Source organism: Ranitomeya imitator, chromosome 4 (genome assembly GCF_032444005.1).
Source record: "Ranitomeya imitator isolate aRanImi1 chromosome 4, aRanImi1.pri, whole genome shotgun sequence".
NCBI lineage: Eukaryota > Metazoa > Chordata > Amphibia > Anura > Dendrobatidae > Ranitomeya > Ranitomeya imitator.
Window position 1 is genome coordinate 569,504,404 of NC_091285.1, and position 72,089 is coordinate 569,576,492.

Consider the following 72,089-nt stretch of genomic DNA (forward strand, 5'->3'; position numbering starts at 1 on the left):
CCTCGACAGGGCAGAGCAAAGTACGCCGGAGCCGTGGCTGAAGATCAGAAGAGGACGTCATGGAAAGAAGATAGGAGGCGCCGCAGCGGACCGGAGACGCCCATCCGACCTGACCAGCAGCGGGACCGCCCCTGGGTGAGTATAATCTAACGTCTTTTTCTCCTTTTTCAGGTAACATCGGGGGCTTATCTACAGCATTACAGAATGCTGTAGATAAGCCCCTGATGCCGGTGGGATTACCTCACCCGCGATTTTCGGGGTGACAGGTTCCCTTTAATAATGGTGAGGCGTCAATAAGACACCTATCCATTACTAATCCTATAGTAATTAAAGGGTTAAATAAACACATACACATGCAGAAAAAAGTATTTTAATGAAATAAAACACCACACAGTTTTGCAATCTTTTTATTGTTCTACCCATTCCAAAGTGAAGCCATCGATTACTGTAATAAAAATAAAACAAAAAAAGTATATTCCCTGATCCGTTGTAGTCTAATATAACGAGTGTCCCATGCAATATCTGGGGGAGATAAAGCTTACAACCAAAAGCGATAGTAATGCGACCGCTCCCAGCTGTAAGCAACTGGGGAATGAAGGAGACGGCGCGGGCGCAAGCTCAGTAACGAGCAGTGACGTCACTGAGACGGCGCTCCCTCACAGCCTGACCTGAGGTGACCTCTGCACCGTGGGAAAACTCCAGGGAAGAGGATACCGCAGGTAATGTATCGATTTATTCTATCTAATCAATCTATCCATTCTATCTATTCATTCTTTCCTATCAATCTATCTATTCATTCTATCTGCAGGAAGTTGTTGTTTTTTGTCTGTGTGCACTCAACTTTATTGGCATGCACAAAGAGAAAAAAAAAAACATGAAAGAAATTGCACAAAAAACGCACCAAAAAACGCACCTAAACCTGCATTTTTGGCACAGCTTATTTCCTGCCAAGATGATCAGGTTTTGCTGCAGAAAAAAAAACGCAGCAAAAACGCCCTGTGTGAACTTGCCCTTATTCTTTGGGCTCAGTATGATTACAGCAATGCCACATTTATATAGTTTTTTATGGTTTGGTGCACAATAAAAACTATTTTATAGAAAAAAATTATTATTTTTGCATAGCTTTATTATGAGAGCTATAACTTTTATTTTTCTGCTGAGGGTGCTCTATGCAGCTTGTTTTTTACGGGACAAGATGACATTTTCAGAGATACCGTATATACTCAAGTATAAGCCCACTCGCATATAAGCCGACCCCCTAATTTTGCCACAAAAAAACTGGGAAAACTTAATGACTCGAGTATAAGCCTAGGGTGGGAAATGCAGCAGCTACCGGTAAATGTCAAAAGTAAAAATAGATACCAATAAAAGTAAAATTAATTGAGACATCAGTAGGTTAAGTGTTTTTGAATATCCATATTGAATCAGGAGCCCCATATAATGCTCCATAAAGTTTATGATGGCCCCATAAGATGCTCCATAGACACATTTGCCCAATATAATGCTGCACAAATGTTGAATATGGCCCCATAAGATGCTCCATAAAGATATTTGCGCCATATAGTGCTGCACAAACGTTATGGCCCCATATAGTGCTGCACAAATGTTATGGCCCCAAATACTGCTGCACAAATGTTATGGCCCCACATAGTGCTGCACAAATGTTATAGCCCCATATAGTGCTGCACAAACGTTATGGCCCCATATAGTGCTGCACAAATGTTATGGCCGCATATAGTGCTGCACAAACGTTATGGCCCCATACAGACACTTGCCCCATATAGTGCTGCACAAACGTTACGGCCCCATATAGTGCTGCACAAACGTTATGGCCCCATATAGTGCTGCACAAACGTTATGGTCCCATATAGTGCTGCACAAATGTTATGGCCCCATACAGGCACTTGCCCCATGTAGTGCTGCACAAACGTTATGGCCCCATAAGATGCTCCATATAGAGACTTGCCCCATTTGCTGTTGCTGCGATAAAAAATAAATAAATAACATACTCATCTCTCCGTCGCTCAGGCCCCCGGCACTTTCAATATTCACCTGACTTCGTTCCGGCACCGCTCCATCTTCAACGACTTCTGCACTGACGGTCAGGCAGAGGGCGCGCGCTAACCACGTCACCACGCCCTCTGACCTGAGAGTTACTGCTGAATACGGAGCGGCGGCTGGAACGAGGAACAGGTGAATATCGCGCAGCGCTCCCCTCCCCGTTATACTCACCTGCTCCTGGCGCGGTGCAGTCCCTGCTTCCCCAGCGCCGGCAGCTTCTTCCTGTACTGAACGGTCACCGTTACCGCTCATTATAGTAATGAATATATGGCTCCACCCCTATGGGAGGTGGAGCCGCATATTCATTACTGTAATGAGTGGTACAAGAAGACGCAGCAGCGTCAGGAAGCCAGGGACCTGCAGGAACTGCGCCAGGAGTAGGTGAGTTTAATTAGACTGTCCCCGCTCCCCCCCCCCCCCTGCCGACCCCTGGGTATGACTCCAGTATAAGCCAAGAGGGGGACTTTCAGCCCAAAAAAATGGGCTGAAAATCTCAGCTTGTACTCGAGTATATACGGTACTTTTTTATTTAGATTGGTCTTTTTTATCGCTTTTTATTCCGCTTTTTGTTCTGCCCTATGATGATAACTATGTTTGAGTGACTTTCAGTTTTTTAGGGTCGAGTCGGGTTTCGCGAAACCCGACTATCTCAAAAGTCGAGTCAAGTGAAATCGGACGATTATCGCGAAAAGTCCGACCAAAACACGAAACCCAATGCAAAGTCAATGGGAAATCTCTCTCTCTCTCTCTCCCCCTCCCCCTCCCCCTCCCTCCCTCTCTCTCTCTCTCTCTCCAGAAAAGTTGGTGTTACACATTGCAAATCGCTACAGCGCACAAGCGAGAAGATGGCGATAGGCGTGCACGCCCCTAAGACCTATGTCATCACTCTGCCGACGCTCCTTAATTGGCTGAAAAAATGGCGCCAAACGCGTCATACGAAACGTGACTTTGGCACGAAGATCACCGACCGCATGGCCGATCCCACACTAGGATCGGGTCGGGTTTCATGAAACCCGACTTTGCCAAAAGTCGGCGACTTTTGAATTTGTCCGATCCGTTTCGCTCAAGCCTAATGATAACGCATCATTTTTGCCTTGTTTTTTTTTTTTTTTAACAGTTCACTGAAGGGGTTAACTAATGGGACCGTTTTATAGGTCGTTCTGGATACGGCAATACCAAATATGTGTACTTATTGGATTCATACGTTTCCTTTTTTTTGTTCTTTATTTTGAGATTTTTTTTAAATATTTTTACAATTTTTATTCACTTTTTTATTTTTTTACATTTTCTCAGGATGGGACATCAATTTTACACTGACAGATTGCTGATCTAATACTTTACAATGCTTCTGCATTACAGAGAATTAGATCGGCATCTGACATGCAGGGAGGAGGAGTGTCAACACTGTTCCTGGGTGACCCTGCGGCCATCTTTCGGCCCGTGGTTACCATGGGAACCATCGGCATAACGCGAATGCATCGCGTTATGCTGATTGGCGCGCAGAGGGGGCTCGCTCCCTCTGGTGCCCCGCAATGTCGCTGTCACTATTGACAGCTGCATCACAGGGGTTAAACACCTGCGATCAGTGCTAGCACCAATCATGGGCATTGCTGCAGGGTGTCAGCTCTCATATAGATATCACGGCGGCACCCAGCATGAGCCCATGCGATCATGGCGCCAAACATATATGGCAGTTTGCGGGAACTACCAAAAGTTTTGCTTTTTTAAAAAAAAAAATGTGTGATTACTATAAGGTATATGCTCATTTTGTATTTTTTTCTTGAGTTTTATCTGTGAAATGGCCACAGTGTGAGTGTGATCTTAAACACTGCTCATACACCAACTTATGTTTCAGTCCATTTCTTTGGTTTTATTGCAGTATTATGTAGATATTACTTTCTCCTTCCCCGAAGACAGCCCCACGGAGAGAGGGGATCCGCCCTTCAAGGACAGGAAACCTATAGATAAAAAGGGCGGTACCTCTCCCGCCCATCGGTTGGTTTCCTGTCCTTGACGGGGAGCCTTCAGTTGTGGGTACATACCTGAAGAAAAGAAGACTGAAGTTTGGAGTCCAGGTCTGGCCATACCGGTACAGACAGCAGGGATGCCCCTGCCTGAGCTGGTGCGGTGTCCTGAAGCTACCACCACTGGGGCCGAGAACCTCTCAGGGTGTGGGGAGCGCAGCCATTCTACCATGCTCCAGTGTCGGTTTCCAGGCGTCTGGTTCTGCGCATGCGTGGGTACGTGCCATCGCGTTATGCTGATTGGCGCGCAGAGGGGGCTCGCTCCCTCTGGTGCCCCGCAATGTCGCTGTCACTATTGACAGCTGCATCACAGGGGTTAAACACCTGCGATCAGTGCTAGCACCAATCATGGGCATTGCTGCAGGGTGTCAGCTCTCATATAGATATCACGGCGGCACCCAGCATGAGCCCATGCGATCATGGCGCCAAACATATATGGCAGTTTGCGGGAACTACCAAAAGTTTTGCTTTTTTAAAAAAAAAAATGTGTGATTACTATAAGGTATATGCTCATTTTGTATTTTTTTCTTGAGTTTTATCTGTGAAATGGCCACAGTGTGAGTGTGATCTTAAACACTGCTCATACACCAACTTATGTTTCAGTCCATTTCTTTGGTTTTATTGCAGTATTATGTAGATATTACTTTCTCCTTCCCCGAAGACAGCCCCACGGAGAGAGGGGATCCGCCCTTCAAGGACAGGAAACCTATAGATAAAAAGGGCGGTACCTCTCCCGCCCATCGGTTGGTTTCCTGTCCTTGACGGGGAGCCTTCAGTTGTGGGTACATACCTGAAGAAAAGAAGACTGAAGTTTGGAGTCCAGGTCTGGCCATACCGGTACAGACAGCAGGGATGCCCCTGCCTGAGCTGGTGCGGTGTCCTGAAGCTACCACCACTGGGGCCGAGAACCTCTCAGGGTGTGGGGAGCGCAGCCATTCTACCATGCTCCAGTGTCGGTTTCCAGGCGTCTGGTTCTGCGCATGCGTGGGTACGTGCCAGATTCGCCCCTGATGACACGGCTGGAGGGTCACATGACTGAAAGGAACTTCCGGTGAGGGTGCCAAGGCAGCCTAAACTAAAAAAAGGAGTGTGGAAAGACGCTCCATGCAGCATAGGCGGTCCCCTGTAGGAATGGAGGCACAGGATGAACCACTGCAGCAGTCAAGGCAGCATCAACCGAGGAGACAAAGGAAGAAGGTGCGGCAGCATAAGCCCTCATTCCGGTGGGGTGGATGTTATGTCAGCCACTCTACCCAGCAGAGTAGGAGATCCAGCAAGGTGGATACATCTCCAGCCTCCAGAGGCCCATCAGTGTATCAAATTCCTCCTAAACTGATACCCGCAGCCACGTCTGATTGGTGAGTGATATTCGTGAAGGCTAACGTTGTAATTGAGGTCCCCCTTTTTTCTTATTTATTTAGGGAGGAAAATGCTTGGCTAAGACCAAGCCTAGGATGGAATTGCCCAATGTGTAACGAGGATTTACCCGTCACCTGGGAAAAGAGACTCTGCCAATCATGCATAGAGCAGGTGGTATGTGACGAGTCCCCAAATTTCGCCTCCAAGTTAAGATCTGTAATCAGATCGGAGGTCGAAAGCACCTTTAAATCCCATTCCCAGGGGGTCAGTATCAAGAGGCAAAAGACCAGTAGTAGGTGCCCTGAATCCAGGACCAGTAGTTCAGAGAAAGAACAGAGAGACTCGGGTTCATCAGACTCTTCTTCATCCTCAGAAAAAGAGATGGGAAGGCGCCATTGTTTCCCATTAGTAGAAATAGATGGACCCTCACCCAGAAAAATCAGTACAGGATGTTATGTTTGGGGGACTCAGACAAAAAAAGCATAGGTCTTTCCCTCTTAATGAGAATATACAGTCTCTAAGAAGGAATGAAAAAGAACCCGAAATAAATAATTCCTCAGTGGCGTCCCTCAAAAGGAAATATCCTTTTGATGATCTACGTCCTGCGATAAAGCCCCAAAGTTAGATGTAGCAGTAGCTAAGACTTCCAGGAAATTTGCCCTTCCTTTTGAGAACATGGGAGTATTGCAGGAGATCCATTAGATAAAAGAGTGGATTCCTTAAGGGTGCATGGGAAGCGTCCGGGGTCAGTTTAAGACCTGCTATAGCAGCAACTTGCACAGCCAGGTCTTTAATTATGTGGTTAGACCTATTAGAGAAACAGCTCCGGGATAGGGTATTGTTGTGAATTCTGTGGCAGAGCTCCCTCCTGTGGTCACAAGTGGTACTTCGGCTGATTCTCTCTGTGAGCTTCTGTTGGTGGAGGGAAGTGGTACTGCGGCTTCTGAGTTTCCTCCCTCAGGTGATCTGGTGAGGTCGTTAGGTGCTTCTCTACTTAACTCCACCTAGTGCTTTGATCCTGGCTTCCTGTCAATGTTCCAGTGTTGGACTTGCTTTTCCCTGGATCATTCCTGTGGCCTGCTGCTCTGCATAGCTAAGTTCTTCTTTGCTATTTGTTTGCTATTTTTTCTGTCCAGCTTGTCTAATTTGTTGCTGGAAGCTCTGGGACGCAAAGGGGGTACCTCCGTGCCGTTAGTTCGGTACGGAGGGTCTTTTTGCCCCCTTTGCGTGGTTTTCTTTAGGGTTTTGTGTAGACCGCAAAGTTACCTTTTCTATCCTCGATCTGTTAAGAAAGTCGGGCCTCACTTTGCTGAATCTATTTCATCTCTACGTTTGTCTTTTCATCTTAACTCACAGTCATTATATGTGGGGGGCTGCCTTTTCCTTTGGGGTATTTCTCTGAGGCAAGGTAGGCTTATTTTCTATCTTCAGGCTACTTAGTTTCTCAGGCTGTGCCGAGTTGCATAGGCAGAGTTAGGCGCAATCCACGGCTGCATCTAGTGTTGTTTGGAGAGGATTAGGGATTGCGGTCTGCAGAGTTCCCACATCTCAGAGCTCGTTCTATGATTTTGGGTTATTGTCAGATCACTGTATGTGCTCTGACCGCTATGTCCATTGTGGTACTGAATTGCCTTTCATAACAGGGTATCTAGGGAGAAGATACTAGCGTGCATTCCCTTAATGCGGGGGGCTGCGGCTTTCCTGGCTGACTCGTCAGCTGATTCAGTTTTACTGGAGGCCAAATCCGCAGCCTTCTGCAATGCAGCCCGTAGAGTTCTCTGGCTTAAATGTTGCCCTGGGGATGTCCAAAAAATATCTAAATTGTTTCATCTCCTGCAAAGGTGATTTCCTGTTCGGGTCAACATTAGATTACATTCTTGAGAAACCAGGAGATAAGAAAAAGGGTTTTCCCAACCTGCCTATTCCCACTAATAAACAGCCTTTTTGGAGTAAAAAATGTTTTTATAGAACGCCCCCGAGAGAGCAAAATAGATGCGAAGAAGGGAAAAAGAAAAGCAGAGGATTCCTCTTTGGGGGTTCCTCTCAGGATAGGAAGCCCTCCCAGTGATGGTCTTTCCCAGGTGGGGGGAAGATCATCAATCTTTCTCCCGACCTGGGAAAAGATTTCAGTCCTCTCCAGAGGAACAATGGACCTTGGAACACAAAATATTTAATCTAGTGGACAAAGCTGTCCTACAGTAGATTCCCCCATTCCCCTCAGTAAAAGACGAAAAGACAGAAGGATTCTCCTCCCCATTATTTCTGGTGAAGAAATCTGGCGCCGGGCCCCTCTGACCTTTCCCAGCACCTGCGCACTGCAGTACTTTGCTCTGCCCTCAACAGGGCAGACAAAGTATGCCTGCGCAGGAGCCGCGGCAAGAAGACAAGAACAGGATGTCATCCTATGAAGATAGGTGCTGGACCGGACCGCGACGCCCATCGGACCCGAACGGCAGCGGAACCGCCCCTGGGTGAGTATAATATAACCTTTATTTCTCATCTTTTAGGATACTTCGGGGGCTTATCTACAGCATTACAGAATGCTGTAGATAAGCCCCTGATGCCGGTGGCCGCAGCTCATATGCGATTTTGGGGGTGACAGACTCCCTTTAAAACTCTATCTTTTAAGACAGTTCTTCTAGTGGTATTGACATCAGCTATGTCTGCAGGCCCCCCTTCACTCAGATTTTAGAAGATGGGGTCATTCTGAAACCCGACCCTACCTACTTACCTAAGGTATCCTCTTGCTTCCATAGGTCCAAAGAGGTAGTCCTCTCTTCCTTTTGCTCCAACCCCAAGAACGCAAGAGAGGAAAATTTCCATATGTTAGACGTAAGAAGGTGTCTAGTTCAGTACCTAGCGTACACCCAGAAAATCACACACACAGAAATCATGGGGCACGATACCAGAATTTCTAATTGGGACGACCCACAAAAAAGTACCCTACAAATGCAGTAAGATACCCCCATAGTACCCTGCACATGTATGATATCCCATACACACAGTATGATGGCCCTGACACAGCCCTCCACACAATAGGATGGCCCTCCATAGAGTATAGTTGACCTACATACACTATAGTGGCCCCCACGCAGTATAATGGCCCAACACAGCATGATGAGTTCAATAAAATTCTCCACACTGGATAATGGCCTGCACACATTATAATGCCCCCACCAGCCTCACAAACAGTAAAATGGCTCCCCACATAGCCCTCCAAGTAGTATAATGATCCCCACTTAGCAAGCTGGTATATTTGCATCATTTGGCCTTTCCTGACGATGATAGTGAAGAAGCCAGAACTTTAACAGGCTAATTAAGGTCTGAAACCTTGGTCAAAGTTATCTGAGCACACAAATCTCCAAAGGTAGCCCAAACGTTTGCATCGGCCCATTTTCCTCTTTGTAATTTTTTTAATGCAAAAAATTACAAAATATACCATGGGGAAAATAAGCATTTTATACAATGCAGATTTTGCAAGTTTTCCCAGCTACAAAGAATAGAGAAGTCTGTAATTGTTATCATGGGAACACTTCAACTGTGAGAGGCAGAATCTTAACCCCTTTCTGACATCTGACATACTACGTACTATCCCGTCGAGGTGGTGTGGGCCCGTATGACCACCAACGGGATAGTACGTCATCACCGATCAGCCGCGCTCATGGGGGAAGCGCTGCCAATCTGGACCGGGTGTCAGCTGACTATCGCAGATGACACCCGGCACTATGTGCCAGGAGCGGTCACGAACTGCTCCTGGTACATTATCCCCGGCACACTGCGATCAAAGATGATTGCAGCGTTCTGGCGGCACAGGGAAGAATCGTGCAGGGAGGGGGCTCCCTGCGTGCTTCCCTGAGACCCTCGGAGCAACGTGATGTGATCTCCTACCTCCTCCTCCCTGCAGGCCCAGATCCAAAATGGCCACGGGGGCCTTCTGGGTCCTGCAGGGAGGTGGCTTTCAAGCGCCTGCTCAGAGCAGGCGCCGGGAAGCCTCCCTGCAGTGCCTGTCAGATCGCTGATCTGACACAGTGCACTGCAAAGTGTCAGATCTGCCACTATAATGTGATGTCCCCTCTGGGGCAATGTCAAAAAGTAAAAAAAAAAAATATTTACATGTGTAAAAAAAAAAAAAAAAAATCCTAAATAAAGAAAAAAAAATATATTGTTCCAATAAATACATTACATCTAAATAAAAAAAAAAAAACAATAAAAGTACACATATTTAGTATCGCCGCATCCGTAATGACCCGACCTATAAAACTGTCCCACTAGTTAACCCCTTCAGTGAACACGGTAAAAACAACGCTTTATTATCATACCTCCAAACAAAAAGTGGAATAACATGCGATCAAAAAGACGGATATAAATAATCATGGTACCGCTGAAAACGTCATCTTGTCCCACAAAAAAAATGAGCCGTCATACAGCGTAATCAACGAAAAAAATAAAAAAGTTATAGTCCTCAGAATAAAGCGATGCAAAAATAATTATTTTTTATGTTAAATAGTTTTTATCGTATAAAAGCGCCAAAACATAAAAAATGATATAAATGAGGTATCGCTGTAATAGTACTGACCCCAAGAATAAAACTGCTTTATCAATTTTACCAAATGTGGAACGGTATAAGCGCCCCCCCAAAAAAAATTCATGAATAGCTGGTTTTTGTTCATTCTACCTCACAAAAATCAGAATAAAAAGCGATCGAAAAATGTCACGTGCCCGAAAATTGTACCAATAAAAACGTCAACGTGTCCCACAAAAAACAAGACCTCACATGACTCTGTGGACCAAAATATGGAAAAATTATAAAATGTGGAGACGCAAAAACTATTTTTTGCAATAAAAACCATCTGTTAGTGTGCGACGGCTGCCAATCATAAAAATCCGCTAAAAACCCACTATAAAGGTAAATCAAACCCCCCTTCATCACCCCCTTAGTTAGGGAAAAATAATAAAATTTGTAAAAATGTATTTTTCATTTTCCCATTAAGGTTAGGGTTGGGGCTAAAGTTAGGGTTGGGGCTAAAGTTAGGGTTTGGATTACATTTATGGTTGGGATTAGGGTTAGGGTTAGGGGTGTGTTTGGGTTAGGGTTTCAGTTAGAATTGGGGGGTTTCCACTGTTTAGGCACATCAGGGGCTCTCCAAACGTGACATGGCGTCCGCTCTTAATTCCAGCCAATTCTGCGTTGAAAAAGTAAAACAGTGCTCCTTCCCTTCCGAGCTCTCCAGTGCGCCCAAACAGTGTGTAACGAATGGAAACGGAGGCACAGATGTAGAAGTTCACATTCGTATTTATTAAGGTTTGATGTGGAACACTAGACCACAGTCCGGGGGGCTCCGAAGGGGGCGTTACTGCGTGAGCCCCAGACACCTGTAGTAAGTCCCCTCGAACAGGGACAGAATGGAATGCCTGGAGGACACGGGTGCAACCTTCAGTAAGACCCTGCACTCATGGCGGCTGTCCCAGCGGAACAGACGGGCCAGCAAGGTTAGCGGGTATTGCAGAGTTGACTGGAGGATACCGGGTGTAGAAGCTGGTGCCAGTGGTACTGGCGTGGTCCGGAAGTGAGGCTGGCGGACTGGCAGGACTAAACGGGTCCAGTGTAGATACTGCGGATGCAGTCCAGATTAGCCGGGTAATTGGTAGCAGAACATCTGTGGAAACAGACAGAATTAGCGGAGTTCCTTGCAGATACTTCAGAAACAGAAGCGCAGAATAACAGGAACTGGAAGTTAGCAACAGTAGATACTTGTTGCTCCTGTGCCCTCCCTATGGTGGAAGGGCTAGAAATAATAGACAAACACACGCCATTGGTTAGAGGCAACCTTTGGAAAATGCACACTGTCTCTTTAAGAGACCAGGAGCAAGCGCGCGTTCGACCTAAGAACCCTGCCAGGGAAACTGCTGGCCGCACGCCAGGAAGCAGGAGAGGAAGGAGGGGTGGGGGCTGCCTCCAGACAGCGTGAAGCCGGCACAGAGGGAAAGTCCTGACGGAGACCCCCTGGAGGTACAGTAAACAGACCGAGTGTAACACAGTGGTTTACCCCAACATATGGGGTATCAGCGTACTCAGGACAAATTGGACAACAACTTTTGGGGTCCAATTTCTCCTGTTACCTTTGAGAAAATGCAAAACCGGGGGCTAAAAAATAATTTTTGTGGGAAAAAAAAGATTTTTATTTTCACGGCTCTGCATTATAAACTGTAATGAAACACTTAGGGGTTCAAAGTTCTCACAACACATCTAGATAAGTTCCTTGGGGGGTTTAGTTTCCAATATGGGGTCACTTGTGGGGTGTGGCTACTGTTTAGGTACATCAGGGGCTCTGCAAATGCAACGTGATGCCTGCAGACCAATCCATCTAAGTCTGCATTCCAAATGGCACGCCTTCCCTTCCGAGCTCTGCCATGTGCCTAAACGGTTGTTCCCCCCCACAAATGGGGTATCGGCGTTCTCAGGACAAATTGGACAACAACTTTTGGGGTCCAATTTCTCCTGTTACCCTTGGGAAAATACAAAACTGGGGGCTAAAAAATAATTTTGGTGGAAAAGAAAAAGAATTTTTATTTTCACGGCTCTGCGTTATAAACTGTAGTGAAACACTTGAAGGTTCAAAGGTTTCACAACACATCTAGATAAGATCCTTAGGGGGTCTTCTTTCCAAAATGGTGTCACTTGTGGGGGGTTTCAATGTTTAGGCACATCAGGGGCTCTCCAAACGCGACATGGCGTCCCATCTCAATTCCAGTCAATTTTGCGTTGAAAAGTCAAATGGCGCTCCTTCCCTTCCGAGCTCTGCCATGCGCCCAAACAGTGGTTTACCCCCACATATGGGGTATCAGCTTACTCAGGACAAATTGCACAACAACTTGTGTCCAGTTTCTTGTGTTACCCTTGGGAAAATAAAAAATTGGGGGCGAAAAGATCATTTTTGTGAAAAAATAAGATTTTTTTTTATTTTTACGGCTCTACATTATAAACTTCTGTGAAGCACTTGGTGGGTCAAAGTGCTCACCACACATCGAGATAAGTTTCTTAGGGGGTCTACTTTCCAAAATGGTGTCACTTGGGGGTTTCAATGTTTAGGCGCATCAGTTGCTCTCCAAAACGTGACATGGCATCCCATCTAAATTCCAGTCAATTTTGCATTGAAAAGTCGAATGGCCTTCCCTTCCGAGCTCTGCCATGCTCCCAAACAGTGGTTTACACCCACATATGGGGTATCAGCGTACTGAGGACAAATTGCGTAACAACATTTGGGGTCCAGTTTCTTCTGTTACCCTTGGGAAAATGGTGTCACTTGTGGGGGGTTTCAATGTTTAGGCACATCAGGGGCTCTCCAAACACAACATGGCGTCCCATCTCAATTCCAGTCAATTTTGCATTGAAAAGTCAAATGGCGCTCCTTCCCTTCCGAGTTCTGCCATGCGCCCAAACAGTGGTTTACCCCCACTCAGGACAAATTGGACAACAACTTTTGCTGTCCAATTTCTCCTATTACCCTTGGTAAAATAAAACAAATTGGAGTTTTTTTGTGAAAAAAAGTTAAATGTTCATTGTTTTTTTTAAACATTGCAAAAATTCCTGTGAAACACCTGAAGGGTTAATAAACTTCTTGAATGTGGTTTTGAGTACCTTGAGATGTGCAGTTTTTAGAATGGTGTCACACTTGGGTATCTTCTATCAGAGAAATCGCTGGTCAACTTTTAACCCTTATAACTCCCTGACAAAAAAAAGTGTTGGTTCCAAAATTGTACTGATGTAAAGTAAACATGTTACTTATTAAGTATTTTGTGTGACATATCTCTGTGATTTAAGGGCATAAAAATTCAAAGTTGGAAAATTGCGAAATTTTCAAAATTTTCGCTAAATTTCCATTTTTTTCACAAATAAACGCAGGTAATAAGAAATTTTACCACTATCATGAAGTACAATATGTCACAAGAAAACAATGTCAGAATCATCAGGATCCGTTGAAGCGTTCCAGAGTTATAACCTCATAAAGGGACAGTGGTCAGAATTGTAAAAATTGCCCCGGTCATTAACGTGCCAACCACCCTTGGGGATAAAGGGGTTAAAAAAAAAGTCCAGAAAATCAAATTGTATGATTTTTTACATAATTAGTTTGCATTTTATTGCATGAAATAAGTTTTTGATACAATAGAAAAACAGAACTTAATATTTGGTATGAAACCTTTGTTTGCAATTACATAGATCAGACGTTTCCTGTAGTTCTTGACCAAGTTTGCACACACTTCAGCAGGGATTTTGGTCCACTCCTCCATACAGATCTTCTCCAGATCTTTCAGGTTTCAGTGATATCGCTGGGCATCATTGAGTTTCAGCTCCCTTAAACATATTTTATTGGGTTCAGGTCTGGAGACTCCCAGACCTTGAAATGCATCTTATGGAGCCACTCCTTAATTGCACTCGCTGTGTGTTTTGGGTCATTGTCATGCTGGAAGACCCACCCATAACCCATCTTCAATGCTCTTACTGAGGGAAGGAGGTTGTTGGCCAAAATCTCACGATCCATAACCCCATTCATTCTTCTTTTAATGTGGTGCAGCCGTCCTGTCCTCTTTGCATAAAAGCACCCCAAAAGTATGATGTTTCCGCACCATGCTTCATGGATTGGGATACTATTCTTGGGGTTGTACTCATCCTTCTTCTTCCTCCAAACATGGGCGAGTGGAGTTGATACCAAAAAGTTCTATTTTGGTCTCATCTGACCACATGACCTTCTCCCATGCCTCCTCTAGATTATCCAGATAGTAATTGGCGAAGTTCAAAAGGGCCTGCACTTGTGCTGGCATGAGCAGGAGACCTTGCATGCCCTGCAGGATTTTAATCCATGATGGTATAGTGTATTACTAATGGTAAAGTTTGAGACTGTGATCCCAGCTCTCTTCAGGTCATCTTGTGTAGTTCTGGGCTGATTCCAGACCTTTCTCAGAATCATCCTTATTCTACGAGGCAAGATCTTGCATGGAGCCCCAGAGAGAGGAAGATTAACAGTCATCTTGCGCTTCTTCCATTTTCTAATAATTGTGCCAACAGTTTTTGCCTTCTCACCAAGCTGCTTGCCTATTGTCCTGCAGCCCATCCCAGCCTTGTGGAAGTCTACAATTTTGTCCCTGGTGTCCTTAGACAGCTTTTTAGTCTTGGCCATGGTGGAGAGGTTGGCGTGTGATTGAGTGTGTGGACAGGTATCTTTTATACAGGTAACAAGTTCAAACAGATGCAATTAATACAGGTACTGAGCACAGAGTAGGAGGGCTTCTTAACCCCTTTACCCCTGAAGGTGGTTTGCACGTTAATGACCAGGCCAATTTTTACAATGCTGACCACTTTCACTTTATGAGGTAATAACTGTGGAACGTTTCAACGGATCCCAGTGATTCTGATATTGTTTTTGGTGACATACTCTACTTCATGGTAGTGGTAAAAATTCTTTAAAGGGAATCTGTCACCCCATTTTTGGCCTATAAGCTGTTGCCACTGCCTTCAGGGGCTTATGTACAGCATTCTGTAATGCTGTAGATAAGCCCCCAATGTAACCTAAAAGATAAGAAAAACAAGTTAGATTATACTCACCAAGCGGCGGTCCCAGTGCGGTCCGGTGTGATGGGCGTCGCGGTCCGGGTCCAGCGCCTCACATCTTTATGCAATGACGTCCTCTTCTTTGCTTCTTGTCGCTGCTCCTGCGCAGGCATACTTTATAACTGCAGTACTTTGCTCTGCCCTCAACAGGGCAGATAAAGTACGCCCACGCAGGAATCGCGACAGGAAGCAAGGAAGAGGACGTCATCGAATGAAGAAGGGAGGTGCTGGACCCGGACCGCGATGCCCATCGGACCGGACCGCACCGGGACCGCCCCTGGGTAAGTATAATCTAACTTGTTTTTCTTATCTTTCAGGTTACATCGGGGGCTTATCTACAGAACGCTGTAGATAAGCCCCATTTGGCGGTGGCCTCAGCTTATAGGCCAAAAATGGGGTGACAGATTCCCTTTAAGGCTACTTTCACACTGGCGTTTTTTTTAATACGTCGCAATGCGTCGTTTAGGGGAAAAAACGCATCCTGCAAAGTTGTTTGCAGGATGCGTTTTTGCCCCATAGAGTTACATTACCGACGCATTGCGACATATTGACACACGTCGCAACCGTCTTGCGACGGTTGCGCTGTGTTGTGGCGGACCGCCGGGAGCAAAAAACGTTTTTTGCAGCCGACGGACCGCTTTTTCCGACGGCGCATGCGCGGCCGGAACTCCGCCCCCACCTCCCCGCACCTTACAATGGGCCAGCGGATGCACCGGAGAAATGCATCCGCTGCCTCCGTTGTGCGGCACAACAAACACTAGCGTCGGAATCTCGGCCCAACGCAATGCGACGGGCCGAATCCGACGCTAGTGTGAAAGTAGCCTAATATGACTTGCGTTTATTTGTGAAAAAAAATGGAAATTTGGCGAAAATTTTGAAAATTTTGAATTTTCATACCCTTAAATCACAGAGATATATCACACAAAATACTTAATAAGTAACATTTCCCACATATTTACTTTACATCAGCACAATTTTGGAAACAAATTTTTTTGTTTGTTAGGAAGTTATAACGGTTAAAAGTTGATCAGCGATTTCTCATTTTTACAACAAAATTTACAACACCATTTGTTTAGGGACCACCTCACATTTGAAGTCACTTTGAGGGGTATACATGACAGAAAATACCCAAAAGTGACACCATTCTAAAAACTGCACCCCTCAATGTGCTCCAAACCACAATCAAGATGTTTATTAACCCTTTACATGCTTCACAGGGAGTGAAGCAATGTGGAAAGAAAAAAAGATCATTTAACTTTTTTTCACAAACATTTTAGTTCAGAACCTATTTTTTTTTAGTGTCACAAGTGTAAAAAGAGAAAATGAACCACAAAAGTTGTGCAATTCCTCCTGAATACGCCGATACCCCATATGTGGGGGAAAATCACTGTTTGGGCACACGGTAGAGCTCGGAACGGAAAGAGCAACGTTTCACTTTTTCAACGCTGAATTGACTGGAATTGAGATAATAATAATAATAATCTTTATTTTTATATAGCGCTAACATATTCCGCAGCGCTTTACAGGTTGCACACATTATCATCAGGCGCCATGTCGTGTTTGAAGACCCCCGATGTGCCTAAACAGTGGAAAAAAACTATAAAGGACACCATTTTGGAAACTAGACCCCAAAAGGAACTTTGTTGTGAGTTCTGTTTTTGGGCTCCCTCTGGTGGTTACTGATGGTACTGGGTGACTTGTCTTTCCTGGGTTTCTGGGTTCCACCTGTTCCATCAGCATATGGGAGTTTCCTATTTAACCTGGCTTTGCTGGCATTTCCTCGCCGGTTATCAATGTATCCAGTGTGTCTTGTTACCTCTGCTCCCTGCTCCTAGAACCTTCTGGACAAGCTAAGTTTGGATTTTCCTGTTTTGTGTTTTGCTTAATTTGGTTTTTAGTCCAGCCTGCAGATATGTGATTCTCTGCTGCTGGTTGCTCTAGTGGGCTGAAATTGCTTTTCATGTACCATGAGTTGGCACATGAGTTCAAGTAATTTCAGGATGGTTTTTTGAAGGGTTTTTCGCTGACCGCGCAGTTCACTTTTGTATCCTCTGCTATCTAGCTTTAGCGGGCCTCATTTTGCTGAAACTGTTTTCATACTACGTATGTGCTTTCCTCTCATTTCACCGTCATTATATGTGGGGGGCTGCTATTTGCTGTGGGGTATTTCTCTGGAGGCAAGAGAGGTCTGTGTTTCTTCTGATAGGGGAAGTGAGATCTTCGGCTGGAGCGAGACGTCTAGGATCATCGTAGGCACGTTCCCCGGCTACTTTTATTTGTGTGTTAGGTTCAGGGTCTCGGTCAGCTCAGGTTCCATCGCCCTAGAGCTTGTTTGTATCTGTGCTTGTCCTTTTTGTGATCCCCTGCCATTGGGATCATGACAGAACTTATCTAGTGGTGAGCACTTTGAGCCCCAAAGTGCTTCACAAAAGTTTATAACGTAGAGCCGTGAAAATAGAAAATCTTATTTTCCCGCAAAAAATATTTTTTCGCCCCCAAATTTTTATTTTCCCAAGGGTAACAGGAGAAATTAGACCCCAAAGTTGTTGTGCAATTTGTCCTGAGTATGCTGATACCCCATGGGGGGGTTAACCTCTGTTTGGGTTCATGGTATGGCTCAGAAGGGAGGGAGCACCGTTTGACTTTTCGAACGCAAAATTGGCTGGAATCAATGGTGGCGCCATGTCGCGTTTGGCGACCCCCTGATGTACCTAAACAGTGAAAAAAAACAATTCTAACTCTAGCCTTAACCTCAACACACCCCTAATCCTAATCCCAACCCTAACCATAACCACAACCCTAACCCCAACACACCCCTAATCCCAACCATAACCCTAACCACAAACCTAGCCCACCCCTAATCCTAACCATAACCCTAACCACAAACTTAACCCTAACACACCCCTAACCCTAATCCCAAACCTAACCCCAACACACCCCTAATCCCAACCCTAACCATAACTCTAACCCCAACTGTTATGATAAGGTAATTCAGTACCACAATGGACATAGAAGTCAGAGCACATACAGTGACCTGACAATAACCCAAAAACATAGAACGAGCTCTGAGACGTGGGAACTCTGCTGACCGCAATCCCTAATCCTCTCCAACCACACTAGAGGCAGCCGTGGATTGCGCCTAACGCTCCCTATGCAACTCGGCACAGCCTGAGAAACTAGCTAGCCTGAAGATAGAAAATAAGCCTACCTTGCCTCAGAGAAATACCCCAAAGGAAAAGGCAGCCCCCACATATAATGACTGTGAGTTAAGATGAAAAGACAAACGTAGAGATGAAATAGATTTAGCAAAGTGAGGCCCGACTTTCTGAACAGAGCGAGGATAGGAAAGGTAACTTTGCGGTCAACACAAAACCCTACAAAAAACCACGTAAAAGGGGCAAAAAGACCCTCCGTACCGAACTAACGGCACGGAGGTACACCCTCTGCGTCCCAGAGCTTCCAGCAAGCAAGAAAAACAAATAAGCAAGCTGGACAGAAAAATCAGCAAACAAAATAGCAAAAGCGGAACTTAGCTATGCAGAGCAGCAGGCCACAGGAACGATCCAGGAGGAAACAGGTCCAATACTAGAACATTGACTGGAGGCCAGGATCAAAGCACTAGGTGGAGTTAAATAGAGCAGCACCTAACGACTTCACCACATCACCTGAGGAAGGAAACTCAGAAGCCGCAGTACCACTCTCCTCCACCAACGGAAGCTCACAGAGAGATTCAGCCGAAGTACCACTTGTGACCACAGGAGGGAGCTCTGCCACAGAATTCACAACACCCAACACACCCCTAATCCTAACCATAACCCTAACCACAAACCTAACCCTAACACACCCCTGACCATAATCCCAACCCTAACCGTAATCCCAAACCTAGCCGTAACCCTAACTTTATCCCAACTTACTTTCGTCCAACTCACTTTCGCCCAAATCTAACCTTAATGGAAAAATGGAAATAAATATATATTTTTTTATTTATTAATTTTCCCTAACTAGTGGGGCATTAACCCCTTCATGACCCAACCTATTTTGACCTTAAAGACCTTGCCGTTTTTTGCAATTCTGACCAGTGTCCCTTTATGAGGTAATAACTCAGGAACGCTTCAACGGATCCTAGCGGTTCTGAGATTGTTTTTTTGTGACATATTGGGCTTCATGTTAGTGGTAAATTTAGGTCAATAAATTCTGCGTTTATTTGTGAGAAAAACGGAAATTTGGCGAAAACTTTGAAAATTTTGCAATTTTCACATTTTGAATTTTTATTCTGTTAAACCAGAGAGATATGTGACACAAAATAGTTAATAAATAACATTTCCCACATGTTTACTTTACATCAGCACAATTTTGGAAACCAAAATTTTTTTTGCTAGGAAGTTATAAGGGTTAAAATTTGACCAGCGATTTCTCATTTTTACAACGAAATTTACAAAACCATTTTTTTTAGGGACCACCTCACATTTGAAGTCAGTATGAGGGGTCTATATGGCTGAAAATACCCAAAAGTGACACCATTCTAAAAACTGCACCCCTCAAGGTACTCAAAACCACATTCAAGAAGTTTATTAACCCTTCAGGTGCTTCACAGCAGCAGAAGCAACATGGAAGGAAAAAATGAACATTTAACTTTTTAGTCACAAAAATGATCTTTTAGCAACAATTTTTTTATTTTCCCAATGGTAAAAGGAGAAACTGAACCACGAAAGTTGTTGTCCAATTTGTCCTGAGTACGCTGATACCTCATATGTGGGGGTAAACCACTGTTTGGGTGCACGGCAGGGCTTGGAAGGGAAGGAGCGCCATTTGACTTTTTGAATCAAAAATTGGCTCCAATCTTTAGCGGACACCATGTCACGTTTGGAGAGCCCCCGTGTGCCTAAAAATTGGAGCTCCCCCACAAGTGACCCCATTTTGGAAACTAGACGCCACAAGGAACTTATCTAGATGCATAGTGAGCACTTTGAACCCCCAGGTGCTTCACAAATTAATCCTAAAAATGAAAAAGTACTTTTTTTTCACAAAAAAATTCTTTTAGCTTCAATTTTTTCATTTTCACATGGGCAACAGGATAAAATGGAACCTAAAATTTGTTGGGCAATTTCTCCTGAGTACACTGATACCTCATATGTGGGGGTAAACCACTGTTTGGGCACATGGTAAGGCTCGGAAGGGAAGGAGCGCCATTTGACTTTTTGAATGAAAAATTATCTCCATCGTTAGCGGACACCATGTCGCGTTTGGAGAGCTCCTGTGTGCCTAAACATTGGCGCTCCCCCACAAGTGACCCCATTTTGGAAACTAGACCCCCCAAGGAACTTATTTAGATGCCTAGTGAGCACTTTAAACCCTCAGGTGCTTCACAAATTGATCTGTAAAAATGAATAAGTACTTTTTTTTCACAAAAAAAATCTTTTCGCCTCAATTTTTTCATTTTCACATGGGCAATAGGATAAAATGGATCATAAAATTTGTTGGGCAATTTCTCCCGAGTACGCCGATACCTCATATGTGGGGGTAAACCACTGTTTGGGCACTCGGCAGGGCTCGGAAGGGAAGGCGCGCCATTTGACTTTTTGAATGGAAAATTAGCTCCAATTGTTAGCGGACACCATGTCGCGTTTGGAGAGCCCCTGTGTGCCTAAACATTGGAGCTCCCCCACAAGTGACCCCATTTTGGAAACTAGACCCCCCAAGGAACTTATCTAGATGAATATTGAGCACTTTAAACCCCCAGGTGCTTCACAGAAGTTTATAACGCAGAGCCATGAAATAAAAAATAATTTTTCTTTCCTCAAAAATGATTTTTTAGCCTGGAATTTCCTATTTTGCCAAGGGTAATAGGAGAAATTGGACCCCAAATGTTGTTGTCCAGTTTGTCCTGAGTATGCTGATACCCCATATGTGGGGGTAAACCACTGTTTGGGCGCACGGCAGGGCTCGGAAGGGAAGGCACGCCATTTGGCTTTTTAAATGGAAAATTAGCTCCAATCATTAGCGGACGCCATGTCACGTTTGGAGAGCCCCTGTGTGCCTAAACATTGGAGATCCCCCAGAAATGACCCCATTTTGGAAACTAGTCCACCAAAGGAACTAATCTAGATGTGTGGTGAGGACTTTGAACCCCCAAGTGCTTCACAGAAGTTTATAACGCAGAGCCATGAAAATAAAAAAAAAATTATTTTCTCAAAAATGATCTTTTAGCCTGCAATTTTTTTTTTCCCAAGGGTAACAGGAGAAATTTGACCCCAAAAGTTGTTGTCCAGTTTCTCCTGAGTACGCTGATACCCCATATGTGGGGGTAAACCACTGTTTGGGCACATGCCGGGGCTCGGAAGTGAAGTAGTGACGTTTTGAAATGCAGACTTTGATGGGATGCTCTGTGGGCGTCACGTTGCGTTTGCAGAGCCCCTGATGTGGCTTAACAGTAGAAACCCCCCACAAGTGACCCCATTTTGGAAACTAGACCCCGAAAGGAACTTATCTAGATGTGTGGTGAGCACTTTGAACCCCCAAGTGCTTTACAGAAGTTTATAATGCAGAGCCGTGAAAATAATAAATACGTTTTCTTTCCTCAAAAATAATTATTTAGCCCAGAATTTTTTAATTTTCCCAAGGGTAACAGGAGAAATTTGACCCCAATATTTGTTGTCCAGTTTCTCCTGAGTACGGTGATACCCCATATGTGGGGGTAAGCTACTGTTTGGGCACATGCCGGGGCTCGGAATTGAAGTAGTGACGTTTTGAAATGCAGACTTTGATGTAATGCTCTGCGGGCGTCACATTGCGTTTGCAGAGGCCCTGATGTGGCTAAACAGTAGAAACCCCCCACACGTGACCCCATTTTGGAAACTAGACCCCGAAAGGAACTTATCTAGATGTGTGGTGAGCACTTTGAACCCCCAAGTGCTTCACAGAAGTTTATAATGCAGAGCCGTGAAAATAATAAATACGGTACGTTTTCTTTCCTCAAAAATAATTATTTAGCCTAGAATTTTTTAATTTTCCCAAGGGTAACAGGAGAAATTTGACCCCAATATTTGTTGTCCAGTTTCTGCTGAGTACGGTGATACCCCATATGTGGGGGTAAACTACTGTTTGGGCACATCCCGGGGCTCGGAAGTGAAGTAGTGATGTTTTGAAATGCAGACTTTGATGGAATGCTCTGCGGGCGTCACGTTGCGTTTGCAGAGCCCCTGATGTGGCTAAACAGTAGAAAGCCCCCACAAGTGACCCCATTTCAGAAACTAGACCCCCAAAGGAACTTATCTAGATATGTGGTGAGCACTTTGAACCCCCAAGTGCTTCACAGACGTTTACAACGCAGAGCCGTGAAAATAAAAAATAATTTTTCTTTCCTCAAAAATGATGTTTTAGCAAGCATTTTTTTATTTTCACAAGGGTAACAGGAGAAATTGGACCCCAGAAATTGTTGCGCAGTTTATCCTGAGTATGCTGGTACCCCATATGTGGGGGTAAACCACTGTTTGGGCACACATCGGGGCTCGGAATTGAGGGAGCACCATTTGACTTTTTGAATACGAGATTGGCTGGAATCAATGGTGGCGCCATGTTGCGTTTGGAGACCCCTGATGTGCCTAAACAGTGGTAACCCCTCAATTCTACCTCCAACACTAACCCCCCCACACCCCTAACTCTAATCCCAACTGTAGCCATAACCCTAATCACAACCCTAACCCCAACACACCCCTAACCACAACCCTAACCACAACCCTAATTCCAACCCTAACCCTAAGGCTATGTGCCCACGTTGCGGATTCGTGTGAGATTTTTCAGCATCATTTTTGAAAAATCCGCGGGTAAAAGGCTCTGCATTTTACCTGCGGATTTTCCGCGGATTTCCAGTGTTTTTTGTGCGGATTTCACCTGCGGATTCCTATTGAGGAACAGGTGTAAAACGCTGCGGAATCCGCACAAAGAATTGACATGCTGCAGAAAATACAATGCAGCGTTTCCGCGCGGTATTTTCCGCACCATGGGCACAGCGGATTTGGTTTCCATATGTTTACATGGTACTGTAAACCTGATGAAGCACTGCTGCGAATCCGCAGCGGCCAATCTGCTGCGGATCCGCAGCCAAATCCGCACCGTGTGCACATAGCCTAATTCTAAAGGTATGTGCACACGCTGCGGAAAACGCTGCGGATCCGCAGCAGTTTCCCATGAGTTTACAGTTCAATGTAAACCTATGGGAAACAAAAATCGCTGTACACATGCTGCGGAAAAACTGCACGGAAACGCAGCGGTTTACATTCCGCAGCATGTCACTTCTTTGTGCGGATTCCGCAGCGGTTTTACAACTGCTCCAATAGAAAATCGCAGTTGTAAAACCGCAGTGAAATGCGCAGAAAAAACGCGGTAAATCCGCCATAAATCCGCAGCGGTTTAGCACTGCGGATTTATCAACTCCGCAGCGGAAAAATCCGCAGAGGACCAGAATACGTGTGCACATACCGAAACCCTAACCCTAGCCCTAACCCTAGCCCTAACCCTACCCCTAACCCTAGCCCTAACCCTACCCCTAACCCTAGCCCTAACCCTACCCCTAACCCTATTCTAACATTAGTGGAAAAAAAAATTCTTTATTTTCTTATTGTCCCTACCTATGGGGGTGACAAAGGGGGGGGGGTCATTTATTATTTTTTTTATTTTGATCACTGAGATAGATTATATCTCAGTGATCAAAATGCACTTTGGAACGAATCTGCCGGCTGGCAGATTCGGCGGGCGCACTGCGCATGCGCCCGCCATTTTGGAAGATGGCGGCGCCCGGGAGGAAGACGGACGGACCCCGGCAGGATCGGTAAGTATGATGGGGTGGGGGAGAGCACGGGGGGGGGGGGGTGATCGGAGCATGGGGGGGTGGATCGGAGCATGGGAGGGGTGGAACGGAGCACGGGGGGTGCATTGGAGCATCGGGGGGGATCGCTGTGCGGGGGGGTGGATCGGACTGCAGGGGGGGTGGATCGGAGTGCAGGGGGGGTGATTGGAGCACGGGGAGGGTGATTGGAGCACGGGGGGAGCGGAGCTCAGGACGGAGGGGAGCCGGAGCAGTGTACCGGACAGATCGGGGGGCTGGGGGGGGCGATCGGTGGGGTGGGGGCACATTAGTGTTTCCAGCCATGGCCGATGATATTGCAGCATCGGCCATGGCTGGATTGTAATATTTCACCCGTTATAATAGGTGAAATATTACAAATCGCTCTGATTGGCAGTTTCACTTTCAACAGCCAATCAGAGCGATCGTAGCCACGGGGGGGTGAAGCCACCCCCCCCTGGGCTAAACTACCACTCCCCCTGTCCCTGCAGATCGGGTGAAATGGGAGTTAACCCTTTCACCCGATCTGCAGGGACGCGATCTTTCCATGACGCCACATAGGCGTCATGGGTCGGATTGGCACCAACTTTCATGACGCCTACGTGGCGTCATGGGTCGGGAAAGGGTTAAAGGGGGGGGGGGTTATTTACTATTTTTTTTTATTTTGATCACTGTGATAGGGTCTATCACAGTGATCAAAATGAACCAATAGGACAATAGGAAAAATTTCCTATTGTTACCGGATGCCGGCTGGCAGATCTCAGCAGGCGCACTGCATGTACGCCCGCCATTTTCTCACAGAAGAAGACGCCGAGGGACTTCATGGGGGATTCCTGGACACCATAGATACTGGGGGGGGGGTGATCGGAGGACTGGGGGACCCTATTTCTCTCTCCTCTGATGTGCAATCACATCAGAGGAGAGAGAAAGTAAATGGAGAATCAGACTTTTTTTTGTGGTCGCTGTTACACTGTTAATAATGACGATGACAACACTGGGGTCAGTGAAAACCGACCCGAATCTTGTTCTCTGGGGTCTCAACTACACCCAGTAGCCTATACCCTGGAGAAAATCTGACTCTGGGGGGCGCCATACACTTAAACCTCAGCGCCGTTAAAAAGCGGCGCTGTGGTTTAAGTACCCTTAACTGCCTGGATGAAAAAGGCGTATCGGCGGTCGTTAAGGGGTTAAAAAACATTTTTGCAATTATTTAAAAAAAAAAACATTTTTTTACTTTGTCCCACTATGGGACTATCATTTTTTTTTTAACTGATCTCTTCTACAACATGGGAATGCAGCACCCATCCCCATGCTATAGAAACTGTCAGCTATGCACTGACAGGGAAAGTTGCTAATCATGCACTGCTCATGATCAGCCAGTTTCCTAGCTCTGGTGACCCAGATATCGTCATCTGACTCTGTCAAAGAGTCTTCCCATCATGTTAATTTTTTGCTCTTGTTAGATTAGGCTCTCACTAATATTTCAAATGAAGGGGCCAGGAGTAGACAAAAAAGTGACCCCTTTGTGCCTTCTCTTGGGTATGTTCTGCTAAATTAACAACTCTGCTTCATTCATATGAAGGGAGAAAACAGTTCCATGAACATGTTCTGGTCAGAGCAAATCAATTAGTAACAGAGTTTTATCTTCATATTAAATATGTGAAAGAATCATAAGGATGCTACATACCCCTTTATTTAAAGGTGTAGTATCTCATCACCCCAGTATGGCGTTCTGCTAAGTGATCTCACACTCTGAAGGAAATCCTAGCCCCACAAATCTCCCAGCTGTGAGAGTAGGTGAGAAATACAACCGACATGTGTATCGTCTTGAATGCACATGGCAAAATGCCCACTAAGAGCGCAATGCTTTAGCCAAAAATAGCTTATTCTGGGAGCACAGGGACAGGGCCTGGAATCCAGTGAGCAGGCCTGAAATGCTGGCCTAAGACAGGACAGACGAGGATCACACTTTACACTTAAAGGGAACCTGTAACCCCCAAAATCGTGGGTGAGGTAAGCCCACCGGCATCGGGGGCTTATCTACAGCATTCTGGAATGCTGTAGATAAGCCCCCGATGTATCCTAAAAGATGAGAAAAAGACGTTAGATTATACTCACTCAGGGGCGGTCCCACTGTTAGTCCGGGTCCGGCGCCTCCCATCTTCATCAGATGACGTCATCTTCTGGACTTCACGCTGCGGCTCCAGCGCAGGCGTATTTTGTCTGCCCTGTTGAGGGCAGAGCAAAGTACTGCAGTGCGCAGGCGCCGGGAAAGGTCAGAGAGGCCCAGCGCCTGCGCACTGCAGTACTTTGCTCTTTAAAAATGTCATGACCGGTCATTGTGCCTCTCATTGGTAATAAATCCAATAATTCCTCGGTTATGTTTAGGTTATTATCAATCCCACAAATGAACACAGCACATTATGAAGTATCTGTTTCCCCAATGCTCTCGTCAAGCGCTATGGAAAATGCTTCAAAACTTTGCACTGCTGTAATCTGTTGCTGATGGATGTCACTAGCAGATTCAGTGATTCTACTAGCAACAGTATTTGCCGACAAACTTCACTTGACTTGTTAGCACTTGAGAAGAAGTTTTGCTGTTTTTTTTAAGAGATGATGTCAGTTGCTGAAGTTTTTCCTCTCTCAGTTTGCCAGACAGTGCTTCATACTGTTCTCCATGCTGCGTCATGTAATGTTGACGCACATTGTAGTCCTTAAGCACTGCGGCAAACTGAAAAAAAAAAATAAGATACTGGGCTCTCTCTCCAACCTCCGTGACAAAATATAAGTTTTCCCACTTTTCCTCAAATATTCGTTTTTCATCCGCAATCTTGCACTTTTTTGATGACGTTGCCATTTATGATTTTGAACAGGTCCTCTGTGTATTGAAAAATATGTCTGTTAACAACTCCGTCCTGCTCCTATAGAAATGCATCATAGTATGCGGGTGTATGCCCTGACAGGGCCATGGACTATAATAGGGTCGGAAGAGCGAACATGTGCTCTGTCGTGCATAATTTTCAGATCTATTCGCATACTTGAGGCAGACATTCAGACATAGTAGAGTCGACTGTGTCCAGTAGGTGTATATGCCCGAAAATGATGCACGACACACGTTGACTGTCAGCACCATAATATATTGAATATATTATATTCTATGGCCCCGTCGGCACATATGTCCAAATCCCATTTTATATTGTTTCGGACATAAGCCCCGAAGGGACCAACGAACATGGGCCAGAGCACAATTTTAAAGCAATATATGAGGCTGCTGTGTTCTGCTGTATTCTGCGCTAGAGGCAGGGCCGGCTCCAGGTTTTTGAGGGCCCTGGGCGAAAGAGTCTCAGTGGGCCCCCTAAAACAGCCCACGTAGTATATAACACAGCCCACATAGTATATAACAGCTTATGTAGTATATTGCACAGCCACGTAGTATATGACAGCCCACGTAGTATATAACAGCCCACGTAGTATATTGCACAGCCACATAGTATATAATAGCCCACGTAGTATATTGCACAACCACATAGTATATAACAGCCCACGTAGTATATAACAGCCCTCATAGTATATAACACAGCCCACATAGTATATAACAGCTCACGTAGTATATAACAGCCCTCGTAGTATATAACAGTCCTCGTCGTATATAACACAGCCCATCTATATATATAATTGTCTAAGGGTTTTTCCGTCTGTCTGTCTTTCTGTCTGTCTGTCCTGGAAATCCCGCGTCTCTGATTGGTCGAGGCCGCCAGGCCTCGACCAATCAGAGACGGGCACAGCATGGCGACGATGATGTCATAAAGCGACAGGCACAGTCTGCCGCGAATTCGCCTCGACCAATCAGCGACGGGCACAGTATCGACGTAGATGTCATAATGGTTGCCATGGCGACGATGATGTCATAAAGGTTGCCTTGACCAATCAGCGACGGGCACAGTCTGCCGCGAATTCTGGAATCATCATTGTCCATATACTACGGGGACATGCATATTCTAGAATACCCGATGCGTTAAAATCGGGCCACAATCTAGTGTACTATATAACAGCCCATGTAGTATATTGCACAGCCACGTAGTATATAACAGTATAACAGCCCAAGTAGTATATAACAGCCCACGTAGTATATAATAGCTCTCGTAGTATATAACAGCCCACGTATATATTGCACAGCCACGTAGTATATAACAGCCCATGTAGTGTATAACAGCCCACGTAGTATACAACACAGCCCACATAGTATATAACAGCCCATGTAGTATATAACAGCCCACGTAGTATACAACACAGCCCACATAGTATATAACAACCCATGTAGTATATAACAGCCCACGTAGTATAGAACAGCCCACATAGTGTATAACAGCAAACGTAGTATAGAACAGCCCACGTAGTATATTGCACAGCCACGTAGTGTATTGCACAGCCACGTAGTATATAACAGCCCACGTAGTATATAACAGCCCACGTAGTATACAACACAGCCCACATAGTATATAACACAGCCCACATAGTATATAAGAGCCCACGTAGTATATAACAGCCCTCGTAGTATATAACAGCCCACGTAGTATATAGCAGCTCACGTAGTATATTGCACAGCCAAATAGTATATAACAGCCCACGTAGTATACAACACAGCCCACATAGCATATAACACAGCCCACATAGTATATAAGAGCCCACAGAGTATATAAGAGCCCACGTAGTATATAACAGCCCGCATAGTATATAACAGCCCGCATAGTATATAACAGCCCACGCAGTATATAACGCAGCCCACATAGTATATAACAGCCCACGTAGTATATAACAGCCCTCGTAGTATAGAACACAGCCCATGTAGTATATAACAGCCCACGAAGTATATAACACAGCCCACGTAGTATATAACAGACCACATAGTATATTGCACAGTCACATAGTATATAACAGCCCACGTAGTATATTGCACAACCACATAATATATAACAGTCCACGTAGTATATAACAGCCCTCGCAGTATAGAACACAGCCCACGTAGTATATAACAGCCCACGTAGTATATAACAGCCCACGTAGTATATAACACAGCCCACGTAGTATATAACAGACCACGTAGTATATTGCACAGCCACATCTATATACATAATTGTCTAAGGGTCACTTCCGTCTGTCTGTCTGTCCTTCTGCCACGGTTATTCGTTCGCTGATTGGTCTCGGCAGCTGCCTGTCATGGCTGCCGCGACCAATCAGCGACGTGCACAGTCCATAAGAAAATGGCCGCTCCTTACTCCCCGCACTCACTTCCCGGCGCCCGCATGCACCCCTCCAGTCTGCCCTCACACAGGGTTAATGGCAGCGGTAACGGACCGCGTTATGCCGCGGTGTAATGCAGTCCGTTACCGCTGCTATTAACCCTGTGTGACCACATTTTTTACTATTGACACCGCCTATGCAGCGCCAATAGTAAAAACATCGAATGTTAAAAATAATTTAAAAAAAATAAAAAATGATTATATACTCACCTACGCCGCCTTTCCCGCTCCTCGCGATGCAACCGGCACGTTCCGGTCGCACGGATGGTCTGGCAGAAGCACCTGCCATGACGTCACGGTCATGTGACCACGACATCATCACAAGTCCTGCGCGGAAAGGACCTGCCGTGTCGTCACGGTCATGTGACCGCTACACGGTCATGTGACCGCGACGTCATGACAGGTCCTGCACGACAAGGACCTGCCGTGATGTCACGGCCATGTGACCACGACACGGTCACGTGACCGTGACGTCGGCACATCCTGGGACCGGAAGATGCCGCCTGCACCCCACACAGGCCACAGTGCTACAACACGCCTGCGGAAGGTGAGTATATGTTTATTTTTATTTTTTTAACCTGTGTCATACGTGACTGGGCAATATACTACATAGCTGGGCAATATACTACATGGCCTGTGCAATATGCTACGTGGCTCTGTGCTGTATACTACGTCACTGGCCAATATACTATGTCACTGGGCAATATACTATGTGGCTCTGTGCTGTATACTACGTCACTGGGCAATATACTACGTAACTGGGCAATATACTATGTGGCTCTGCTGTATACTATGTCACTGGGCAATATACAATGTAACTGGGCAATATACTACGTCACTCAGCAATATACATTGTAACTGGGCAATCTACTACGTGGCTGTGCAATATACTACGTGGACATACATATTCTAGAATACCCAATGAAATAGAATCGGGCAACCATCTAGTCTACTATATAATTGTCTAAGGGGTACTTCCGTCTGTCTGTCTGTCCTTCTGTAACGGTTATTCGTTCGCTGATGCGTCTCGGCAGCTGCCTGTCATGGCTGCCACGACCAATCAACGATGCGCACAGTCCGGAAGAAAATGGCTGCTCCTTACTCCCCGCACTCACTGCCCAGCGCCCGCATACACCCCTCCAGTCTGCCCTCACACAGGGTTAATGGCAGTGGTAACGGACCGCAGTGTAATGCAGTCCGTTACCGCTGCTATTAACCCTGTGTGACCAAGTTTTTTACTATTGACGCAGCCAATGCAGCATCAATAGTAAAAACATCGAATGTTAAAAATAATTTAAAAAATAAAAAATTATTATAAACTCACCTACGCCGCCTTTCCGCTCCTCACGATGCAACCGGCACGTTCCGGTCGAACGGATGGTCTGGCAGAAGGACCTGCCGTGACGTCACGGTCATGTGACCGCTACACGGTCATGTGACCGCGACGTCACGGCAGGTCATACACGACAAGGACCTGCCGTGATGTCACGGTCATGTGACCGCGACACGGTCACGTGACCGCGACATCAGCACACCCTGGGATCGGAAGATGCCGCCTGCACCCCACACAGGCGACAGTGCTACAACGTGCCTGCGGAAGGTGAGTATATCTTTATTTTTTATTTTTTAAATCTGTGTCATACATGGCTGGGCAATATACTACATAGCTGGGCAATATACTACATCGGCTGTGCAATATACTACGTGGCTCTGTGCTGTATACTACGTCACTGGGCAATATACTACGTGACTGGGCAATATACTACGTGACTGGGCAATATACTACGTCACTGGGCAATATACTACGTCACTGGGCAATCTACTACGTGGCTGGGCAATCTACTACGTGGCTGGGCAATATACTACGGCACTGGGCAATATACTACGTGACTGGGCAATATACTACGTGGCTGGGCAATATACTACGTCGCTGGGCAATATACTACGTGGACATGCATATTCTAGAATACCCGATGCGTTAGAATCGGGCAACCATCTAGTAGTATATAACAGCCCACGTAGTATATTGCACAACCACATAGTATATAACAGCCCACATAGTATATAACAGCCCTCATAGTATATAACACAGTCCACATCTATATACATAATTGCCTAAGGGGTACTTCCGTCTGTCTGTCTGTCCTTCTGTCACGGATATTCATTGGTCGTGGCCTCTGTCTATCATGGAAATCCAAGTCGCTGATTGGTCGCCGCAAAACAGCCATGAAAAATCAGCGACTGGCACAGTCCGGAAGAAAATGGCTGCTCCATAATCCCTGCAGTCAGTGGCCGGCGCCCGCTCCATGCTCCCTGCAGTCAGTGTCCCCGGCGCTCCGCTCCCTGCAGTCAGTGTCCCCGGCGCTCCGCTCCCCGCAGTGTCCCCGGCGCTCCCCTCCATGCAGTAAGTGTCCCCGGCGCTCCGCTCCCCGCAGTCAGTGTCCCCGGCGACTTGCAGCTTACTCCCCGCAGTCAGTGTCCCCGGCGCCCGCTCCATACTCCCCTCCGGTCACCGCTAACACAGGGTTAATGCCGGCGGTAACAGACCGCGTTGCCGCGGGTAACGCATTCCGTTACCACCGCTATTAACCCTGTGTGTCCCCAACCTTTTACTATTGATGCTGCCTATGCGGCATGTTCTGTCTTCATACACATTGATACAGAGAGAGAGCCCCACAAATATTGGCGGTGAGTCGGAGAGGAAAAAACATACACAGGCAGAAAAACAGGATTTAGCACAGGAGGCCACTCTAGCTAGATAGGACAGGATAGGACAGAGTTCTGTGCGGTCAGTATTAAAACCCTTCAAAACATCCACAGCAGAATATACAAAAAACTTCCTACATCTAACTAAAAGATGTAGGAGCGTATATCTGCAACTCCAGTGAATCCTACAATCAGAGCAGGAAAAAAACTGAAACAAGCACACAAGTGTGTTCCACAGATACAAAAACCAAACACTTATCTTTGCTGAATTTGGCAGCAAACAGGAGAAGCCAGAAAGTGATCCAACACTTTACAAGGAACATTGACAACTGGCTAGGGCTAAAGGATCCTGCACACCTAAATATCCCAGTCAGAATTGTAATCATCCGATACACCTGGCCAGGACTGCGAGTCAGAGACAACTGCATTCCCACCTACAACCACTGGAGGGAACCCAAGAGCAGAATTCACAACAGTCTAGCCTGGTTTTACTGCTATCGCTGGCGTCTAGCATCCGTTTTACTGCTTGCTGGTATATCTAGCCTGCGTTTTACTGGCCTCCGTTGGTATTTAGCTTTCGTTTTACTGTTCTGTCTTCATACACGTTGATACGGTGTGTGATCCAACATACGGCATAAACCACTTCGGTCTCCCAAATAAGCAGACTGTTCTCTGTAGTCTAACTTGTTTATTGGTAAACATGAGCGCGGTAAAACTATAAGAATACAAATGATTTGGGTAAGTATTGTGCAAATAATAACACGACTGCAACTAACAGGGAAAGCATACAGGATGATGCAACTTCTATATATAACTACATACAGCAGGTAACTGATAATCACATTTCCTGTGTACTGGCTGCTATACAGTTAATCACACTCTGTACAACACTACATAGCAAGAACAAGGATAATGATCTTACCGGATAAACTTAACCAGGATGGCAAGTACAGTTAGGTCCATATATATTTGGACAGAGACAACATTTTTCTAATTTTGGTTATAGACATTACCACAATGAATTTTAAACAAAACAATTCAGATGCAGTTGAAGTTCAGACTTTCACCTTTCATTTGAGGGTATCCACATTAAAATTCGACGAAGGGTTTAGGAGTTTCAGCTCCTTAACATGTGCCACCCTGGTTAAAAAGGGACCAAAAGTAATTGGACAATTGACTCCAAGGCTATTTCATGGGCAGGTGTGGGCAATCCCTTTGTTATGTCATTCTCAATTAAGCAGATAAAAGGCCTGGAGTTGATTTGAGGTATGGTGCTTGCATTTGGAATGTTTTGCTGTGGAGTCAACATGCGGTCAAAGGAGCTCTCCATGCAGGTGAAACGAGCCAGCCTTAAGCTGCGAAAACAGAAAAAGCCCATCTGACAAATTGCTACAATATTAGGAGTGGCAAAATCTACAGTTCGGTACATCCTGAGAAAGAAGGAAAGCACTGGTGAACTTATCAATGCAAAAAAACCTGGGCGCCCACGGAAGACAACAGAGGTGGATGATCGCACAATAATCTCCATGGTGAAGAGAAACCCCTTCACAACAGCCAACCAAGTGAACAACACTCTCCAGGAGGTAGGCATATCAATATCCAAATGTACCATAAAGAGAAGACTGCACAAAAGTAAATACAGAGGGTTCACTGCACGGTGCAAACCACTCATAAGCATCAAGAATAAAAAGGCTAGACTGGACTTTGCTAAAAAACATCTAAAAAAGCCAGCACAGTTCTGGAAGAACATTCTTTGGACAGATGAAACCAAGATCAACCTCTATCAGAATGATGGTAAGAGAAAAGTATGGCGAAGGCGTGGTAGAGCTCATGATCCAAAGCATACCACATAATTGGTAAAACACGGCGGAGGCAGTGTGATTGCTTGGGCATGCATGGCTGCCAGTGGCACTGGGTCACTAGTGTTTATTGATGATGTGACACAGGACAGAAGCAGCTGAATGAATTCTGAGGTATTCAGAGCCATACTGTGTGCTCAGATCCAGCCAAATGCAGCCAAACTGATTGGTCGTCGTTTCATACTACAGATGGACAATGACCAAAAACATAAAGCCAAAGCAACCCAGGAGTTTATTAAAGCAAAGAAGTGGAATATTCTTGAATGGCCAAGTCAGTCACCTGATCTGAACCCAATTGAGCATGCATTTCACTTGTTAAAGACTAAACTTCTGACAGAAAGGCCCACAAACAAACAGCAACTGAAAACCACCGCAGTGAAGGCCTGGCAGAGCATCAAAAAGGAGGAAACACAGCGTCTGGTGATGTCCATGAGTTCAAGACTTCAGGCAGTCATTGCCAACAAAGGGTTTTCAAACAAGCACTAAAAATGAACATTTTATTTAAAATTATTTAATCTGTCCAATTACTTCTGGTCCCTTTAAAAACAGGGTGACGCATATTAAGGAGCTGAAACTCCTAAACTCGTCATCCAATTTTAATGTGGATACCCTCAAATGAAAGCTGAAAGTATGAACTTCAACTGCATCTCAATTGTTTTGTTTAAAATTCATTGTGGTAATGTCTATAACCAAAATTAGAAAAATGTTGTCTCTGTCCAAATATATATGGACCTAACTGTAAGTGAGGTAGTTCCAACACAGCAGATTAACACGTGTGTCCAGGGAAATACACAGAGAGAAAATGGGGAATTTCCCTATCCCATGATACCTTGGTGAATCCCAGAATACAACACTCTAATAATTACTGAAAAACACAGGTAATAAATGTAAACACCACTGGGTGGTGCTATAACACAGCAAAACCAAAACTATGGTATTAAACCTTTTTAATGCAAGATATGAACACCCTGTCCTTTGCTAGAATGGGCAGAACACTCCCCGCTTGGCATCAACCGATGCCACCCACAGGTTCTTTTGGCGAAAACAGTAAGACAAGTTCCGCAACTGGTCTGAGGAATAGTTTACTCTCCTCGGACTTCCCTACTTTGACCTCGACCTTACGCACCTTCCCATCTTTGCTTGGGAGTATTTTAGTGATGAATCCTAGTGGCCACTCATTACAGGGAGACTGGCTGTCTTTCATGAGAACGACATCACCGGTTTTGATGTTTGGTTTGTCGGTCTGCCACTTCCTTGGTTGTAAGGTGGAGAGGTACTGCTTCCTCCACCTGTCCCAGAAGGTATTGGAGAGACTTTGGACTTGTCTCCATTGTCATCTGTAGAGGTGCATGTTGCTAAATTTTCCAGGTGGAGCGCTGAGAACGCTAGCTTTCTGAGTAAGTAACATGACAGGAGTGAGAATGGTCGGATCCTCAGAGTCACTAGAAAGTGAAGTCAATGGTCTAGCATTAATGATGGCTGAAACTTCTGCCAGGAATGTGGTCAAACTTTCATGTGTGAGTCTTGCGCTACCTGCTCTGCTTGCAAGAAGATGGAGTCAAGGATTCTGCGTGCCATTCCTATCATCCTCGCCCAAGCACCTCCCATGTGAGAAGAGTGTGGAAGATTGAAAGTCCAGGTACATCCTTGCTCACTCAAGTATCTTTCCACATTGGTGGTGTCTAGGTTGGAAAGAATTTGAAGTTCTTTCACTGCTCCTACAAAGTTGGTACCTCTATCGGAGCATATGTGCTTCACGGGGCCTCTGATGGCGATGAAACGTCGGAGTGCATTTATAAACCCTGAAGTGTCCATGGACTCAACTACTTCAATGTGGACTGCTCTGATAGACATACAGGTGAACATAACCACCCAGCGTTTGGCGTTCGCTTGGACTTTTCTAGTGTGCCGTGCAACCACAGACCATGGCCCGAATACGTCCAGTCCGACGTTTGTAAAAGGAGGTTCTGTACTAAGTCTGTCTGGTGGGAGATTGGCCATCTTTGGCTTTGGAGTCCCGCCACGGAGTTTGCAACAAATCACGCAGTTGTAAAGGAGTTTACTCACGCATCGCTTTGCTCCAACTATCCATAGTCCAGCAGTTCGTAGATTTCCTTCGGTAAACAGTCGGCCCTGGTGTTTCACCAAGACGTGGTGGTGCTGCACAAGCAGGGTCGTGACATGATGATGTCCAGGAATTATTATAGGGTGTTTCTCCCCAAATTCCACTTCAGCTTCTTGAAGACGACCTCCAATTCTTAACAGCCCATCTTGGTCGATGATTGGATCAAGCTTCTTCAAGACACTGTCTCTAGAAACAGGTTGGTTTTTATTGAGGTTATCTATTTCTTTGGCATAACATTCACGTTGTAAGGTACGAATTATAAAGTTCTTGGCATTTGGAGTTTCAGTGCTCCTTTCATTTTGGTGTTGGTGCTGTGTGGCGGCCATTGTTGCTGTGGCTTTGTGCTGGTGGGGCGGCGCGGTCTGGAGTCATGGGGACTCAGTCTTGCAGCATGGTGCTGTGGGGCAACAGGCCATCCGCCCTGCTGGTGCATGGCCGCTGTGGCGGTGGGTGCCGCACGGCTCCGCTCCGTTAGGGTGATAGGACCCACTACGAGGTTTGCCGTGAAGTGGCAGTGGGCTTCATACAGTCTGATCAGAATGTTAAACTGAAAACCTCATATTCAGTTATATTAATTTTTTGCCTAGCGGCTTTAGATCAACGTATGATTTTGGGATGTGCGGTTCATTCTCTCTTTTTTTTTTTTCTTTCTCAAATTGGATGAAGCGAGCATTTCTTGTGCCCTTTTCAGGAGACTGACTGCCGACTCATCTATGGGTGTGGATTTCAGGCAATCATCTACGTAGAAATCCTTTTCTACAAACAATCTTACATCCAATCCATACTTTGCTTCGCCCTCTCTGGCTGAATGTTTGAGGCCATAGATAGCGACAGCAGGGGAGGGGCTGTTCCCAAAGATGTGTACCTTCATACGATATTCCACGATGTCCTTGTAGGGGTCATTATCGCGGTACCAGAAAAACCTCAAGTAGTTTCTGTGTTCTTCTTTAACAAGGAAGCAGTGAAACATCTGTTGTATGTCGGCCATAAATGCTACTGCATCTTTGCAGAAACGAAGAAGTACTCCCAGAAGTCTGTTGTTGAGGTCTGGACAAGATAGAAAGACGTCGTTTAAAGAAACACCTTCGTATCTGGCACTTGAGTCAAATACCACTCTCATCTGACCAGGTTTCTTTGGATGATTCACGCCGAAAATAGGTAAGTACCAACATTCCTCGGAATCTTGAAGTACAGGTGCAATTTCCGCGTGGCCACTCTGGAATATTCTCTCCATGAAGGTAAAGAAGTGTTCTCTTGTTTCTGGTGCCTTCTGCAGTTTGCGTGTAAGGGAGACAAATCGACTGTAGACAAGTTCTCTGTTGGGTAAGCGTTGCCTCTGTGGTTTGAATGGCAAAGGTGCAACCCAACTCTTTGATTCATCTCTTACTATCTCTCGCTCCATGATGTCCAAGAACAGTCTGTCCTCTATGGACGTTGCTACCTGGTTGTCTTCTCTTGTCCTGTGGAAAACTGTGCACCCTATGTGATCTTGCTCACCATCACATGCATGGTCTTCACAAGAAGGATCAGTTAACGGACAAGGTGGAGGGGTGTGGTGTGGCAATTCTTTAATCAGGAAACTGCTCTCGCATGGCTGGAAGAGAGACGGACGTCCATTCTCGAGGGTATTGGTGAGCATGCTGTTGACTGATGTCGGCCTGTGTGCTCCACCCAAACAAACGTCTCCCACGATGACCCATCCTAGGTCAAGTCTCTGAGCATATGGGGCGTTTTATGGGCCGTTAATCTGTCCTCTAGCCTTGTGGACCCATAGTACAGTTAGGTCCATATATATTTGGACAGAGACCACATTTTTCTAATTTTGGTTATAGAAATTACCACAATTAATTTTAAATAAAACAATTCCGGTGCTGTTGAAGTTCAGACTTTCAGCTTTCATTTGAGGGTATCTACATTAAAATTGGATGAAGGGTTTAGGAGTTTCAGCTCCTTAACCTGTGCCACCCTGTTTTTAAAAGGACCAAAAGTAATTGGACAGATTCAATAATTTTTAAATAAAATGTTCATTTTTAGTACTTGGTTGAAAACCCTTTGTTGGCAATGACTGCCTGAAGTCTTGAACTCATGGACATCACCAGACGCTGTGTTTCCTCCTTTTTGATGCTCTGCTAGGCCTTCACTGCGGTGGTTTTCAGTTGCTGTTTGTTTGTGGGCCTTTCTGTCTGAAGTTTAGTCTTTAACAAGTGAAATGCATGCTCTATTGGGTTGAGATCTGGTGACTGACTTGGCCATTCAAAAATATACCACTTCTTTGCTTTAATAAACTCCTGGGTTGCTTTGGCTTTGTGTTTTGGGTCATTGTCCATCTGTAGTATGAAACGACGACCAATCAGTTTGGCTGCATTTGGCTGGATCTGAGCACACAGTATGGCTCTGAACACCTCAGAATTCATTCGGCTGCTTCTGTCCTGTGTCACATCATCAATAAACACTAGTGACCCAGTGCCACTGGCAGCCATGCATGCCCAAGCCATCACACTGCCACCGCCGGGTTTTACAGATGATGTGGTATGCTTTGGATCATGAGCTGTACCACGCCTTCACCATACTTTTCTCTTCCAATCATTCTGGTAGAAGTTGATCTTGGTTTCATCTGTCCAAAGAATGTTCTTCCAGAACTGTGCTGGCTGTTTTAGATGCTTTTTAGCGAAGTCCAGTCTAGCCTTTTTATTCTTGATGCTTATGAGTGGCTGCAACGTGCAGTGAACCCTCTGTATTTACTTTCATGCAGTCTTCTCTTTATCGTAGATTTGGATATTGATACGCCGACCTCCTGGAGAGTGTTGTTCACTTGGTTGGCTGTTGTGAAGGGGTTTCTGTTCACCATGGAGATTATTCTGCGATCATCCACCACTGTTGTCTTCCGTGGGCGCCCAGGTCTTTTTGCATTGATGAGTTCACCAGTGCTTTCTTTCTTTCTCAGGATGTACCAAACTGTAGATTTTGCCACTCCTAATATTGTAGCAATTTCTCGGAAGGGTTTTTTCTGTTTTCGCAGCATAAGGATGGCTTGTTTCACCTGCATGGAGAGCTCCTTTGACCGCATGTTTACTTCACAGCAAAACCTTCCAAATGCAAGCACCACACCTCAAATCAACTCCAGGCCTTTTATCTGCTTAATTGAGAATAACATAGCGAAGGGATTGCCCACACCTGTCCATGAAATAGCCTTGGAATCAATTGTCCAATTACGTTTGGTCCCTTTAAAACAGGGTGGCACATGTTAAGGAGCTGAAACTCCTAAACCCTTCATCCAATTTTAATGTGGATACCCTCAAATGAAAGCTGAAAGTCTGAACTTCAACTGCATCTGAATAGTTTTGTTTAAAATTCATTGTGGTAATGTCCATAACCAAAATTAGAAAAATGTTGTCTCTGTCCAAATATAAATGGACCTAACTGTATGTCTCTTCCGAGGAGTAAGACGATAGGAGCTCCTTGGTCAAGCTCCGGTATCAGGTGAGCTATACATCTCAAGTGGGTGTGATGAGCTGCTACCTCTGGTGTAGGCATCTCAGACCTGTTGTCGGGAATCTGGTTGCACTCCAGTATTGATGGCAAGGATAAGCAGGTTTGACCGTCTATAGACTCTTCTTTGAATCCGATCGCTTTTCTCCCCGCTGTCTCGACAGTACCTGCACATGTCTTCAAGGAGTACGGAGAGCCGGGACCAGCAATGTTGAAGGTGTCGAAGAAAAAGGACTTAGCTAGGGACCTGTTGCTCTGATCGTCCAAGATTGCATATACCTTGATTGCCTTATCCCGTTGGCTCGCTGGGAATACTCTGACAAGACATATCTTCGAGCAGGATCTTCATGCTACAAGTTCCTTGCAGATCTCTGTACACTGAGAAGTGACCACGGGGGTGTCTATGTCAGTGTCCATCTGTTTTTCGGCAGACTCTTCTACTCGTGACGATACCCCTGAGGGTGGTCCAGGGTGTAAAGCCGTGTTGTGCTCCACACTACTGCATTCTGCGCATTTCACACTGGTTTCACAGTTCTTGGCGAAGTGTGAGGTACTCACGCAGCATCTGAAGCATATGTTTTCCTTTAGGAAGCCCTCACGGTCTTCTAGAGACTTCTCCCTGAAGGCTCTACATTTTAGTAGAGGATGAGGTTTCTTGTGTAGGGGGCATTGTTTGCTGAGATCCTGAGGTTTGTCCTCTTCTGGACTTACTTGCCCTGTAAGGAAAACCTGTGGAGGTAACATTAGTTTTGTGGACTGCCACTGGTGTTTTACTGGGTTTTACACCAGAGGCAGTGGTACATGACAGAGTGAAATCGAAACTTGGGTCATTTCTAACTTTAGCCTGCTGAGCAACAAAGTCTACAAACACCCTGAAAGGAGGAAATGGTACCTTATGAGCCTGTTTGTGACTGACCCACTTTTCTTGTAAGTTGTAAGGGAGCTTTTGGACAATTGGGTTGACATCTCTGGCAGTGTCCAGGAATGCCAACCCTGGTAGGTCACCTTCTGCCTGAGCAGCATGTACCTCCATTAACAAGTCACTCAGTTCCCTGAGCTTTTGATAACCCTTATTTGCTATCTTGGGAAAATCATCAATTCTTTTATACAAAGCGTTTTCTATAGCTTCTATTGACCCATAACATTCCTCAAGTCTCTCCCACACCATGCGAAGTCCTGTGTGTGGGTACTTTATGTTAATGTTCCTGATTCTTTTGGCGTGTTCAGCTGACTCGTTCCCAAGCCACTTTACCAGTAAATCTAACTCTTCACTACTGGAAAGTTCCAAGTCTCTGATGACGTTCTGGAAGGAAGCTCGCCATGCTCTATAGCTCTCAGCTCGATCAGTGAATTTCACAAGTCCCTTGGTCACTAGCTCCCGGCGGGTAAAGAACCTTGCAAAGTTCATAGTGGCTGGGTCAGTGCCGACATGAGCTGGTGTGCTGTTGTCATGCAGTGTGTGTGGTGCATCCTCATACCTGGTAGGAGCTTCTGGCTTAGGAAAGTCTGTATAAAACCGTTCCGAGGCGAAGGGTGTCCCTGTCAGTCTGGGAGGAGGCCGTACCTTCTGTTCTGTAGGACGGTAATGGTGATCGACGTCGTTTCGCGGTGTTCCTTCCTGGTTCCAGTACGGCTTTTGGAGGAAGGATCTCTGGTAATCTGTATAGGCTGGTTGGTGTAACGGATCAGAGTTATCGTCTATTCTAGAATGTTGGTGGACATATTCTGAGACGCGTTGAGCTGGGTCCTGTTGATCAAGCTCTGGACCACGTACGTCGCTGTCTCCCTCAGATTCAGGAAACTACATGGCTTCTAAAAACTCAGCTTTGGCTATTGCGGCTGCTGCTTCTTTTTCAGCGGAAAGTCTTTCCAAAGTCGCTCGCAGGCGTGCTGTATCTGCGTCTCTATCTGCTTACAAGCGGGCTCTTTCTGCTTCTTGTTCTGCTTGCAGGCAGGCTCTTTCTGCTTCTTGGCGGGCTCTTTCTGCTTCTTTATCTGCTTGCAGGTGGGCTCTTTCTGCTTCTTGCTCTGCTTGCAGGCGGGCTCTTTCTGCTTGAAGGCGGGCTCTTTCTGCTTCTTGCTCTGCTTGTCTTAACTTTAACTGCATCTCTTGTGCAGCGAAGGAGTATCTTACTTTCGCCGCCTCAGCTTCTGCACGGGCGAGGGTGACAGACCTGTTGTGAATTCTGTGGCAGAGTTCACTCCTGTGGTCACAAGTGGTACTTCGGCTGATTCTCTCTGGGAGCTTCCGTTTGTGGAGGAAAGTGGTACTGCAGCTTCTGAGTTTCCTCCCTCAGGTGATCTGGTGAGGTCGTTAGCTGCTTCTCTACTTAACTCCACCTGATGCTTTGATACATGCTTCCTGTCAATGTTCCAGTGTTGGACTTGTGTTTCTCTGGATCATTCCTGTGGCCTGCTGCTCTGCATAGCTAAGTGCTTCTTTGCTATTTGTTGCTATTTTTTCTGTCCAGCTTGTCTATTTGTTTTGCTGGAAGCTCTGGGACGCAAAGGGTGTACCTCCGTGCCGTTAGTTCGGTACGGAGGGTCTTTTTGCCCCCTTTGCGTGGTTTTCTTTAGGGCTTTGTGTAGACCGCAAAGTTATCTTTCCTATCCTCGTTCTGTCTAGAATATCGGGCCTCACTTTGCTGAATCTATTTCATCCCTACGTTTGTCTTTTCATCTTACTCACAGTCATTATATGTGGGGGGCTGCCTTTTCCTTTGGGGTATTTCTCTGAGGCAAGGTAGGCTTATTTTTCTATCTTCAGGCTAGTTAGTTTCTCAGGCTGTGACGAGTTGCATAGGGAGCGTTAGGCGCAATCCACAGCTGCCTCTAGTTGTGTTTGGAGAGGATCAGGAATTGCGGTCTACAGAGTTTCCACGTCTCAGAGCTCGTTCTATTATTTTGGGTTATTGTCAGATCACTGTATGTGCTCTGATCGCTATGTACATTGTGTTACTGAATTGCCTATCATAACACAGACCTTTTCGAGGAAGACTTGCTAGAGCGGCTTGTTTGGGATCTTGTCCCTAGTGAAGATGCTCGGCTTGCAGACATTTGTGTCTGTTTGCAGACTGTAGGACGTCTCAGAGCGGGTAAAAATTAACTTCAGCGTGGGCTGAGACGTGTTGCGCTTGGTGGGCTGTACTCTCGGTATTTGTGGCTGTATGGTGGCCGCTGCGGTATCTGCAGGCAGTGCGGTGTGGTACAAATAGTCTTTGCTTTAGCTGGCGTCTAGTGTTATGATCCGGTGACCTTGGAGCTGCATGAGAACTTTCACTGGAGAAGGTGGCCTCTATACTGACCGCAATCCTGAACTTAACACCGCAACTAGAAGTAGCCGTGGAGTGTACCTAACACACCTAGACACCTCGTCACAGCCGGAGGACTAAATACCCCTAAAGATGGAAATAGGAATACTATCTTGCCTCAGAGAAAATCCCCAAAGGATAGACAGCCCCCCACAAATATTGGCGGTGAGTCGGAGAGGAAAAAACATACACAGGCAGAAAAACAGGATTTAGCACAGGAGGCCACTCTAGCTAGATAGGACAGGATAGGACAGAGTTCTGTGCGGTCAGTATTAAAACCCTTCAAAACATCCACAGCAGAATATACAAAAAACTTCCTACATCTAACTAAAAGATGTAGGAGCGTATATCTGCAACTCCAGTGAATCCTACAATCAGAGCAGGAATAAAACTGAAACAAGCACACAGCAGTGTGCCACAGATACAAAAACCAAACACTTATCTTTGCTGAATTTGGCAGCAAGCAGGAGAAGCCAGAAAGTGACCCAACACTTTACAAGGAACATTGACAACTGGCAAGGGCTAAAGGATCCTGCACACCTAAATATCCCAGTCAGAATTGTAATCATCCAATACACCTGGCCAGGACTGCGGGTCAGAGACAACTGCATTCCCACCTACAACCACTGGAGGGAACCCAAGAGCAGAATTCACAACAGTACCCCCCCTTGAGGAGGGGTCACCAAACCCTCACCAGAGCCCCCAGGATGATCAGGACGAGCCAGATGAAAGGCACGGACCAAATCAGCAGCATGGACATCAGAGGCAAAACCCAAGAATTATCCTCCTGGCCATAACCCTTCCATTTGACCAGGTACTGAAGCTTCAACCTCGAAAAACGGGAATCCAAAATCTTCTCAACAACATATTCCAACTCCCCATCAACCAATATAGGGGCCGGAGGATCAACAGAGGGAACAATGGGCTCCACATATTTCCGCAACAAAGATCTATGGAAGACATTATGGATAGCAAAAGAGGCCGGAAGCGCCAGTGGAAAAGACACCGGATTAATAATCTCAGAAATCCTATAAGGACCAATAAACCGAGGCTTAAACTTAGGAGAAGAAACCTTCATAGGAACATGACGGGAAGACAACCAGACCAGATCCCCAACCCGAAGCCGGGAACCAACACACCGACGACGATTAGCAAAACGTTGAGCCTCCTCTTGAGACAACACCAACTTGTCCACCACATGAACCCAAATCTGCTGCAACCTGTCCACCACAGAATCCACACCAGGACAGTCAGAAGGCTCAACCTGCCCAGAAGAAAAACGAGGATGAAAACCAAAATTACAAAAGAAAGGCAAAACCAAGGTAGCAGAACTAGCCCGATTATTAAGGGAAAACTCGGCCAATGGCAAGAAGGCCACCCAATCATCCTGATCAGCAGGCACAAAGCATCTCAAATAAGTCTCCAAGGTCTGATTAGTTCGCTCGGTCTGGCCATTTGTCTGAGGATGAAATGCAGAAGAAAAAGACAAATCAATGCCCAGCCTAGCACAAAAGGCCCGCCAAAACCTAGAAACAAACTGGGAACCTCTGTCGGACACAATATTCTCCGGAATACCATGCAAACGAACCACATGCTGAAAGAACAACGGAACCAAATCAGAAGAGGAAGGCAATTTAGGTAAGGGCACCAAATGAACCATCTTAGAGAACCGGTCACAAACAACCCAGATAACAGACATCTTCTGGGAGACCGGAAGCTCAGAAATAAAATCCATTGAAATATGCATCCAGGGCCTCTCACGGACTGGCAATGGCAAAAGCAACCCACTAGCACGGGAACAACAAGGCTTGGCCCGCGCACAAGTCCCACAGGACTGCACAAAAGAACGCATATCACGTGACATTGAAGGCCACCAAAAGGACCTACCAACCAAATCTCTGGTACCAAAAATGCCAGGATGACCGGCCAACACGGAACAGTGAACCTCAGAAATCACTCTACTAGTCCATCTGTCAGGAACAAACAATTTCCCCAGAGGACAGCGGTCAGGTTTGTCAGCCTGAAATTCCTGAAGAACCCGTCGTAAATCAGGGGAAATGGCAGAAAGGACCACCCCCTCTTTCAGAATACCGACCGGCTCTAAGACCTCAGGAGAATCAGGCAAAAAACTCCTAGAGAGGGCATCCGCCTTAATATTCTTAGAACCCGGAAAGTACGAGACCACAAAATCAAAACGGGAAAAAAACAAGGACCATCGAGCCTGTCTAGGATTCAGCCATTTAGCAGACTCGAGGTAAATCAAATTCTTATGATTGGTCAAGACCACAATACGGTGCTTAGCTCCCTCAAGCCACATAGTATATAACAGTATAACAGCCCACATAGTATATAACAGCCTACGTAGTATATAACAGCCCACATAGTACATAACTGCCCTCGTAGTATGTTGCACAGCCACGTAGTATATAACACAGCCCACATAGTATATAACAGCCCACGTAGTATAATGCACAGCTACGTAGTATATAACAGTATAACAGTCCACGTAGTATATAACAGCACTCGTAGTATATTGCACAGCCACGTAGTATATAACACAGCCCACATAGTATATAACAGCCCACGTAGTATAAGGCACAGCTACGTAGTATATAACAGTAAAACAGCCCACGTAATATATAAAATCTCTTGTAGTATATAACAGCCCATACCTTCCCAGCCAGGCTCTGCATCCCCCCGCAATGCTCCAGCCTCCAGGAAGGCTCAATCACTTTCGCCGTCACAGGTGCAGAACACTTCCTGCTTGGCAACGCGCGGCTTATTCTCTGGCCACTGGACAGTCGGAAGTCACTGCGTATCCATGGCGACTGTGGGTGGCTTTCCAGCAGCGGCTCCCAGAGCTTTGTGCCGCCTCCTGTCTTTTAGCATGCACCGGAGGCCGCAGATGCCTGCCTCAGGGGCCGCGTGTTTGAGAACCCTGGAATAAGCCATGAAAGGCCAGACAAGATTATATAATTAAATATGTATCTTTATTGAATATTAGCAACAGTTATAATAAAATAAAATAAATTGTGTGCACATATCAGGACAATTAATATATAAAAATATATATCAAATATTAAAATTTAAATGTAGTCAATATTGTAGATAGTGGACCAAAAATTAAATATAAACCTACAGTGTATTAGACCATAAAAATAGGCTCCTAGTAGGGATATTAGGGATTTCCATAAATAAAGTGAAAAAAAAAAAATGAGTACAACCTAAAAATTGTACCATAAAAATCAACACAGCAAAGAAAGAAAAAAAAAATATATATCCTTTGTAGGAATAAAGTGCTGGAGTGACATACATTTATCAAGTAACAAAAACCTCCGTGCAAGAATCAAAGTGCAGCATGGTTCAATGTGCTAAGAAAATGGAGATCCGTACCTTTAAGTGCCACCTTGTCTTAATAATGCGCACACCCTCATTTTCTTAGCACATTGAACCATGCACTATGCACTTTGATTCTTGCACGGAGGTTTTTGTTACTTGATTAATTTATGTCACTCGTCTCCAGCACAATCTTGTCTGGAGTTTCATGGTTTATTCCATAGTTTTGGTGGTTGGTATCTTTCTCACAAATTAGGTTCAGCAGAGCCACTTCGCTGAAGCAGTGCTGCAGCTTCCAGCTGATGTAGACAACATGCTCTGAGATTCTTGTCCCCATGTCGGTCGTTAAGTAGACAATTCTAGTAAGTTCCTTGATAAGGGCAGGGGACTCCACACCTGGAGAAAAAGTGGCGGCTGGGGACCGAGTACCATAAGTCAGCAGAAATCCTTCTTGTCTACCAGCCTAAATGGCCTCATCCTGGAAATGTGCCCGTTTAGCATTTGGGCCTGTGGATAGGTGGCTGGGAACTTTTTTTTCATTCCAAGGTCTGGGGTAGGATCAGCTGAATGCTGGGCTGGGACAAGAATTTGGAAGTGCCTGCTGATGGTAAGTCAGAATGCGCCAGGATAGGTGCAGGGCAGGAGGCCTCTGCGCCAGAATTTTAGACAGGGAATTGGGAAGCACCTAGCACAGGGAATGATGGCACCAATCATGGACCCAGGCGTTCAGACCACTGCGTCATGTGCAGGGCCGCCATCAGGGCATTACAGCCATTACATGTGTAAGGGGCCCGGTGAGGAGAGGCAAGGAGGGAGGGCCCGGACTGACCAGACTCGCAGTCAGCATGTCTCATACACTTTGGGCCCCACCTCATTTCCTGCTGGTCTGGAGGCATTATGAGGTGATTGCATCGCTCCTGTCTGATGTGGCCGCACTCACTGCAGCAGACACTGCACAAGGACCTGGGCTTTTGCTCTGTGCAGAGCTCGGTGCCGCCTCCAGCAGAGGCTGCGCCTCCATCATCTCTCACCCTCACCTAGTCCAGAACAGAACAGCAGCAGTGACCGGAGCTCTGCAGGAAGAGATTGAAGCCAGTAAAGGTCAGTAATCCTGTGCTGCTGCCTCCTAGTGGCTCCAGAACTAGGGACCCCGGGGCCCCACTATTCCTGTGGGATCCAGCTGCCGGCACTACTGCACTAGGCTACACTTCTCTGTCCCTCCATAACACCAGTGCTAGGAAACTGCTGTGTAGGAAGTCTCCCTGTACTCATCACTTGCAGTCGGGACCGGGGGAGGGGGTGACCAAGAGTCTGCACTGGAAGGGACAGCAGCCGCTCTTATTATAGTCTCCTGCTGTGCTGGGGGCTCCTGCTGACTTCTGCCCTGGCTGTCTGCTGTCCTGGGATAATGGTGCAGGTGGTGAAGGCCCTGCAGCATAGGTAAGTATATATAATAGTGTGCGTATGATACTATGGTGTATATAGTGTATGTAATATATAGTGTAGTGTGCAGTATATGTATTTTCTTGTTTGTAAATAAGTGTATGGATATACTGGAGATGATCCTTGTATATGTAATAGTGTATCTGCAGTATATAGTGTAGTTAATGTATAGCGTACAGTGTGTGTGTATATATATATGATCCTTGTATCTGTAGTATATATTGTACGTAATGTACAGTGTGTGTGTATGTGTATGTATATATATTATAGTTCTATCAGTGTAGAGATGCCATGTCTGCAGAGGAGTGCTGCACCCTGTACCCTAATGCCAGCACACAATGCATGTGTGTATTTTTATGAATTATCTTTAATAACACACCTCACCTATAATGCGTGAGAAGACGTCATATACTGGTATACTGTATGTATATATGTGAGCATTTTACAGGGCCGCCATCAGGGCATGACGGCCGTGACTGGCGTATGGGGCCCGGTGGGCAGAGGGGGCCCACACCGGGCCCCGTCTCATCTGCTCACCGGGCCCCTACCGGCAGCCGCAGGCTGAACCGGGCCCTTAGCGCCGACGCTGCAGCTGTTCAAAGCTATTGACGTGCGGGTGCGGGCCCACACGTCAATAGTTAACAGCCGCCAGCCAATCTGAGGCTGGCAGCTGACGTCAGCCGCAGCGTGCGTGCATGTCGCCGGCGTCTGACATCATTGTCAGTCACCGGCGAGTGCACGCTGCAGCTGCGTGGAGACTTCGCCCGCCGCAGGAGCACGGCCAGGTAAGAAGAACTTTTTTTTTTTTTTTTTTTCCTTGAGAGCGGAGATCCGGGGGGCCCAGGGAAGAACGCTGGACAGAGATGGGGCAGAGTGCTGGACAGAGATGGGGCAGAGTGCTGGACAGAGATGGGGCAGAGTGCTGGACAGAGATGGGGCAGAGTGCTGGAAACAGATGGGGCAGAGTGCTGGAAACAGATGGGGCAGGATTGGACACAGATGGGGCAGAGTGCTGGACACAGATGGGGCAGAGTGCTGGACACAGATGGGGCAGAGTGCTGGACACAGATGGGGCAGATTGCTGGAAACAGATGGGGCAGGATTGGACACAGATGGGGCAGAGTGCTGGACACAGATGGGGCAGAGTGCTGGACACAGATGGGGCAGAGTGCTGGACACAGATGGGGCAGAGTGCTGGACACAGATGGGGCAGAGTGCTGGAAACAGATGGGGCAGAGTGCTGGAAACAGATGGGGCAGAGTGCTGGAAACAGATGGGGCAGGATTGGACACAGATGGGGCAGAGTGCTGGACACAGATGGGGCAGAGTGCTGGACACAGATGGGGCAGAGTGCTGGACACAGATGGGGCAGAGTGCTGGACACAGATGGGGCAGAGTGCTGGACACAGATGGGGCAGAGTGCTGGACACAGATGGGGCAGAGTGCTGGACACAGATGGGGCAGAGTGCTGGACACAGATGGGGCAGAGTGCTGGACACAGATGGGGCAGAGTGCTGGACACAGATGGGGCAGGATTGGACACAGATGGGGCAGAGTGCTGGAAACAGATGGGGCAGAGTGCTGGACACAGATGGGGCAGCGTGCTGGACACAGATGGGGCAGCGTGCTGGACACAGATGGGGCAGCGTGCTTGACACAGATGGGGCAGAGTGCTGGACACAGATGGGGCAGAGTGCTGGACACAGATGGGGCAGGATTGGAAACAGATGGGGCAGAGTGCTGGACACAGATGGGGCAGAGTGCTGGACACAGATGGGGCAGGATTGGAAACAGATGGGGCAGAATGGAGACAGATGGGGCAGGATTGGAGACAGATGGGGCAGGATGGATACGATGGAGACAGATGGGGCAGGATGGGGAGATCATATGGGGCAGCATGGGAGAACATATGGCTGACGCCAGGAATGAGACACACGGGGGCTAGGATGGCGAATATTACCATAGGGGCTAATTAAGGGATATTATTATTGCAGTGATGCATTTATTTTATTTTTTGAGTATATTATTTTAAATGGGGGTCGGTCCTGTTACTGTGTAGAGTGATACTATGTCGCCTTCTTCATGTGGTGTAATGTAGAGGCTGGGAAAATTAAGTAATGTGTTCTACAAGCAGAACTCGAGATAACTGTGTTATTTCCTGCAGAGACGAGTCCTGGCTGGATGAAGTGATGGCGGTCTGTGCTGGATGAAAGATGAAGGACTTCACCTAGAGACGTCACTGGTGAGTCAGTGTTACCTATACATTGACACTATACACTGTATACTATATACAGAGGTCCTGTGTACAATGTCACCGGTGATCACTGTATTACCTGTACACAGACACTGCATACTAAGTACAGATCTCCTGTGTATAATGGCACTGATGGTGATAGTATTGTGGGGTTTTTTTTTATTACTGATCAGTATTGTAGTATTCAGTCATTGGTGGTAATATGCGGTCTGGTCATGGTGTAGCGGTATTTGTTCCTTGTATTTTATATTATTCGATCACTGTGGTGGTAATATGTGGTCTGGTCATAGTGCGGTGGTATTTGTTCCTTGTATGTAGTATTATAGGTCATTTTAAAAATTGAAAAATAAAAATATACCTAAATTGTATTGCATATTTTAACAAATATTTAATAGGTTACAGCAGAGTAGGGCCCGGCCAAAAGTGTCTACCGTGTTATGGTGGCGGCTTAAAAAATCTTTTGGCCAAAACAAAAGCTGCCTGCTATATTTATGATCTGGTGATGGGAACTGTCAATGTGTGATAGGTGAGAAGTGGAGATTTTCCAAGAGAGGTGGGACTGCGGACAGTTCGAGGGGTGGAGCCTGGAGGCGGGGCTGGGGTGGAGCCTGGGCGGAGTTTCAAGGGGGCCCCGAAAATTTTGCCAGTATGGGGCCCCGAAATTTCTAGTGGCAGCCCTGGTCATGTGCTTAGATGACATGTGCCTGATCATGCTTGTGGTGGCTAGGTTCATAGTGATCATGCCTCTCCTGATCTTGGCATGGCACATGATACAAATGGCCATTTTGTTTGTCTCAGAACTCTTTTAAAAAAAACAAAACAGGATGGGGCACATTGTATGCCGGAAGGAAACCAGGATGGGGCACATTCTATGGTTGGTAGGCATTATCCATGAGAGTGGCGCAGGAAGGGGGACATTATTACTGGAAAGGGACCTAGGATATGGGACATTATACATGGAAGGGTCCAGGATGAGGAACATTATATGGGGCAAACATATGTCTTCATAGGATCTAAAACACTACAAGGGCCCATACATCTGACCAACATGCAGGTGGGGGCCCAGGTCTAAATTTTGCTAAGTACCTGATAACATTCTGTCCCACCCCCCGTTCATTAAAATACCCAGATAACGTCTTCTCCCACCCCCTAATTAATTATGACGTTATCAGGGACCTATAATGAATCTGGGGGGGAGGGGGAGGACACAGGACAGAGACTGTCTATGTGCACACGTTCAGGATTTCCAGCAATAACATTCTGCTGTATATCCTGATGTGTTATGATAAGAGAAGAATGGTGTGCACTCAGGTCTGGAACGTGAGGTGCAGGTGGAACGGACTGTTGCAGTCCCTGAAGTAGAGATTATAATTCTCCGCACACTCTCTTAGATAAGTTGCAAACGTGTTCATTAATATTTATTCCAAAAATACAAAAAAATAAGACCAAAAAAGCTACAAACAATAAAATGATACAATCTGACTGAAACCCAATGTTTCGACCCTCCCGGGTCTTACTCATGGGGTTACTTGGTTTCAGATGTAAAGGTAACGAGAGGCAGAGAAACGGGGGGGAAGAGACCCCTGATGTATAATATCCAGGTGCTGTTTGTGGCAGTGAGTGGTGGCTGTAGAGCTGTAGAGTAGAACGTTGGGTTTCAGTCAGATTGTATCACTACACCACTGCAGAGCAAGGGAAGGCTATTGATTTCCACCTGAACAAGGGGACTCTGGACTTGCCTCCAAACCGACAGGACTCTGCCTGCCCTGTGATCTGGTGTCCTGGACTGCGGATGCTGAAGTCTTCAGTAAAGGTAAAGAGACTGCAACCTTGTGTCCTCGTTATTCCCTGCGCCTCTCACCATACCACCATCTACACACCGGGAAGCCCTGGGGACATACTTCACCTGTGGGAAGGTATACCATCTGGCTGCCATAACATCACCCTGACTGAATACCACAGGTGGCGTCATGAACACAAACTTTATCCCTTTAAAGACCTTTCCCTTTTACACGGACGTCCTAGGGCCACGGACCGGGTCAGCCACCATGACATCCCCTGTGAACCGCAGGACCCGGTACCGAGTACCCCACGGCCCCATGGAGGCGCTCCAACTTTCCTTTTTTTTTTTTTACACACTTTTTGTTGCATATTTTTCCCCATTCATTAGAATGGGTGAAATGCACTGCCAAGACGGTGCCAAATCTGTGAGGAAAAAAGCAACAAAAACGCAACGTCTGCACATAGTCTTCAAATGAATTGGCACATAGAGTGACTCATCAATTTATATTTCTTGGGCGACAGAGACGATACTAAATGGGGGCACAGTGCTGGCTAATCAGCTTTTATTTTGATTGGTGCATGGCTAAGGCTGGGTTCACATTGTGGTATAGGCAGTCCGTTAGACGGACTACGTTTCACCGCGGCATAACGCGGTGTTATGTAGTCCGTTAATGCCTCCATTAATTCCTATGTAGGACGCATCGCTAGCGCATGTCCACAATGGGTGTGCGTTAGCGATGTGCCATCATTGAGTGACCGCCGCTATTAACCCTCTGTGTCCCCAACTTTTTACTATTGATGCTGCCTATGCGGCATCAAAAGTAAAAAATGTAATGTTAAAAATAATTAAATAACCTGCTATACTCACCCTCCGTTGTCCGCTGAGTCGCTCGCGCCGGCCGCCATCTTCCGTTCCCGGCGATACATTGCGAAATTACCCAGAAGACTTAGCGGCCTCGCGAGACCGCTATGTCATCTGGGTAATTTCGCAATGCATCCTGGGAACGGAAGATGGCGGCAGCCGCGCGCCTGTCGCTGGAGCTCCGCTGGACCCCAAGAGGTGAGTATATATATTTTTTTATTTTAATTATTTTTTAACAGGTATATGGTGCCCACACTGCTGTATACTACGTGGGCTGTGTTACATACCATGTGGCTCTGTGCTGTATACTACATACAGTGTGATATACACCGTGAGCTGTGCTAGATATTACGTAGCTACTGTTATATACTGCGCGGGCTGTGCTATATAATACGTGGCTGGATAATATTCTACGTGACTGGGCAACATGCTACGTGACTGGGAAATATACTACTTGGCTGGGAAATATAGTACCTGGCTCTGTGCTGTATACTACTTGGCTCTGTGCTGTATACTACGTGGCTCTGTGCTGTATACTACATGGCTCTGTGCTGTATACTACGTGGCTCTGTGCTGTATACTACGTCGCTGGGCAATATACTATGTGACTGAGCAATATACTACGTGACTGGGCAATATACTGCGTGGCTGGGCAATATACTACGTGGCTGGGCAATATACTACGTGACTGGCCAATATACTACGTGACTGGCCAATATACTACGTGGGCTGTGCAATATACTACGTGGACATGCATATTCTAGAATACCCGATGCGTTAGAATTGGGCCACCATCTAGTAGATTATAATGGGCATGTACTCTATCCTTGGAAAACAGACTTCTGGATAGAGCCTAAAAGAAATATTACATACTAAAGCATCAGTAACGCTGGCCAGTTGTTCGAACAAAGTGTAATCAATGCTGCCCCCTGGTGGACATGGAGTATTTTACTTCAGAAAAGATTTTGTTTCTGCAAATAAATTGTATAATGAAATCTTATCAAATCTTCTAATATAGTGAGTATTTAAAGGGAACCTGTCACCCCCCCCCCAGGCGTTGGTAACTAAAAGAGCCATCTTGTGCAGCACTAATGCTGCATTCTGACAACGTGGCTCTTTTAGTTCTTGGTGCTGTAACTGCAGAAAAAAAATCGATTTTGAAATTTGTCCATCATACCTTGAAAGATCCCCCCCCACCGCAGTGTCTTCTGATTTATTCACACTGCAGGGTGGGATCTCTGGCCGTGCAGCCACACAGGCGCAGTCAGCAAGACATCAAATGATGTCAGTGGACGGGCAGCGCCAACTGCGCATGCCCAAGACATAAGATAACAGCGCTGGCGCCGGGACAATTGAAAAATAAAAAGCTGAGGAGTCGTCTTCAAGAAGCTATGAGTGACGGCGGTGGTGCGTCTGGATTAGGGGAGGAAAGACCTTCCCCCAGGACACTTTCAAGGTATGAGGGACAAATTTCAAAATCGATTATTTCTGCAGATACAGCACCAAGAACTAAAATAGCCACCTTGTCAGAATGCAGCATTACTGCTGCACTTTTAGTTAGAAATGCCTGGGGGGGGAAGGGTTAACGTTTTTTTTTAACCCCATGACCCCCAAGGGTGGTTTGCACGTTAATGACCGGGCCAATTTTTACAATTCTGACCACTGTCCCTTTGTGAGGTTATAACTCTGGAACGCTTCAACGGATCCCAGTGATTCTGACATTGTTTTCTCGTGACATATTGTACTTCATGACAATGGTAAAAATTCTTTGATAGTACCTGCGTTTATTTGTGAAAAAAACGGAAATTTGGCGAAAATTATGAAAATTTCGCAATTTTCCAACTTTGAATTTTTATGCAATTAAATCACAGAGATGTCACACAAAATACTTAATAAGTAACATTTCCCTCATGTCTACTTTACATCAGCACAATTTTGGAACCAAAATTTTTTTTTGTTAGGGAGTTATAAGGGTTAAAAGTTGACCAGCAATTTCTCATTTCTACAACACCATTTTTTTTTAGGGACCACATCTCATTTGAAGTCATTTTGAGGGGTCTATATGATAGAAAATACCCAAGTGTGACACCATTCTAAAAACTACACCCCTCAAGGTGCTCAAAACCATATTCAAGAAGTTTATTAACCCTTCTGGTGCTTCACAGGAATTTTTTGAATGTTTAAATAAAAATGAACATTTAACTTTTTTTCACAAAAAATTTAATTCAGCTCCAATTTGTTTAATTTTACCAAGGGTAACAGGAGAAAATAGACCCCAAACATTGTTGTACAATTTGTCCTGAGCACGACAATACCCCACATGTAATAATAATATAATAATTTTATTTATATAGCGCCAACATATTCCGCAGCGCTTTACAAATTATAGAGGGGACTTGTACAGACAATAGACATTACAGCATAACAGAAATACAGTTCAAAACAGATACCAGGAGGAGTGAGGGCCCTGCTCGCAAGCTTACACTGTTTGGGTGCATGGCAGAGCTCGGAAGCGAAGGAGCGCCGTTTGACTTTTCAATGCAAAATTGACTGGAATTGAGATGGGACGCCATGTTTCGTTTGGAGAGCCCCTGATGTTCCTAAACATTGAAACCCCCCACAAGTGACACCATTTTGGAAAGTAGACCCCTTAAGGAACGTATCTAGATGTGTGGTGAGCACTTTGACCCACCAAGTGCTTCACAGAAGTTTATAATGTAGAACCGTAAAAATAAAAAATCATATTTTTTCACAAAAATTAACTTTCCGCCCCCAATTTTTTATTTTTCCAAGGGTAAGAGAAGAAATTGGACCCCAAAAGTTGTTGTATAATTTGTCCTGAGTAAGCTGATACCCCATATGTGGGGGTAAACCACTGTTTGGGCGGATGGGAGAGCTCGGAAGGGAAGGAGCGCCGTTTGACTTTTCAATGCAAAATTGACAGGAATTGAGATGGGACGCCATGTTGCGTTTGGAGAGCCACTGATGTGCCTAAACATTGAAACCCCCCACAAGTGACACCATTTTGGAAAGTAGACCCCCTAAGGAACTTATCTAGAGGTGTGGTGAGCACTTTGACCCACCAAGGGCTTCACAGAAGTTTATAATGGAGAGCTGTAAAAATAAAACAAAAATTTTTTCCCACAAAAATTATCTTTTAGCCCCCAGTTTTGTATTTTCCCGAGGGTAACAGGAGAAATTGGACCCCAAAATTTGTTATCCAATTTGTTCTGAGTGCGCTGATACCCCATATGTGGGGGGGAACCACTGTTTGGGCGCATGGGAGGGCTCGGAAGGGAAGGAGCTCCATTTGGAATGCAGGCTTAGATAGAATGGTCTGCAGGTGTCACATTGCATTTGCAGAGCCCCTAATGTACCGAAACAGTAGAAACCCCCCACAAGTGACACCATTTTGGAAACTAGACCCCCTAAGGAACTCATCTAGATGTGTTGTGAGAGCTTTGAACCCCCAAGTGTTTCACTACAGTTTGTAACGCAGAGCCGTGAAAATTGAAAAAAAAAATCTTTCCCCCCAAAATTATTTTTTAGCCCCCAGTTTTGTATTTTCCCGAGGGTAAGAGGAGAAATTTGACCCCAAAAGTTGTTGTCCAATTTGTCCTGAGTACGCTGATACCCCATATGTTGGGGGGAACCACCGTTTGGGCGCATGGGAGAGCTCGGAAGGGAAGGAGTGCCATTTGGAATGCAGACTTAGATGGAATGGTCTGCAGGCGTCACATTGCGTTTGCAGAACCCCTAATGTACCTAAACAGTAGAAATCCCCCACAAGTGACCCCATATTGGAAACTAGACCCCCATGGAACTTATCTAGATGTGTTGTGAGAACTTTGAACCCCCAAGTGTTTCACTACAGTTTATAACGCAGAGCCGTGAAAATAAAACTTTTTTTTCCCACAAAAATTATTTTTTAGCCCCCAGTTTTGTATTTTCCCAAGGGTAACAGGAGAAATTGGACCCCAAAAGTTATTGTCCAATTTGTCCTGAGTACGCTGATACCCCATATGTTGGGGTAAACCCCTGTTTGGGCACACGGGAGAGCTCGGAAGGGAAGGAGCACTGTTTTACTTTTTCAACGCAGAATTGGCTGGAATTGAGATCGGACGCCATGTCACGTTTGGAGAGCCCCTGATGTGCCTAAACAGTGGAAACCCCCCAATTATAACTGAAACCCTAATCCAAACACACCCCTAACCCTAATCCCAACAGTAACCCTAACCACACCTCTAACCCTGACACACACCTAACCCTAATCCCAACCCTATTCTCAACTGTAAATGTAATCTAAACCCTAACCGTAACTTTAGCCCCAACCCTAACTTTAGCCCCAACCCAAACTGTAGCCCTAACCCTAGCCCTAACCCTAACTTTAGCCCCAACCCTAACTGTAGCCTTAACCCTAGCCCTAACCCTAGCCCTATCCCTAGCCCTAACCCTAGCCCTAACCCTAACCCTAACCCTAACCCTAGCCCTAACCCTAGCCCTAACCCTAGCCCTAACCCTAACCCTAGCCCTAACCCTAGCCCTAACCCTAATGGAAAAATGGAAATAAATAAATTTTTTTAATTTTTCCCTAACTAAGGGGGTGATGAAGGGGGGTTTGATTTACTTTTATAGTGGGTTTTTTAGCGGATTTTTATGATTTGCAGCCGTCACACACTGAAAGACGCTTTTTATTGCAAAAAATATTTTTTGCGTTACCACATTTTGAGAGCTATAATTTTTCCATATTTTGGTTCACAGAGTCATGTGAGGTCTTGTTTTTTGCGGGACGAGTTGACGTTTTTATTGGTAACATTTTCGGGCACGTTACATTTTTTGATCGCTTTTTATTCCGATTTTTGCGAGGCAGAATGACCAAAAACCAGATATTCATGAATTTCTTTTGGGGGAGGCGTTTATACCGTTCCGCGTTTGGTAAAATTGATAAATCAGTTTTATTCTTCGGGTCAGTACGATTACAGCGACACCTCATTTATATCATTTTTTTATGTTTTGGCGCTTTTATACGATATAAACTATTTTACAGAAAAAATAATTATTTCTGCATCGCTTTATTCTCAGGACTATAATTTTTTTTTTTTGCTGATGATGCTGTATGGCGGCTCGTTTTTTGCGGGACAAGATGACGCTTTCAGCGGTATCATGGTTATTTATATCTGTGTTTTTGATCGCGTGTTATTCCACTTTTTGTTCGGCGGTATGATAATAAAGCGTTGTTTTTTGCCTCGTTTTTTTTTTTTTTATTACGGTGTTTACTGAAGGGGTTAACTAGTGGGCCAGTTTTATAGGTCGGGCCGTTACGGACGCGGCGATACTAAATATGTGTACTTTTATTTTTATTTTTTTTATTTAGATAAAGAAATGTATTTAGGGGAATAATATATATATTTTTTTCATTATTTAGGAATATTTTTTTTTATTTTTTTTTACACATTTTGAAAATTTTTTTTTAACTTTTTTACATTGTCCCAGGGGGGGACATCACAGATCAGTGATCTGACAGTGTGCACAGCACTCTGTCAGATCACCGATCTGATAGGAGTGCAGGCTGCTTTTTATTTTTTTTACACATTTTGAAAATTTTTTTTTAACTTTTTTTACATTGTCCCAGGGGGGGACATCACAGATCAGTGATCTGACAGTTTGCACAGCACTCTGTCAGATCACCGATCTGATAGGAGTGCAGGCTGCTTCACAGTGCCTGCTCTGAGCAGGCTCTGTGAAGCCACCTCCCTCCCTGCAGGACCCGGATCCGCGGCCATCTTGGATCCGGGGCTGGAGGAAGCAGGGAGGGAGGTGAGACCCTCGCAGCAACGCGATCACATCGCGTTGCTGCGGGGGGCTCAGGGAAGCCCGCAGGGAGCCCCCTCCCTGCGGGAAGCTTCCCTATACCGCCGGCACATCGCGATCATCTTTGATCGCGGTGTGCCAGGGGTTAATGTGCCGGGGGTGGTCCGTGACCGCTCCTGGCACATAGTGCCGGATGTCAGCTGCGATAAACAGCTGACACCCAGCCGCGATCGGCGGCGCTCCCCCCGTGAGCGCCGCCGATCGCGCTGGACATACTATCCCGTCCGTGGTCATGGGGGCCCACCCCACCTCGACGGGATAGTACGTCCCATGTCAGAAAGGGGTTAAAGTGGTTATCAGGGACTTTGCTTATTTTTCCCTATGGAGCTGTTCTACCCTGCACTGATCTCTACTGGCACAGGGCGCTCACAAACCGCCCTTGCTGATGATTCTCCTACTTCCTATGATGTCACGTTAAACTCTGCTCGGTCGAAAAAGCGTCTCTACCGACATCATGCTAATTAACAGTCGGCTTCCTGCTGCCTTCTGTCAATCAACATGACATTGACAGTGATGCCCCACCGACAGAGCAACCCAGAAGTGTAAGAGCTGCTTTGTTGACATGAGGTCAGATGAAGCAGCAGAATTGCTGGCAGGAGTGGTCTGTAATCTTTCTAAGCCAGCAGAGATCTGTGTCGGGTAACAACTACCTGCCTGTAACTTCTTAGCTCAATTAGGAAAAATAATCACTGCCCTAGATTGCCCTTTTAAGTAGCTTCCTATTTGAAATCTTAGAGCCATGCATAATATCCAGACATTCTAGGTCATCCAAAGGAAGAGCCAGCCTCTGTTTGGTTAATAACGCAGGGAATCCTTAACTGTGTCCCCTGTCTGTTACAAAAATATACTTTAAGCTTCTTCTTCTTGTCCTATTAAACTAAAGGTATGCTTTTGGCACCAAAAATGCAGCAAAATTGTCATTGAGTTTTTTTCTGTTATTTATACATTTGGTGTGGATTTAACCCCTTCACCCCGAAGCCTGTTTTCAACTTCCTGACCAGGCCATTTTTTTCAATTCTGACCACTGTCACTTTATGAGGTCATAACTCTGCAACACTTCAACGAATCCTGGTCATTCTGAGAAGGTTTTCTCGTGACATATTGTACTTTATGGTAGTGGTAAAATTTCTTTGATTTGACTTGCGTTTATTTGTGAAAAAAATGGAAATTTGGCGAAAATTTTGAAAATTTAGCAATTTTTGAACTTTGAATTTTTATGCCCTTAAATCAGAGAGATTTGTCACAAAAATGAGTTCATAAATAACATTTCCCACATGTGTACTATACATCAGCACAATTTTGGAACCAAAATATTTTTGGGTCAGGAAGTTATAAGGGTTAAAATATGACCTGCGATTTTTCATTTTTCAATAAAATGTAGGAAACCATTTTTTTTAGGGACCACCTCACACTTGAAGTTACTTTGAGGGGTCTATATAACAGAAAATACCCAAAAGTGACACCATTCCAAAAACTGCACCCCTCAAGGTACTCAAAACCACATTCAAGAAGTTTATTAACCCTTCAGGTGCTTCACAGGAGCTGAAGCAATGTGGAAGGAAAAAATGAACATTTAACTTTTTAGTCAGAAAAATGATCATTCGGCATCAATTTGTTTATTTTCACAAGGGTAAAAGGAGAAAATGGTCCAGTAACATTGTTGAGCAATTTCTCCTGAATACGCCGATACCTCATATGTGGGGGAAAACCACTGTTTGGGCGCACAATAGGGCTCGGAAGGGAAGGAGCGCCTTTTGACTTTTTGAATGGAAAATTGGCTGGAATTGAGAGCGGACGCCATGTTGCGTTTGAAGAGCCCCTGATGTGCCTAAACATTGGAAAACCCCCACAAGTGACCCAATTTTGGAAACTAGACCCTTTAACGAACTTATGTAGCTGTGTGGTGAGCACTTTGAACCCCAAGGTGCTTCACAGAAGTTTATAACGTAGAGCCGTAAAAAAAAAATCACATTTTTGCCACAAAAATGATCTTTTAGCAACGATTTTTTTTATTTTCACAAGTGTAAAAAGAGAAAATGGTCCACTAACATTGTTGAGCAATTTCTCCTGAATACGCCGATACCCCATATGTGGGGGAAAACCACTGTTTGGGCGCACAATAGAGCTCGGAAGGGAAGGAGTGCCTTTTGACTTTTTGAACGCAAAATTGGCTGGAATTGAGAGTGGACGCCATGTTGCGTTTGAAGAGCCCCTGATGTGCCTAAACATTGGAAAACCTGTTGTGAATTCTGCTCCTGGGCTCCCTCCGGTGGTTTTAAGTGGCACTTTTGTGAGTTCTGCTCTTGGGCTCCCTCTGGTGGTTTCAAGTGGTATGGCTGCTCCTTGGAGTTAGCTGTATTCAGCTGCCTCCACTTATCGTCTCCTCTCTCGCCTATTTAAGCCTGGCTGTTCCTTCAGCTAGTGCCACTTGTAAATGGTTCCTGGTTGGATTCACATCTCTTTGGAGTTCCCTGTTATCCTGACCAGTTCAGCAAAGCTAAGTTTTTGCTTACTCTTTCTGTCCATAGTTTGTGGACTTATCCATTCTGTGCTTTCTTTGTTTGTCCAGCATTTTCAGTTTGAATTATTTTCTGTCTTGCTGGAAGCTCTGGGAAGCAGAGTGACCCTCCACACCTTTAGTCAGGTGTGGAGATTTTTTGTTTACTCTGCATGGATTTTTGTAGTGTTTTATACTGACCGCACAGTGTTCCATCCTGTCCTATCTATCAAGCTAGACTGGCCTCCTGTGCTCATCCTGGTTTCATTCTGTGTATGTCTTTTTCCTCTCCACTCACAGTCATTATTTGTGGGGGGCTAATCTATCCTTTGGGGATTTTCTCTGAGGCAAGATAGTTTTCCTGCTTCTGTCTTCAGGGGTAGTTAGCTCTTAGGCTGTGACGAGATGCCTAGGGAGAGTTAGGAGCATTCCACGGCTGCTTCTAGTGTTGTGTTTAGCTTAGGGTCTGCGGTCAGTACAGTTACCACTTCCCTCAGAGCTCATTCCATGTTGCTCCTAGACCACCGCATCATAACAAAAAACCCCACAAGTGACCCAATTTTGGAAACTAGACCCTTTAACGAACTTAAGTAGCTGTGTGGTGAGCACTTTGAACCCCCAGGTGCTTCACAGAAGTTTATAATGTAGAGCCGTGAAAAAAAAATCACATTTTTTCCACAAACATGATCTTTTAGCCCATTTTTTTTATTTTCACAAAGGTAACTGGAAGAAAAAAACCCACTAAAGTTGTTGCACATTTTCTCCTGAATACGCCGATACCCCATATGTGGGGGGAAAACCACTGTTTGTGCGCACGGCAGGGCTCAGAATGGAAGGAGTGCTGTTTTGGATTGCAGACTTTGATGGAATAGACTGCGGGCGTCATGTTGCATTTGCAGAGCCCCTGATGTGCCTAAACATTGGAAAACCCCCACAAGTGACCCCATTTTGAAAACTAGACCCTTTAACGAACTTATGTAGCTGTGTGGTGAGCACTTTGAACCCCCAGGTGCTTCACAGAAGTATATAACGAAGAGCCGTGAAAAAAAAATCTCATTTTTTCTACAAAAAATTAACTTTTAGCCCCAATTTTTTTATTTTCAAAAAGATAATGGGAAAAAATAAACAACTAAAGTTATTGCACATTTTCTCCTGAATACGCCGATACCCCATATGTGGTGGAAAACCACTGTTTGTGCGCACGGCAGGGCTCAGAATGGAAGGAGTGCCGTTTTGGATTGCAGACTTTGATGGAATGGTCTGCGGTAGAGTTGAGCGACTTTTACTTTTTTAGGATCTCAAAAGTCGGGTCGAGTGAAATCGGCCGATTATTGCGAAAAGTCGGGGGCTGATCGAAACATGAAACCCAATGCAAGTCAATGGGGAATCAAAGTCGGCAGTGAGTGGAGGACAGGAAAACACCTACAGTGCCCATTTTAATGCCAAAAACATCAATTCGTATTACTGAAGCTTGTCAATCTTAATTAACTTTATAATAATAGTTAGGCATTGAAAACAGGGGCTCATTTGGCTAAAGTTTTGGGGGGGTAGGGCTGGCTCAAGATTTTCGTGGGCCCAGGAAATGCGGAATACGTGACGGCGGTGGAGCAGGGAGAGGTAAGTATTTCAACTTTGCAAGTGCTGCGATCCTGAGCAAGCAGGGGGGGTCCACTAGTTGGCACTGGCACAGGGCCCCTCATAGTACGGCAGTGTGTTTGACGGCGGGCGGCGCCTCCCACTGCCAGAGACACTTTTGCGTACTATGAGGGGCCCTGTGCCAGTGCCAACGAGTATGCCCCCTCACCTGATGAAGGAACCTGCACTTTCATCTGCACCTTCCTCTTTGTCCCCGTGTAAGGTGGTATAGTATGTGGGAAGGGGACCCTGACTTTCAGCAGGGTCATATTCTGGCTGTGTAGAGTGCAAGGGGAATGTAGTGGTCTTTGTCAATGTACCAGCAGACTCATCTAGCAGTGGCTGGGCAATGGGCAGGATGAGGAGGAAACATATAGGCCCAAAATAAAAAAGTAGGCTAAATGCAGTTCAAAATTGGTAACAGGACTAAACAGGCGGCATTGCTTTGTTCAGTGGAGGGCAATTGTAACGAGTGGCTCAGACAGACTTAGTAGGCCTAAAATAAAAAAGTAGGCTAAATGCAGTTCAAAATTGGTAACAGGAGTACACAGGCGGCATAGCTTTGGTCAGCGGAGGAGGACAACTGTAATGAGAGGCTGACACAGTTACTAGGCCCAAATAAGTAAGTAGGCTAAATACAGTTCAAAATTGGTAAGAGGAGTACACAGGCGGCATAGCTTTGGTCAGCGGAGGACAACTGGAATGAGAAGCTGACACAGTTACTAGGCCCAAATAAGTAGGCTAAATTCAGTTCAAAATTGGTAACAGGAGTACACAGGTGGCATAGCTTTGGTCAGCGGAGGACAACTGTAATGAGAGGCTCACACAGACTTAGTAGGCCTAAAATAAAAAAGTAAATAATAGATAAACGTGTGCACAACCTAAAGTGGTGCATGGGTAGGTTCCCAAACCATTAGACCAAACAATAACAAAACCCAGCACTCAACTTAGTTGTGAGAAGAAAAACGGGTGATTTATTGTATCCCAAGCACAACGTTTCGGTCACACATGGGACCTTCGTCAGTAACAAGAACTGGAATGGAGGTGAATGCTAGTGGCTATATATGCTGCCAATAATTTCCTGAGTGCAGCGCCAATTTAAATGAGAGTCTCCTGATGCAGCCTTATAGATGGCTGATTCCGCGGTGGACACTGCGGAATCAGCCATCTATAAGGCTGCATCAGGAGACTCTCATTTAAATTGGCGCTGCACTCAGGAAATTATTGGCAGCATATATAGCCACTAGCATTCACCTCCATTCCAGTTCTTGTTACTGACGAAGGTCCCATGTGTGACCGAAATGTTTTGCTTGGGATACAATAAATCACCCGTTTTTCTTCTCACAACTAAGTTGAGTGCTGGGTTTTGTTATTGCTTAAAATAAAAAAGTAGGCTAAATGCAGTTCAAAATTGGTAAGAGGAGTACACAGGCAGCATAGCTTTGGTCAGCGGAGGAGGACAACTATAATGAGAGGCTGACACAGTTGTTAGGCCCAAATAAGTAGTTGGCAGACACGTTCATATACATTAGATCGTTGGACGAACCTGTCGATATTGGCTTAGATTAATGTAATGTGGAAGGCAGGGCTGCACTGGGATTAAAATACAGCTCTGGCACACAAACCTCAACAGCCCACATATAATATTGCCTAACCCTTTCTTCTATCAAGGAAAATGTGCACTTAAATATGCAAGACCATCATCAAAAGTCTAAGTCAAAATAAATGTCTCCCGGTAGACCAGACCTATTCAAACATTTCCAGAAGGATGAAGAGAGGGGTTTGTCAACACCTGGACAACCCCTGTTTATTGAAATTAGGACCACAATTAAGATAAAACCACTTGATACTCACCTCCTGAACTGGCACCATGCCAATGATGTCAGTTCTCGATAGAGTGATGTGATTTCATGTCATTTGCCAGCTACAACCAATGGTCGTCTGCTCTGCAACTGCAGCCTTTACTGTATCATCAGAGCGGATGTCCAACCTGACAGAATATAACAGCAGCCACTCATGGGTCATAGGTGAGTATCCACAGAAGGCAGAAGAAGACCCTATCCCCCCAACCCCCCAAGACCCACCACAATGTACAGAAGACGTCATTGGATGAAAACTTTAGAGGATGATTATTCAACAACCACTGATTGTATTCCTTCATGGCAGGGATCAGATTAATTAGAACACAGTGACATTATGGCTGAGGCTTTATTTTACTTTACTTACTTTATTGGCAAGATTTGCACACCAAACTCACATTTCAGTGAATAGGTCTGTAAGTTAAATAGATCACATCCAGACTAGACAGCTAAAAATGTTTATTGGAGGCAGTGTCAGACTGAAGAACATTGGGCCCACTGGAGGATTTGATTCTGAGCTCCCACCTTTCTCCCCCAATAAAGAGCCCCATAGCAACTGCAAGTTTTGTACTATTAACTCTCCTGAAGAAGAAGCCAGGGCCCACCGGAGGATTCTCCAATTCTCCGGTGGGCCAGTCCAACCATGATTGGAAGGCACTATGAAACTGAAGGTACACTGAGGGTCAGTAATAACATAGTGGGGATTGTTGGAGCCTATAACACCCTTGGGTCTCTTTCACATGACCAAGATTATTCTATGCATTCTCTTTGCCTTCTCAGGCTGGAATCACACCCGTGTATGGCATCCCATGTCAGAGCATGGGATGCAATATGCTAATGACCCTTTGCTACAGCTCTGCTGCAAGTGGGAGCAGACTGTCCTGCTACTGTGCTGTGATTCTCTCGCATGAGAGGATCGCAGCCAAGGTGTGGAGAAGATAGAGAAAGTAATTTCTCCATTTACTCCATGGCCTGACTCTGCGTATATCGGACTGCACTGTGATAACATCCAAGTGCAGTGCGATGTTTCACTCGCACTCATAGACTTGTATGGGTGACCGTGAGTCAAGTCTCGCTGCCACTCGCAGCATGCAGCATTGTTCTCTTATGCCAAATCAGCATGAGAAAATAATCACAGATGTGATCTGCCCTATAGAGTAACACTGGGCAGAGGGCTACACAATGTTTTAACCCTCCGTCACATACAATAGGCCTGACAGGCACATCTCTTTTACTTTAATTTCTCCCTTCTCACCAGATTTTCAGGAAACCCCCTCCCTCTAGATAGTCTCCTGGCTCTAGCTGCTGTGTGAAACCTGATTCCACAGTTGGTCTGCAGAGCTTCAGGAAGAAAGATATAGCTGTGCTGGCTTCTCAGACTCATTTGTCCCGAACACATCACACTTTATAAGGTTGGTATGTAATGTTTTTAGTCAATACTATTGTTTATTTAGCTTGTTTTATGAATGGATAGAGAAAGGTTTGTGGATATTTCATAAAAATAAGGCAGATTTTCTTACAAATGAAAGTGTGCTTCTCAGGAGTTTTGAAATTTGTGTATATCAAAGTTATTACTTTTATAATGAGTAAATAGTTTTCTTTGCACCTGATTATGTGTAGTCTCTTTTATTACATCCCTATGAAGGTCACTGATCACTTTTAGAGCACTGAAATTGCAAACATTAGATATTATAGGTATTTTTCTAGCCTGCGCCTGACAGTCACATTGTATGTGAACTCGTTAGAACCGATATTGTATGTGACGGAGGGTTAATGCATAGTACTTGCCTGTGTTATAGGGTAGTGTGACTCTGGCCTAAAAGGTAGACTATGTTCCATTACAGACTATGGACATGTTTACATCTCTATGAACTGAGATCCGATTTTCGTCCGATTTGTAGATAAAGATCACCTATTGAAGTCAATGAGTCTGTTAAAAAAAATGGACAGAACCAAACATGTTGCTTGTACTGCCTGTTTTCCAGTGTCTACAGATAGGGAAAACAAGGCTAAAAAATCTTTAGTTTTTTTTACTTTGCTTTTGAGAAAAATATGCCACACTGAAGAGGAAAACTGACACATGAACCAAAATCTGATGAAAATTGTAAAGAAAACAGTAATAAAAACCTGACATGAACGGTACCTGAGGCCATAATCAGAGATCAGTGACTTTTCGTGTATGCAAAATAATTGTCAAATTTTAGTCAGTTTTTTACAATCAGAGTTTCATCAGTTTTTCGCATATGCAAAATAAATACATAAATTGAAAAGCCTATTTTAGGCCGGTTTCACACGTCAGTGGCTCCGGTATGTGAGGTGACAGTTTCCTTACGTACCGGAGCCACTGACACACGTAGACACATTCAAATCAATGCATCTGTGCAGATGTCATTGATTTTTTGCGGACTGTGTCCCCGTGTGCCAAACACGGAGACATGTCAGTGTTCGTGGGAGCGCACGTATTACACGGACCCATTAAAGTCAATGGGTCCGTGTAAAACACGTACCGCACACGGACGTTGTCCGTGTGCAGTCCATGTGCCGTGCAGGAGACAGCCCTACAGTAAGCGCTGTCCCCCCCACTGGTGCTGAAGCCGCCATTGATATCTTCTCTGCAGCAGCGTTTGCTGTAGAGAAGATATGAATATTCTTTTTAAGTTTCTCATGTTTAAAATAAAGCTCCATGTCCCCACCCCCCTCCCACCCCCTGTGCGCCCCCCGCTGTTCTTAAAATACTCACCCGGCTCGCTCCCTCGCTGGCGCTGCTTCCTGTTCTGGCCGCACCTTCTACTGTATGCGGTGACGTGGGACCTCCGATTACAGTCATGAATATGCGGCTCCACCTCACATAGGGGTGGAGCCGCATATTCATTACTGTAAATGAGCGGCCCCACATGACCGCATACAGTAGAAGGTGCGGCCAGAACAGGAAGCAGCGCCAGCCAGCGAGGAAGCTGGGTGGGTATTTTAAGAACAGCGGGGGGGGGCGCACAGGGGGTGGGGACATGGAGCTTTATTTCAAACACGAGAAACTTAAAAAAAAAGGAATATTCATATCTTCTCTACAGCAAACGCTGCTGCAGGGAAGATATGAATGGCAGATTCAGCACCAGATGCTGGTGCGTGTGGTACCCAGTACGGTGCGTGTGGTACCCAGTGGGCACACGAGCGGCACACGTGTGCCGCACATGTGCCACAGAAACGCACGGGCACACGGACACGGATAATTCCGGTACCGATTTTTTTCTGGTACCGGAATTATCTGGACGTGTGGGACTGCCCTTATGATGTGTTTAAAACAAACAGCACACGGATTGCAATGCGTGCTTGTCAGTGATTTCACAGATCCATAAGCTTGATTGGAGAATTTTGAGCTACGACTAGGATAAAAAATGGACACCACACGGTCTTCAAAAAAAACAGGACATGTGATCTTCCACACAGTTTATACTGGGTATGTGTTCTATCCATGAAAAATATGGATAGGACACAAACATGAAAAATGGATGTCTGAATGAGGCATTAAACATATGCTTACACAGTGATACAGGAGCATGAAAAATCAATTTCAGATTTGCCAATTAGCCCATTGCAGAAATTCCCAGTTAAAAGGAACCTGTCGATACGGAAAACGCCATTTACCTGCAGTATTCAACTGGGGGTAATTGGGTTAATCTGCAGGTCATTAGCATTACTGTGCTATCCTATCACCTGACTGAAAGTACAGCTACAGGAAGAAAATGAACTTGTTTCTTTCCAGGAGCCGGTTTTTATTCATGTGGCATGCACAGAGCAGTTACAATCACCACTCACTATAATGTGATCAACAGCTGTAAGTGCAGCGCCCCAGGGTCCTGGTCGTTTCAGTAATATCATTCTCCTCTAGGGGGGACTGATGTTACTTTTGGAGGCAATAAAGGAGATCTCTTTACCAGGTAACACAAACATACAACACATTTCATACTCCAGTCCACCAGGGGGAGCTACCCTATTTATTAGGGCACTCTTCACAATTAGGTAAAACTGGTGGCCTGGAGAGGAAGTTAGGCAGTTGCTGGCTGAGCTTCGGCTCAGGTAGTTGGTCCCTGACAGGGGTGGGAGCCTGTCAGAGGCCTAGACAGAAGGTCACGAAGCTGCACCTGCCCCACGTGCGGTAGTTCCTAAGAAAAGACACGTGCAGCACCCCAGGGTCCTGGTCGTTGCAGTAGTGTCATTCTTCCACCGGGGGGGTGACATTACGTCTGAGGGCAATAAAGGAGATCACCTTAGCAGGTATCACAAACCACACACCACACTTCACACTCCAGTCCACCAGGGGGAGCTTTGCTCCTATCTATTAGGGCACTCTTCTGTTATGAATAGGTAATTCAGAACCACAATGGACCTTGAAGTTCAGAGCACACAAGTGACCTGACAAAAACCACAAAACATAGGACGAGCTCTGAGACGTGGGAACTCTGCTGACCGCAATCCCTAAACCTATCAAACCACACTAGAGGTAGCAGTGGATTGCGCCTAACGCTCCCTATGCAACTCGGCACAGCCTGAGAAACTAGCTATTCCTGAAGATAGAAAAATAAGCCTACCTTGCCTCAGAGAAATTCCCCAAAGGAAAAGGCAGCCCCCACATATAATGACTGTGAGTAAAGATGAAAATACAAACACAGAGATGAAATAGATTTAGCAAAGAGAGGCCCGACTTACTGAATAGACCGAGGATAGGAAAGATAGCTTTGCGGTCAACACAAAAACCTACAAACAACCACGCAGAGGGGCAAAAAGACCCTCCGCACCGACTAACGGTACGGAGGTGCTCCCTCTACGTCTCAGAGCTTCCAGCAAGCAAGCAAAACCAAAAAAGCAAGCTGGACAGAAAATATAGCAACGAAAGTAACACAAGCAGAACTTAGCTTATGCTGAGCAGACAGGCCACAGGAACGATCCAGGAGGAAGCAAGACCAATACTAGAACATTGACTGGAGGCCAGGATGAAAGCACTAGGTGGAGTTAAATAGAGCAGCACCTAACAACTTAACCTCATCACCTGAGGAAGGAAACTCAGAAGCCGCAGTACCACTCGTGACCACAGGAGGGAGCTTGATCACAGAATTCACAACAGTACCCCCCTCTTGAGGAGGGGTCACCGAACCCTCACCAGAGCCCCCAGGCCGACCAGGATGAGCCATATGAAAGGCACGAACAAGATCGGCAGCATGGACATCAAAGGCAAAGACCCAGGAATTATCTTCCTGACCATAACCCTTCCACTTAACCAGATACTGGAGTTTTCGTCTCGAAACACGAGAATCCAAAATCTTCTCCACTATATACTCCAACTCCCCCTCCACCAAAACCGGGGCAGGAGGATCAACAGATGGAACCACAGGCGCCACGTATCTCCGCAACAATGACCTATGGAATACGTTATGGATGGAAAAAGAATCCGGAAGGGTCAAACGAAAAGACACAGGATTAAGAACCTCAGAAATCCTATACGGACCAATGAAACGAGGCTTAAACTTAGGAGAGGAAACCTTCATAGGAATATAACAAGATGACAACCAAACCAAATCCCCAACACGAAGTCGGGGACCCACACAGCGTCTGCGATTAGCGAAACGTTGAGCCTTCTCCTGGGACAAGGTCAAATTGTCCACTACATGAGTCCAAATCCACTGCAACCTGTCCACCACAGTATCCACACCAGGACAGTCCGAAGACTCAACCTGCCCTGAAGAGAAACGAGGATGGAACCCAGAATTGCAGAAAAACGGTGAAACCAAGGTAGCCGAGCTGGCCCGATTATTAAGGGCGAACTCAGCCAACGGCAAAAAGGACACCCAATCATCCTGATCAGCAGAAACAAAACATCTCAGATATGTTTCCAAGGTCTGATTGGTTCGTTCAGTCTGGCCATTTGTCTGAGGATGGAAAGCCGAGGAAAAAGACAAATCAATGCCCATCCTAGCACAAAAGGCTCGCCAAAACCTCGAAACAAACTGGGAACCTCTGTCAGAAACGATGTTCTCTGGAATGCCATGTAAACGAACCACATGCTCGAAGAACAATGGCACCAAATCAGAGGAGGAAGGTAATTTAGACAAGGGTACCAAATGGATCATCTTAGAGAAGCGATCACAAACTACCCAAATGACCGACATTTTTTGAGAGACGGGGAGATCCGAAATAAAATCCATAGAGATATGTGTCCAAGGCCTCTTCGGGATCGGCAAGGGCAAAAGCAACCCACTGGCATGAGAACAGCAGGGCCTAGCCCGAGCACAAATCCCACAGGACTGCACAAAAGAACGCACATCCCGCGACAGAGACGGCCACCAAAAGGATCTAGCCACCAAATCTCTGGTACCAAAGATTCCAGGATGACCAGCCAACACCGAACAATGAACCTCAGAGATAACTTTATTCGTCCACCTATCAGGGACAAACAGTATCTCTGCTGGGCAACGATCAGGTTTATTAGCCTGAAATTTTTGCAGCACCCGCCGCAAATCAGGGGAGATGGCAGACACAATTACTCCCTCTTTGAGAATACCCGCCGGTTCAGGCAAACCCAGAGAGTCGGGCACAAAACTCCTAGACAGGGCATCCGCCTTCACATTTTTAGAGCCCAGAAGGTACGAAACCACAAAGTCAAAACGGGAGAAAAACAGCGACCAGCGAGCCTGTCTAGGATTCAACCGTTTGGCAGACTCGAGATAAGTCAAGTTCTTGTGATCAGTCAAGACCACCACGCGATGCTTAGCTCCTTCAAGCCAATGACGCCACTCCTCGAATGCCCACTTCATGGCCAGCAACTCTCGATTGCCAACATCATAATTTCGCTCAGCAGGCGAAAACTTCCTGGAAAAGAAGGCGCATGGCTTCATCACCGAGCAATTAGCACCTCTTTGCGACAAAACAGTCCCCGCTCCAATTTCAGAAGCATCAACCTCAACCTGGAACGGAAGCGAAACATCTGGTTGACATAACACAGGGGCAGAAGAAAAACGACGCTTTAACTCTTGAAAAGCTTCCACAGCAGCAGAAGACCAATTGACCACATCAGCACCCTTCTTGGTCAAATCGGTCAATGGTTTAGCAATACTAGAAAAATTACAGATGAAGCGAAGATAAAAATTAGCAAAGCCAAGGAACTTTTGCAGACTCTTCAGAGATGTCGGCTGAGTCCAATCATAAATGGCCTGGACCTTAACAGGGTCCATCTCGATGGTAGAAGGGGAAAAAATGAACCCCAAAAATGAAACCTTCTGAACACCAAAGAGACACTTTGATCCCATCACAAACAAAGAATTAGCATGCAGGACCTGGAACACCATTCTGACCTGCTTCACATGAGACTCCCAATCATCCGAGAAGACCAAAATATCATCCAAGTATACAATCAGGAATTAATCCAGGTACTCTTGGAAGATGTCATGCATAAAGGACTGAAATACTGATGGAGCATTGGCAAGTCCGAATGGCATAACTAGGTACTCAAAATGGCCCTCGGGCGTATTAAATGCAGTTTTCCATTCATCGCCCCGTTTAATACGCACAAGATTATATGCACCACGAAGATCTATCTTGGTGAACCAACTAGCCCCCTTAATCCGAGCAAACAAATCAGATAGCAGCGGCAAGGGGTACTGAAATTTGACCGTGATTTTATTTAGAAGGCGGTAATCAATACAAGGTCTCAGCGAACTATCCTTCTTGGCCACAAAAAAGAACCCTGCTCCCAATGGCGATGACGACGGCCGAATATGACCCTTCTCCAAGGATTCTTTTACGTAACTCCGCATAGCGACGTGCTCAGGTACAGATAAATTAAACAGTCGACCCTTAGGAAACTTACTACCAGGAA